At 37.5% G+C, this 72,089-nt stretch overlaps 1 long non-coding RNA gene across 1 annotated transcript; it reads left to right on the top strand.

Annotated features, from left to right (window-relative positions):
- The first annotated feature begins 34,230 nt into the window (after positions 1-34,230).
- Positions 34,231-35,781, top strand: LOC131033745 (uncharacterized). Its single transcript, XR_009103657.2, has 3 exons — positions 34,231-34,770; positions 34,938-34,963; positions 35,061-35,781. It is a non-coding gene; the product is annotated as an uncharacterized LOC131033745 (long non-coding RNA).
- The last annotated feature ends 36,308 nt before the right edge of the window (positions 35,782-72,089 follow it).

Raw genomic sequence — 72,089 nt, forward strand, 5'->3', positions numbered from 1 at the left:
GTTTAACAACTTTTGTGAGAAGCATGGAATCAGAAGACAATTTTCTGCACCTAGGACCCCACAACAGAATGGAATAGTGGAAAGGAAGAACAAAACTATCTTAGATGTTTCAAGGTCAATGATGATGGAAACCAAATTGCCTGATATCTATTGGAGAGAAGTTGTCAATACTACAGTATACACTTTCAACAGAGTACACATAAAAGGTGATACCGGTAAGACTCCTTATGAATTATGGTTTGGTCATATTCCTAATATCAGACATTTCATAATTTTTGTAAGTAAATGCTATATTATAAGAGATGATGCATTAGGGAAATTTGATCCTAGAAGTGATGAAGGAATATTTTTGGGTTATTCTACTAAGATTAAAGCATATAGATGTTATAACAAAAGATTGAATGGGATAATGGAAAGCATAAATGTCAAAGTGGATGAGCAAGGTAATAATCAGATCAAATCATGACTATGGACCGGAAGATGAAATTGTCATATTAGAACCAATTGTGCAAGAATTAGTTTAGAGCATTGATCCATTTGCTCCAGTAACATCAGAAAATTCCACAGTGACTGTTGATGAACAGAAAGAGTCAGAAAGTCAAGATATTAATCCAAAGCCTCCTAGGTATGTGAAGCTGAATCATTCTGAAGATCAGATCATTGGAGATAAGAGGAAAGGTGTAAGGACAAGAAGAAGGTTAGTCGCTGAAGAGGTATGTTTAATTTCTCAAATTGAACCATAATCTTTTCTTGAAGCAAGTAAAGATGAGAATTGGATGAGAGCTATGGAAGAATAATTGAATCAGATAGAAAAGAATAAAACATGGGAATTGATTCCTAGGCCTAAAGATAAAAATGTTATTGGAACTAAATGGGTTTTCAGGAATAAATTGAATGAGGAAGGTCAGGTTGTAAGAAACAAGGATAGATTGGTTTGCAAAGGTTATTCACGGTAATAAGGAGTTGATTATGATGAAACTTATGCTCTGATTGCAAGAATTGAAGTGGTAAGACTATTTCTTGCCTATGTTGCACACAAGAACTACAAGGTATATCAGATGGATGTTAAGTGTGCATTTCTGAATGGAGATCTTGAGGAGGAAGTCTATATTGAGCAACCTGATGGATTTTCTTTATCATGAGACAAGGAAATGGTATGCAGATTGAAGAAAGCTTTATATGGATTAAAACAAGCCCCTAGAGCATGGTATGCTAGATTAGATCAACATCTTCCAAAGCTTGGTTTTAGAAAAGGTAATGCCGATAGTAACATATTATAAGATTGAGCATGATGACATACTAATCATTGAAGTCTTTGTTGATGATATCATTTTTGGAGGAGAAGAAAATTTATGCATGAAATTTGCTGATGATATGAAGAATGAATTTGAAATGTCTATGATTGGAGAGATGAAATTTTTATTAGGTTTGCAGATCACTCAGACTGATAAAGGTATTTTTATTTGTCAAACTAAGTATGTGAAGGAATTGTTAAAGAAATTTGGTCTTGAAAATTCAAAACCTGTTGGTACTCCTATGATAACCAGTAGCAAATTGATTAAGGAAGATGAATCTTCGAGAGTGAATCCAAGTAGATATAACTCAATGATTCGTTGATTGTTGTACTTAACTCAGACCAGACCTGATGTAATGAATGTTGTTTGCATTGCTTCTAGATTTCAATCTAATCCGAGAGGAAGTCATGATATTATTGTTAAAAGAATATTCAGATATTTGGCACGAACAACAAAGTATGGGTTATGGTATCCAAAGGATGATGATTTAAGATTATGTGCCTTTACAGACTCTGATTGGGCAAGAGATGTGGATGACCGGAAGAGAACTATAAGTAGTGCATTCTTTCTTGGGAAGAAATTGGTCTCATGGCTTAGCAAGAAACAATCATGCACTTCATTATCTACTGCTGAAGTCGAATATGTAGTTGTTGCAACCAATTGTACTCATATTTTATGGATGAAGCAGATGTTGAAGGATATAAGGGTAAGTTATGATGAGCCAATCATTATTCACCATGATAATATTGTTTCTATTGATATGTCAAAGAATCTGGTAGTCCATTCCAAGTCAAAACACATTTCTATAAGGTATAATTTCTTGAAGGAAAAGGTTGAAGCAAAGGAAGTTGGATTGGTTTATGTGCCTACTAAGGAACAAATTGCAGATATTATAACAAAAATATTCCCTAAAGATACCATTGAATATCTATAAGAGATCAGTTGGGGGTCACCACCCCTTCGACAGAGACTTGGAGATGCAAGGATGCATTAATCCGGTGAGCTTATCAGACATATATTCTGATCTGGGTTGATGGGATGATGTTTCTTCTTAGGGGAAGTAGTCAGTTGTCTAGTTTAGTATTTTGGTTTGGAATCAGCCCTTTTTCATTGATGTCAAAGGGGGAGATAGTATTCATGTGAAAAACTGATAATCTTAGGGGGGGAGATATTTTGTTGGTTCTTGATTCTTTAAGGAGATTGTTAGCATTCCTTGGCACTTGGATGTTTTTCACATTCAGTGTTTCCATCAATGCCAAAGGGGGATATTATTGGCAATAGTGACTATGTGTTGTCTTTGATGTCAACACTGTATCCCGGTTGGTTACTGCTATCCCGGTTGGTTCCTAGTCCTGGTTGGACTTAGTTTTGGCTGATTCTGATCCGGTATGATCATATCCTTGGATTCAGTTTTAAAAAGGTTATTAAAGTTGGTTATATGCTTGTCACATCCAGTTGGTTCATGATTTGGTGCTTAAGAAGCTATCATTTATGTTCCCGGTTGATATTCTTGGTATCGGTTAGCTTTACCGGTTGGCGATATTTGATGATTTGATTAAGTGATTTTGGTCTGGCTTACTATATTGGTTCCTAACATGTTGAAGGTGCTTCTTGATCATGTCCTAATTGTTTGGTGGCTTTGCATTGGCTAGCGTGATGATTTGGTGGTCCTATTTGGATCCGGTTGATTATTCTATGTTATTTCATTGAGGGTTTCTACTGGTTGGTGAAACGTGTTGGAGATTGGTCTTAACGTGATTTTCGACGGATATAATTGTTTGGGAATTTGAATGAGGTCCATGCTATGTAATGTAAATTATTATATTGGTTCAGTGGTATCGTGTGATGTAATTTTTGTAATTAAAGGTTTATGGGTTTAGGGTTTAGCTGACCTAGTTATCAAGGTTGATGATTTGTATTTATAGGTGACTTATTTATGTAATTTGGTATGGTATGGTTATGTTTGCATTATCAGAGAGAGGTTTATGTGTAAACAAGGTTAGATCATTCAGTGAAGGTTGAGAAGGATTTGGTGTTGCAGGGCAGACATCAGTGCTTAACTGGAACTGTATCAAGCATTACGAGATGCTACTCTCACAGTTCATTTTCTCTGGATTGTAGTCCGATGTTTATGTAAGTCAGTGAGACTTCTTTATGTGATGAGTAGTGAGCTTTAGGTGGTTGGCCTGATTGCAAGTGCAATCCCCACTATAATTATTTCACATACTACTACAAAAGTATTATCCGACTGTGGGTAGGTTTCCCACCGCGGTTTTTCCCTTTACTGGGTTTTCCATGTCAAAAATATTGGTGTTGTCTGATATGTGTTTTCATGTTTTTATCTTTCATTGTGTTGTTCTTATCTTGCTCTGGTAAAAGGTTTATAATTTGCTTTAACTGTTAAACTTGTGGAAAACCGATTCACCCCCCCTCTTAGTTTTCCTCCAGTATCATAACATTATAACAATATCAAGGTTGTCATGAGGTGTATCTAGGGTTGATTCACTTGTGGAGGTGGAAGGAATGACAAGTGCTTTTAGAGCTTGGGGTGAAAATGACACAGTAGAACCCAAAGGAACTGTATCGGTAGCAGAGACTGAGGTAGTACCTATGATATCACATGATGTAGGGAGAATACCTTCATGTGTTTTTTGAGAATGGGAAGTACTTGGGATTTCAAGTGCTCCCTCTTCATCGAATTCTCCATCTTCTTGTTCTTGTTCACTCTCTAGTTCATCTTCACTTTCCTCTTATTGTTTATCTTCATTTTCTTCTTGTTCTTCTTCACCAATCTCTTCTTGAGATTGAATTTCTTGAGTCGAAGACTTACCTTGGTTTTTACCTTTTCCAACAATGAACTTGAATTTTGGACTTTTGGGAGTTATAGGTTCCTATCTGTTTTTGGTCCTTAACTTAGAAGTCTTTCCCTTAGGGCCTGCAACATCTTCTTCAAATGATTCGGTCTGGTAAGGCTTCAGTTGAACACCATGTAGGTTCAACCAAACAATAGTATTATCAAGAATATTTTGAAACTTGGTCCTTATAGAAGTATTCTCCTTTTGGGACCATTAAATGAGAGATAGAGGTAATCCAACAACTTTATTTCTTTCATATGCAGGATCAAGGATGTCACCATACTCTTCAAGATCTTCAGGAAAGTCAGCCAGATCAACGTTCTCAATTTGCTCTACTGTCAAATGACAGTAGTCCATTCTCTGCGCATCTTCTTTAGTCCTACAATCCACCCATACATCTTCAATCAGAAGGATATGAGTATAGTTCTACTTAATCTTATTCTTCATACCCCTATAATTGAAGAACTTTATGGGTTTGAAGAATCTCATAATCACTCTCCTCATCTCCTCCTCCATGGAACGAGCCTTATAGATGGAATTGATGGAGTATCTGCCTATGGCGATGGAGAACTTAAGACATGTCTTATGAGTTCTAGATTGACACTCGTGAATAGAAATAATTTGATGAGCCATCTCCATAAGAGTGATCTTATCTAATAGATACCTTGGGAGCACAAATGGTTCTCCATCAAAGCATCCAATCCTTATATATGTGAATGTGGGGAATTGAAGAAAAATGCAACCATATTCACTCACCATCTTCCATGCCTCATTTGATACTCTCTTTTTTTAAGGTCCTCATCAAATAAACACATGTAATAGGAAAAAAAGCATCATTTACCCTCCTAAAATGATGTAAACTCTTCGAGGGAGTTAACTGAGTGAAGTACTTATAAACAGGAATGTGACTCTTGTTACCTGTGGTAAATAGACCTAGAAAGTGCCTCATTAAGGTAGCTGCATAGACAAGATAAGAAATCATATAGAATTTTAAGGTGGTAGGAACCTTAGTCAATTGTTCACATAGAGAATCTACAATTTGCTTGTCCCAATAGATCTTTTTATTATGCCTGATGACATGAATGTACCGATACATCCATTTATAGTAAGTATTATTACTCTAATGAGAAGAGATTAGGTTATTGACCTCCTCAATGAAGACATTGTGGGGAAGAGTCTCTAGCCACCTTGAAATTGTAGACCTAGGCATTTTTAGCCAATTATCATTCATATTCCTCTTGCATTTATCCAAATTCTTATCAAAATAAGCCACCATTGATTGCATATCAATATCCACATATTGATCTATAGGGGAACACTTGAAAATTGTATCAAAGAAATCGTTATCAAGCTTGATGAATGTTTTTTTCCATCAACATCCTTTACTGATTTGGTAGCAGGATCATATCTGTTGGCAAGAGCCAACACAAATTCTGGATTTTGAGTCGACATGGGAAAGGCGCCACCGAATGAATTTCATTGTTTATGGTGGGCTCCATCTTGTAAGAAACAAGTGGATCTCTTGCCCTCTTTATAAATTCTTCAAGATCAACATGGTCGATCTCCGTGTCTCTGATATTGTCAATATTTGATGGCACAGAAAGAGGAAACACCAAATGTATTTCTTGCTTCTTGAACTTCATTGATTTTTTGCTTGGCGAGAGTTTTGACATTTGCAATGAATGCACTGCAACATGAAAAGATCATCATTTGAAATGATTAGCCTTCATAAAAATCTTAATTTGATAGGAAAAGTCCATCGATCAAGCACAAATTGATCAAAATCCGTCAATTTGTATGTGTGTGCATTGGGTGCAAATCAAACTTATAAGTTTGATTTGCACTTAACATAAGTGTAGAATCAAGACCTAGTGCATATCAAACTTAGAAGTCCGATTTACACTTCATATAAACCAATATCAAAAAGTAATGTATATTGAAGTTATAACTCTGATTTACATTATGGAAAAAACTTACAAAGTAGTGCAAATTGGAGAACTTATAATTCCAATATACACCAGTTATAAAGTTATTGAGCTAAGTGTATATCGGGCTTAAAAATCGATCTACACTTTATATGGGAAAAACCACAAATAAGTGTCGGGTGGGGTTGTAACCCTGACCGACACTTTCAAAGAAGAGATGAAAATGATGTCGAGCAGGGTTATAACCCCAACCGACACTATGCAAAAAAGTGCAAAGAATGTCTTTGTGGTGGTCGAGTTTGTAACCTCGACCACCATCACCGCAGAGAAAGTTGTGGGTGTCGGGGATACAAACCCGATCACCACCAACTTTCGCAACGAAAAGGAAGAAAAATGTTGGGATGAGGATACGACCCCGATCACCACCACAAACATAAATTGTGGTGAGGATCGGGGTAATACCCCCGCCCAAGCATGACTACTATGCAATTATAACAAGAGGTGAAAACGATGGTGGTGTGTGTGTCCACCGCACACCATGATGCATGCCATGGTATGTTACGAACATACAGTTTCGTCACCACCATGAAAACAAAACTTGGATAAAAAGAATGAAGTCAGATTTGTAATCCGATACATATCAAGATATGTGTCAGGTTTCAAATCCGATCCTACCAATGTAAAAACTAGGGTATGGCAAGATAAAAATCAAAAGCTAAAAGCTTTGAGAAATGGATACATACCACGATTTATAAATGAAGCTTGAGGAAAATCGAACTCTTCACTTCTCCATGAAAATGATAATGAAAAATCAGGGCACTAAACAGAGAATAAATGAGTAAAGAAACCCAATTTGAAACAAACACTTCAAAACATTAAATTCAAACTCGTGTTTAATAAAGGTGTAAATCTGATCTATGGGTCCGATTTGCACTTAATAGATCAAAAATATGTAAGTCGGACCTATAGGTCCGATTTTCACCTTAAATTGATTATCAAATGTATAATCAGGGTTATAACCCGATTTTACACTTAATAATCAGAAATGATGCAAAATCGGAGATAAAACCCGATTTTGCACCAAGACAAGGAAGTTCACTTTTTAAGTTGAAATTTTAACTCAATGAGGGATTTTCAACATTGAATAACACATATTCGAGATGAATGAGATGACCAAAATGTCTCATATTCTTGACTTTGAAAGAAAAGAGGACGAATTATGAAAAGTTTGTAGGGGTTGTCTTGTTTTAACGCAAAATGAAAACTACACAAACACATACACAGACACAAACACAGACACAAACACATACACATACACATACACATACACATACACATACACATGCACATGCACATGCACATACATATACATATACATACACATATACACATATACATATCCACACACACACACACACACACACACACATATATACATATACATATACACATATACATATACATATACATATACATATACATATGTATATATGTATATACATATACACATATATATGTATATACATATGTATGTATATATATGTATATACATATGTATATATACATATGTATGTGTATATACATATGTGTATGTATATACATACATATATATATGTATGTATATATACACATATGTATATACACATACATATGTATATACACATACATATGTATATATGTATATATATGTATGTATACATATGTATATATACATATGTATACATACATGTGTATATACATACATGTATATATATACATATGTATATACATACATATGTATATATATATGTATATATACATATATAAATATATATGTATATATACGTATATACATATATATGTATATATACGTATATACATATATATGTATATACATATACATATACATATATATATATACACATATATATGTATATACATATACATATACATATATATATATATATACATATACAGATATACATATACATATACATATCCATATACATATACACACACATATACACATACACATACACATACACATACACATACACATACACATACACATACACATACACATTGTTGGTTGAAAATTTTGTACACCTGGGAGGATGTACAAAATTATGGTGTCAACCACAATGTGTGAGTATAAACTCTCCTAATTTAGGGAAGGCTCCCCCTTTTCTAATACTTAATTAAAACTGACTTAATCTAATATGGGTAGGTCAACAACCTTTCCTCTTTTTTCAAGGAAGACTGTATTCTTTTCTCTTCACAAAAAAGAAACAACAACTTTTAGGAAAAAATTACAACAACTTAAATCAAAACCAAGAGAGGAAATGAAGTTTCCTAAAAGAACAAAGACTTCCATCATCTCCTCCGAGACTAGAAAACAACAACAAAGCACAAAGTCTTGAGTTTATAAAATCCTATCTATCCTTTTTAGAATGATAACTTAAGAACAATATACAGTATATGATATCGTAAAGTCCACAAGTATGATGCACCTTCAAATCACTTTAAATGGGAATTACTACAAGCACAAAGTCTTGCAACTCTTCTTGGATTCTAATCACAAACAAAACTAATTCAATCTTCAATATTTGCAGCACAAAGTCTGCAAATATTTAGAGTGAAATTATTCATAACAACTTTCCACAACTTCAAGCAAGTACAAAGAAATGTCCCAATATGACATAAGAACACAATGGACACAAAGTAAGGCTTCAACACAAAGTCTAAAATTCTAAAATCTTTGATATTACTTGAGAGAAAACAATTTACAACTATAAATCTCAAAGTCTCTATGAGTGCAAAATTTTGCAAAGTTTTCTTGCTTGTTAAAAAGATAAAAATTACAAAGGGCACCCTCGTGTATATATAGGAGAGGGGTTGAGAGCAAAATGTGGGAGAAGTCTAACTAACTAGGACTTTTTCCACAACTAACTAATATGACTTATTCAAATTACAGTTCTATTGCTAACCAACTTGTAATTCATTTACATGTAATTACAATTTACTTTACAAGTGAAAATTCACTTGTAATCGTGAATCCTAACATTACATGTAATTTGTTGAAAACAAAATGCATATACAAAAAGTGAGTGTCAAAAGACACTTTAATTCTTTTCCATTTTTGGCCATGAGGGACTGGAAACTGTCGATGGATTTCTGTAATTCATCGAGATCAGGTCCTATTGTATTCCTAGCAATGACAACTGTCTTGATGATGACATCAAAATATCTCATTGTTGCCTCCTTGTGCTCTTCAAGAACGGTTTTCATCTTATCGAAAAACACTTGATAACTTACAAACTTATGGATCAAATCCACAATAAATTGTTCTGACTCTAGACCCTGGCGAAGACTTGATACCAATTCAGTAAGTACAAAATCTGCTACAAGCAACTCTCCATCATGACTTAGAATCTTGCAAGAAATCTTGTCAAAATTAGAGAGTACGTCCTATTTAACTTCATCACTCATTTCAAGTGTAGCCTGTACATATTTGATGAGGTATTTGATAGTTAATGACTTGTTTGCCAAAAGTTCATCAAATTCTATATATATCTCTCTGTTAGGTATCACCATATTGTCGCACAAGATTTCCAATTTGATCTAATCCATCTCATGCCAGATTTTTAGATCTTTCTCAATTTAACCTAGACTTTGATTAAAAGCCTCCAAAGTCTGATTCAACTTCAACTTTGTTTCTTTTACATTGCTAATACTTGCAATGCCTTCTTCACCACTTGAGCACTTTGATCAATTAATTGGTTTATCCAAGAATCAACTACCTTAGCTTTTTGAGGAGCTTTCTCTAATTGCTTGATAGATTCTTAAAATGTGGAGGAGGTCAAAGGATCAACCTGTTCTGAAGATTTTGTGATCTTTTGGATCACCGTGATGAGCTTTGAATTCTTCTCCTTGGGCTCATTCTTCTTTGCTAGCAACTCATTCTTCCTTGAGTCTTTGAGAGGTTCATTCCCAAGATTCATTTCTTATTCCTAGTCTCTTTTTTAGTTAGGCGGATTTCTCCTCTTCAGGTATGTCCTTTTATTTTGTTATTTTGATGTTTTGATGCAAGGGTTTTGGCATTTTCATTTTCGCGTTTTGTGTGCCAATGTTCCCTTGATCCTTTCTCCTCTTCAGTCGGTTTTCTTTTTTTGTTGGAATGCATTTTAGAGAATTCATTTTATTTATTTGCAATCGGTCATCATAGACCCTAATGTAAGTGATAAAAAGAGTTTTCTTTGTGTCTTTAAAGATGCATTTTGGGTTTGTGGTGCTCGAAGTCAAGTTCGCATTTTTGTATGTAATATATACTTGCAATCAAGCATTTGAGTTCCGAAATGCACTGAGGAATAAAAAACAAACAAACAACAAACAATTGAAAAACGAAAAAAAAAAAAAAAAAAAGCCAAAACTTTGCACAAATGACTAAAATTTACATTGGAATGCGTACATTTAGAGAAGCAATAATTTGAATTTTGAGGAAAAATTTGTAAGGGTTGCCTCATTTGTTTTTACAAAAATGAGGACAAAACACATACACATACACATACACATACACATATACAGACACAGACACAGACACACATACACATACACATACACATACACATACACATACACATACACATACACATACACAACATACACATACACATACACATACCCTTATGCATACGCATACGCATATATATATGTGTGTGCGCGTGTGTGTGTGTACATATACATATACTTACATATACATGCATATATGTGTATATATGTGTATATATGTGTATATATGTGTATATATGTATACATATATTTACATATACATGCATTATTTTATGTATCCTCACGTATGCATGAATATTCATTCACGTTGAAAAGTCACATTGATAAATTCATATTCACATAACTATTATGGTACTTAGTTTACACGTGTATATAGACATATTCAACCTTAAAGTAGATATGACTTGACAAACAAAATAATCTAATATTAATGATCCCAATTCTACACATTCTAATTCGACACTAAACTAGTATAAGGATTCTATGATGAATTAAACCAAATCAAGGTTAAGACCCAAAACTAATGCCCAAAGTACTTACTCGACCCCATATCAGTTCAGTGTTCAAAAGGAATCAAGATGGCATCGACAAATTTCTCGCTTGTCTATATTCCTCTCCCAAATGATACTCTCCCTGAACTTTCAGAGATGCTGGCTCGACAACCCCTTCTCCTGGATAGCACTTGGTCAGTTCAAACACACAATTAGACCATATCCATCATTGGGGTTAGAGAAACAAGATTCATCATGTATAAATAGATATACATTCAATAATAAATTTTAAATTATGCCATTGCAACTTCAAGATCAAAATAGAATATAAATCGACATCTCATCTTGTCGTTAATAAACATATGTTCATATTCATAGAAATTCACCAACCATTTACTCTAATAGTTAAAATTAAAGTCTCCAGAATTGGAATGAAATACAAAGTAAAATTTGGGGATGTGACATACCCCCCCCCCAAGAATCATCATCCTCGACGATTTCAGTATAACAAGTTTATATAGTATAGTTTTTTTAAACATGATAACAATTTAAAATTCAATCTTTTCTTCAGCTAAAATCATCAAGAAAATAAATGGGAAACTTATGGTGGATCTCATTGAAATCCTCTCAAGTGGCACTATCTTTTGAGTATTGGTCTCACTAGATCTTGCATTGCACAAATTGCAAAACCTCTCGATTGCACAAATGGAGCTTACGTGTGTTGAGAACTATGAGAGGCTTGATTGTTACCACTCTTGGATCCTATACCTTCAATGCATTCCATTCCATGATGTGCTTAAACCCAATAATGTACTTTTTCAAATATGAAACATGAAAAATATTATGTAATTGGGCTAGAGCTTGTGGCAAGGCAATCATGTAGGCAACCAAGTTAACTATTTCAAGAATTTCAAAAGGGCCTACATATCGGGGTGCTAGTATTGAGAAATTTCCATACTCGATAGAGCTCTTATGGGGTTTAACTCTCAATAATACTTTGTCCCCTACTAAGAATTGTCTTAGGATACATTTGGCATCTACATAACTCTTCTGTCTGTTATTCGCCTCTGCTAATCTTTGCTTAATTAATTTTATTTGTTCTTCCATTTATGCTAGCATGTCTAGGCCAATGCTGATCCTATCTTTTGGCTTATCCTAGCTTATATGAGTTCAAAATTTCCTTCTGTATAAAGCTTCAAATGGAGCCATTTTGATTGCAGGATGATAAGAATTGTTATAGGAAAATTCCACAAGTGGAAGATAATCCTCCCACTTGTACTATTGATCCATGTAGTAAACCTTTAACAAATCCTCTAGGACTTGATTAACCCTCTTTGTTTGTCCATTGTTCTCTAGGTGATATGTTGAGCTTATGTTGAGTTGAGTTCCAAGTGAAGTAAACAAGGCTTGCCAAAACGTCAATGTTATGAGAGAATGTCTAACTGAGATGATCTTCTCAGGAATTCCACGTAATCTGAACACCTCTTGGACAAAATTATGAGATATAATTGATGCACTATCAGTCGAATTTCTAGGTATAAAATGTGCTACTTTGGTGAGCATGCCAACCACTACCAAAATAGCATTATGTTTATTTATGGACATAGAAAGTCCTTGCGTAAAATTCATGTTGATGACTTGCCACTTCCTTTCTAGAATATCATTGTTATATATGAGTAGGTGTTGGTGTTTTGCTTTCATCCTCTAGCATCGTAGACATCCTGCCACAAATCTTGCAACATCATGCTTCATACCCTTCCAGAAATATAGTGGTTTGGCATCTACTATAAGTCTTGTCACTCTAGGATGTCTCGAATATGGTGCAGTGTGAATCTCTCTCGACATAGTATTCCTTAACTCTCCTAAGTTTGGAACATACATTCTTCCATTATACTTGAGCAATCCACTTCATTTAATATTGAATTCATCATACCTTGGATCTAGAGGATTGTCTGATAGTGATTTCTTGACTTGCTCATAATACTCATCTCCTAAGGAGTTGTGCAAAACCTCATTCCTGAAGTTTGAATGAATAGACACCATGGATGAAATGTGCCATCGATGACTTAGGGAATCCACTACTCAGTTCTCCTTATCCATGATATAATTGATCTCAAAATAATAGTCAGAAATCAACTCCAACCATCTTCTTAGTCGATCATTAAGATGAGGTTGGGTAAATATATACTTAAGATTGTGATGGTCAGTCTTCAATTCAAAAAATTTCCCCAACATGTAATGTTGCCACATCTACAATGAATGTACCACTGCTGCTAGTTCTAAGTCATGAGGAGCATAATTTTTCTCACAAGTCTTGAGCTTGCAAGGCTCATAAGCTATAACTCCTCCTAAACCTTCTCCCGATGCATCAATTATTACTACAAAATGACCTTCCGGATCAAGAAATTTTGAAATCAGAGTTGCAGTCAACAATTTTTTCAATAGCTCAAATGCTTTTTGGCACTTCTTAGTCCATTTGAAGAGAGGTAATGGGATATGCAATTCTAGAAAAGTTTGCCACAAACTTTCTATAATAACTTGCTAATCCCATAAAGCTCCTAACCTCATGCACATTCCTTAGAGTGGGTCATTCCTTGATTGTTTTAATCTTTGTTGGATCCATTGAATTCTCTTAGCGGATATAATATGACCAAAATATTGAACCTCCCTCTGAAAGAAGGTGCATTTTGAGAGCTTTGCATATAGTTTGTGCTCTCTAAGCCATTAAAGAACGAACTGAAGATGTTGAGCATGTTCTTCCTTGTTCTTGGAATAAATAAGTATGTCATCTAAGAAAACCAACAAAAACATATCTAGATAGTCCCTAAACATACTGTAGACACTTAAAAATAATTATTTTAATTATTTTTTAATTCCTCACATAATTAATTAATTAATTATGTTAATTAAAATTCTTCTCAATATTAATTAAATATAATTAATATTGTCACTATAGCATATGATTGATTTATTTAATAAATCAATCCCTTTCTTTACTCTTCTAAAAAAATCAAATCCTCACAAATCTTTCTCTTAGCTAATTAATTTCAATTAATTAGTTAACATACATGATTCCTACAAATCATCTTCTTAATTCATCATTAACCTAATAAATTCTTCTAGAAACTCCCTAAACTCACTTAACATTATTCTTTTAGTCAAATTCTCCTACAAATATAAATTCCACCTAACATTTCCTCTAATTCCCCTCCTAATGAGTCGTTAATGGCTAATCATCATGATTAGCCACAAAGTCAACTCTTTGTCCTTTCATCCAACCACTAGCTTTAAATGCTCTTTTTCTAGATGAATGTAAGATTTTTGAAATCTTACATTCCTCTAGGCATTTCCCTCTCCCAAGGAATTTTTAATTCCTTTTTATTCTTCTAATCCCCATAATATCCATTTTTGGAAATTTTTTAATTCCTCCAATGCATCTTGTAGAGTGTGGAGATACGAAATGCCTTTAAGGCATATTTCTTGGTCTCCACACCCTCTCTTGGACCTTGTGTGACCTCACAAGTAAATCTTAGCCCTTCATCTCGAATTCATCCTAGCCATCCGTTTTCCTCTCCTCTTCCTATAAAATAGGGTTCCATCCCTTCATTCAAATCATCTTGAAATTCAGTAAGCTTGTGCTGCCCTTTTGAGCCCAAGAAATCATCTTGGCAACTTGATCATCTCATCCTTATCATTTGTGCACAATATTGGAGAGCCATCCACATCCAGCAATCAAAGGAGCACATCAAGTGGAGCATTAACAAGGGGCGCCTTCACTTCATCAAGCTCAATCCGAAGGAGAAGGTAAAATAGCAAGGTGAAATAGTCTTTTTATGATATTTTAGCATTCTGTATGTTTATTTCGTTATGTTTTGATCAGTTTACCTTTCAAATCTATTTTTTCCTCTTCATTTTGGCACGCCCGGTGGGACTCACGTCCGTGAGAACTAATGTTATTGTTTTTTTTTAAGGTTTTTGTGAGTTGTGAGACGCAGGTTCCAGAATAGCGCGACTGTAGAAAATAAAAATTAAAAAAAAAAATATATATATATATATATATATCTTTTTCGCAGGTTCCAGAATCGTGGCTCTGCATTTCTGCGCGATAGCTCCTCCTTATTCTGTTCTGTTTCTTTCTTTTTTTTTTCTCTGTTTCTATTGCAGCACGACAGCTCTGTTATCTGATTTGTTATTTGATTTGTTGTCTGTTCTGTTTTAGTATAATCTGTGCGAAAGTAGGAGAGTATGCTCTTGTCTATATAGACAATTAGAAATCCAGACTTTTCACTTTTCTATTCTGTTTAGCACGACTGTATGCTCTGACCGCAGGAAAGTGTGAAAATAGGAGAGTATGCTCTTGTCTATCTAGACAATCAGAAATCCGGACCTTTGACACTTTTCTATCTGTGTAGTGCTACTGTCTGCTTTGTTAACCTGTCTGAAAATTGTAGGCGCTAACTGTAGTCTGCATTTTATTTATTTATTTCCTGTTATCTACTCTGTTTAAATATAATCTGTCCACCCGCAGGAAAGTGTGAAAGTAGGAGAGTATGCTCTTGTCTATCTGGACAATCAGAAATATGGACCTTTGACATTTTTATTCTATTCTATTTAGTGCGACAATTTTCTCTATTAAATCTAGAGTTTCTGTCTGCTCTGTTAAATCTAGGGTTTCTGTTTTGTTAAATTTAGGGTTTCTGCTCTATTAAATCTAGGGTTTCTGTCTGCTCTATTAAATCTAGGGTTTCTGTTTTGTTAAATTTAAGGTTTCTGTTCTGTTAAATTTAGGGTTTCTATTCCGTTAAATCTAGGGTAAAATAAAAAAAATAAAAAAAAATAGAGTAAATTTTTTTCTGTTTTTTCGCCATATCTTCTTTATCTTGACTCCATTACCCTTCAAACTTCACCATATTCTCTACATTGCCATTTTCCACATTTTCTTCCTTGGAGGCCTTATCTCAAAAATCCACTTTTTGAAGCCCAAAATCTCATATTTCTCTATTTTTAGGGTTTGTCATAACTTCTTCCCTTTTCATCCAATCACCTCCAAATTTTTCCCATATTATCCATCTTCAACTTTTGCTTCTTTGTCCCTCTTGGACAAATTTTCCCATTCCTTCATCTCTCCTCCAAAATCCCCATTTTTTCGCTTGCATCTCCCTCAGAAAGTGGTAAAAACCTAGTCAAACCCCATTTACCCATCAAAGCTTTCTTCAAATCCACATTTGTCATTAGTAAAAAAGTTTTTATTCATGTTTTTCTATTTATTCCCAAAAAATAAAAATAAAATTAATATTTTTGTCATTTTGTTGATTTTTTGCAGGACGCTTGTTGAAGACTATTTTTCCAAACTACTAATCAAGTTGTTTTGCAGGACGCTTGTTGAAGACTATTTTTTTCAAACTACTAATCAAGTGGTTTTGCAGGTTGCCTAGCTGATTCAACCAAATATTGTGCATTTATTTAAATTAGGCACCTAGATATTAATTAAAATGGAATGAACCATTGTCTTATGTGTCTTTAAGAAAAAGCGTAAAGGTAGGAAAGTATGCTTTCATCTTATTAGACGATCAGAAATCCAGACCCTCCAACCTTTTCTTGTTTGATTGTGTGTTTATCTCTAGCGGGCCTGCCCTCCCAACTTACTCTTTGAGAAGGTAAGAGGGGAACGACCCAAGTGAGTACACCCGGACCTGGGGTTCCCAACTCACTATAATAAATAGGCCATTGATTACGAAAGGGTTAATGGTTGGGGCTATATGAGAGTTCACTCTCACATTGGGTGCTTAGTAGGATCCTAGAGATCTCAATCATGCTTGCGTGACTACTAAGTTCTTGGTGCTTCGTTGGGCTATAGGCCTCAATTGCGCTTGCGCAACTTCGAAGGGTAGCTCCTAACGGGAATACTTACTAAACACCTTGTTCATAGTGGCCAAAAACCCTCTAGTCATTGGTGCAGGAGGTCGGACCTCTGAAGCGGCCCATATTCTTACAGCCCTTAGTAGAGACACAAAGTTCGCCATGAGGAGTTTTCATGGGAATTGATGCTTGGCTGCCCCGAGAAGTGAGTGTCGTGGAGGGGAGCCAGTGGGGTCAAGCATCTAAGTGTCCGCTCTGGGTAAGCGTAGATGGGAAACCAATTGGGATTCAATGACTATTGTCCTTGCCAGCCTTAAGAATGTTGTATATGAGCATGAGTGTCTTTGAGATAATATGCATTTAATCATTGTGTTTGCTTTGTTTGATACATACTTGCCAAGAGTAGACTAAAAACACATCACTATCCCCAAAAAACTTTGCAAAAATATTTGTCAAGACACAAACAAATTGTCTAAGTTATTACCCACACCAAGTTCAAAATTGCGTCAAAACTCCGTCCGTCCCATTTTTCATAAGCCTAAGAGAGAAGCTAAGAGTTTATCCTCTACATCAACATTCAAGTTTGTCCCTTGAAACACCTACTATCGTCCAAATCAGGGTGGTCATATCCCTTCATACAACTTGCCATTTAAATAGATCCTTCATGTTCATGCCAAAGACAACCTAGTCATCAAGTTTTCTTCTAAACCATCACTACCATACCTTCTTCATCAATCATCCTCAAATTTCTTAAGTCCTTTCATCCACAAATTTCTTAAGTCCTTTCACCACAAATTTCTTAAGTCCTTTCATCACAAATTTCTTAAGTCCTTTCATCACAAATTTCTTAAGTCCTTTCATCACAAATTTCTTAATTCTTTTCATCCTCAAATTTCTTAAGTCCTTTCATCACAAATTTCTTAAGTCCTTTCATTCTCAAATTTCTTAAGTCCTTTCATCACAAGTTTCTAAAATCCTTCCATCACAAATTTTCTAAGTCATTTCATCACATTTTTCCTAAGTCTTTTCATCACAAATATCGTGTATGGTCGTAACTCGATCCCAAAAGAAAAAGATGGCTGATCAACAATATGGCATGCCAGACATTGGTGTCTTGTATGAAGATCCCACACAAGATCATACACAAAGTGGGCAACCAAGTGATCAAGATCAAAGCCAAAATCTTGACATGTTTAACCAAGATGAACTTTGTCCGGAAGTGCAAACTTTCCTAGCGGATTCTTATAACCAAGAGATGATAGAAAAGTTTATTAAACACAATCCTACTGCACTTCTGAAAACTCTTCTTGAACATGGAGCTCAACTTCCACCTGAATTTAATAGATCCGCTCTCGTCCAAAAACCACAAGGAGATCTCGCTCCCACACAAAGTGCTGCACCTACTATTCAAACTCAATCAATTGCAGCCCCATCAATCATCCAAGCCCAATCAATGCTACCCGCGACACCTCCCAACATGATCTCCATCCCGCCTTCTTCCTCCTTACCATCCATGCCACTATCAAATCCAATCTCATCCATTCTCCAACAAACTTCTATACCACCTCCTTCTATTTGACCACATATTTCTATTCCACAAACTTCCCTTTCTCCCAACAATGTCGCAAATTTTATCCAGACCGCATTCAATCCCGTCAAAACAGTTGGAGGATCACAACCAACTATCACACGAACCCCAGCAACATCGGTCATCACATCCCACGTTCCCACTTCCTCGTCATATCAATATATTGGTGGTGGTGCACCTTCTTTAGTTCATCCAATGCTTGGAGCAGATACAATTCATCAATATCAAAGTCCACAACAAGACCTCATCAAGGAAATTCAAGACATGAAGAATATCATCAAAAACATGAAAGAAAAGACTAATAAAAGGAAAGCTTACTCATTCAAAGAGTTTTGCCCTTGTCCTTATGACTCATCTATATCAGTTGCACCGTATCCCCCAGGATTTGAGATCCCTAAATTCACCAAGTATGAAGGCAAAGGAGACCCCCGCGACCATGTCCGCGAATTCCACATCTTATGCCAAGAAGTCTCCTATAGTGACCTTTATCTTCGCAGACTCTTTCCCAAGAGTCTCATGGGAGACGCCCTAGCATGGTTCTCATCTTTACCACGAGGTTCCATTGTCTCTTTTCCAGACTTGGCAGAAAAATTTGTGGCCCACTATGCATACAACATGGGTAATGATGTTTCTATGATGGACCTATGTAATACAAAACAAAGGCCTGGAGAAACCTTTGCCAATTTCCTACAAAGATGGCGACATCTTATCAAAAAATTCCAGTGGGACATGCTAGAACAACATCAAATTGAACTATTTCAAAAGAACTTGGTGCCTGAACTTTCAAGACTTTTAATATCTCAATGTATCAAATCCTTCCAAAAATTGACCGTTAAGGGCCTTGCCCTCGAACGTGTTTTGTTGGAGGAAGGAACCTTGAAACATTACCAGAAGTCATCACAAAGTTCTTCCTCTTATCATAACGACAAGCCAAAATTTTGGGCTAAAAATAAAAACATGGTCAATGATGGTGTAACTGATGTGAAGCGGGTCCAAACCGTGGCCACTCCCCCAAAGTCCACCACCAATATTCATCAATTCAACAATCAAAATAATTCAAATCAATCTCAAAAACCTCACAACAATGTCTCAATCCAAGGACGACCACCCCGATCGAATAACAGGACTCCAAGAGATTTCACTCCTCTTGCTGAGCCTATTGAAGTGGTGTTTCAAAAACTTGTCCAAGCAGGTATAGTGGTTTTTCCAATCACTCGCCCGTTTGATCCCAATCAACCTAAGCCAAGATGGTATAATGAAAATGAGTATTGTGAATACCATCGTATCAAGGGACATGATACATGAAAGTGTATGAAATTGAAGATCTACATACAAGATCTCATTGATAGAGGTGAGATTGAGGTAGCAAATGCAAAACCTGGTAATAACAATGACAAACTCAAAATGTACCAAGAACCCTTCCCAAAGCATGATAAAGGAAAAGGCTCATCATCTAACGTAATGGATTATGACTATGCTAATCACGTAACCGGTTTTGATTTTTTAGTAAGTCGCATTGAACCTGTAGACACTCATGTCAATGTCATAACCATCCAAGGAGTTAATCCTCCTTCTTCCCAAAGCAGACCAAACCCGGCTAGAATAGTCATTCAAGGTGCCACGCCTTCCACCTCCCATTTCCAGAATGACTGTAATGCAACTACACGCCGAGGAAGAGTCACCATCCAAGGAGTTCCTCCCCCACCAAACCCTCCACCCATGTCTTCCACCCGCCGATATGACCTCCTTGATCAGCTTGGGAAGACACCCGCGCAGATCTCCATTTTGGAACTTCTCAAGACTTCTCCAGTCCATAAAGAAATTTTGGAACAAGCCCTTCTCCAATCACGCGTTCCTGATAACATCAATGCCACCCAATTTCAAACCCTCATTGGAAACCTTGTTGCCCAGCAACACATTGTATTTAACTCCAAAGATGCTCTCGCAAATGAGGACCATAACAAACCTTTGCACATCAAAGCTCTCATCCACAAGCACAAGGTCAAACGAATCCTGATAGACGGTGGATCCGGGCTTAATCTGTGTACATACAAATTGATAAAACAATTGGGACTTTTTGAGGATCTGATAGACACATCAGGAAGGATCACAATAAAGGCATATGATGATGCAGAAAGAATTTCAAAGGGCGTGATCACCTTACCTCTTCAAGTGGGCCCCATTACAATTGAAACCCCTTGCCAAGTACTAGATCTTGATCTCCCCTACAACATTCTCCTCGGGAGGCCATGGATTCATTCCTTGCAAGCCGTACACTCCACCTATCACCAATGCATCAAATTCTCCTATAATGGAAGAGTGATCACTATCAAAGGTGATCCCCAACCTTTTCAATAATGCAAACTATTAGAGGGGAAACATCCATATCATTGCCCACTAAATAGACCTTCGCCAACGCTTCCATCTGACACATCAAATGTTGCCTCCACATCATCCCAACCAAATAATCAAATCAAGATCTTGGATAATGGCTGTGGAGAATACAAATTGGAGGACGTCTTATTAATAGGAAACCTCCCTCTCTCTCCTAAGTCATTTGGCAAACCAAAAGAGCTAAAAAAGGACCCGAAACTAGTCATGCAATGCCAAAGCACCACCTTCCAGCAATGGGGCCCACTTGATAACGAGAACCTCGAAGCAGATATTTCTTCATGGCTGTACCAGGAAGAGGACGATGATCCAACAAGAATATCCAAAGAAATGTATCCAAAAGCATTTGCCATAGTTGAAAAAATGGGTTACAAAGGACACGGTCTGGGACCAAAGGAGAAAGGAAGAAAAGAACCCATAAATCCTATCTCCTACAGATACAACAGAGGCTTGGGGTACACCCCGGTGCCTAAGATTACTATCGCTGGTGCCCCTTCTAGTCCTTCTTTGGATATCGAAAGCGCTACGAAGAGGAATTCCATGAAATGCCTTATGAATACGAGAAAGATACCTTCTTCGATGCTTACATCAATACCATCACCCCCGTAACCCCTCCCACTTCACATGAGCTACATCTTGTCCATCTTGAACTCATTGACTGGGGCCAACGAGACAAACCCAATTTAGATATTTGCGTCGACGATAATGCTCTCATTGCTCTCCTAACAACGCAAAATATGGAAGATGGTAATAGAATTGAGGGTATTCAACTACACGAAAAGGGATACTTTGGTAGTCAAGTCAATACCCTTATCCACAAAAAAGATAATAAAAGAAAAAGATATGATTTCCTAGGTGAAAACCTCCCTGAGGTGCCTTTGGATGAACAAGAAATAAAAACAAAGGGCATATCTGAAAGTAAAAACCTGGAAAAGGCACTTGATGATGAGGCATTTGACCTCCCTACCATTGGTTATCTTCCACAGGACAAATCAAATTTGTTGATAGAAGAAACAGACATCATCAACATGGGCACTGAAGTCATTCCAAAAAATGTGCTCATTGCCAAATCCCTCACCGAAATCGAGAAACAAGACTTCATCAACTTCCTTACAGAGGTTAAAATCAATTTTGCATGGTCCTATTCCGATATGCCAGGGTTGGATCCTGCCTTGGTGGTTCACAATCTCGCTGTCCGCCCAGATGCAAAACCTGTAAAACAAAACTCCGCAAAATGTACCCGCATATTGCTCTCTTGGTCAAGGCAGAACTTCAAAAGTTGTTAGACGCAGAATTTATCAAACCCATAGACTACGCTGAATGGGTCTCCAACATTGTGCCTGTCGGCAAACCTGCTGGGGGCATCCGCATTTGCACAAATTTTTGAGATCTAAATATAGCTTGTCCTAAAGACGATTTCCCGCTTCCAAACATAGATATGATTGTGGATCTTACAGCAGGACATGAAATGCTATCACTAATGGATGGGTTTTCTGGATACAACCAAATCAGGATAGCAGATGAGGATCAACATAAAACCGCATTCACAACACCATGGGGTACTTTTTGTTACTGGGTCATGCCTTTTGGCCTTAAAAATGCTGGAGCTACATATCAACGGGCAATGACAACAATTTTTCATGACCTCTTGCACAAAATTATGGAGGACTATGTGGATGATCTGCTAGGCAAATCCAAGACAAGACAAGAGCACATCCCTATTCTAAAACAGATCTTCGAAAGATTGGAAAAATACAAGCTGCGCCTAAATCCTAAAAAGTGTGTGTTTGGCGTCACATCGGGAAAACTACTAGGATTCATTGTTTCCCGCAGAGGCATTGAGGTTGATCCCGCAAAAGTAAAAGCTATTATGGAAATGCCTCCGCCAAAAACTCTCAGACAACTACGCAGTCTCCAGGGAAAACTCCAGTCTGTCAGGCGTTTCATTTCACAGCTAGCCGACAAGTGCCATCCATTTGCACATTTGTTACGAAAAGACACAAAATTCAAATGGGATTGCCTCTGTCAAAAGGCCTTTGAAAAATTAAAAGAATATCTAGCATCACCTCTAGTTCTTATGCCACCTACCCCTGAAAAACCCCTCATTTTGTACATATGTGCTACTACAGTGGCATTGGGGGCATTGCTGGCGCAAACAGATGACCAAGGGAAGGAACACGCCATTTACTACATCAGTCGGATGTTAGTAGGATATGAACTCAACTACACCCCCATTGAAAGAGCATGTTTGGCATTAGTATTCAGCACACAGAAACTACGACACTATATGCTAAACAACAAGACAAAATTAATTGCTAAAATTGATCCACTTAAATATCTCCTGTCAAAAACTGCTCTCATTGGCAGAACGGCTAAATGGGTCATGCTCTTAAGCGAGTTTGACATTGAATATGTGGACAGAAAAGCAATCAAGGGGCAAGTCATTGCAGATCAACTGGCTGAAGCTCCACTTCCAGGCGACCATCCTCTTCTCACAGAATTACCAGATGAGTTCATTATGACTGTTACCACATCCTCCACATGGAAATTGTATTTTGATGGCTCCTACACTCAAAATGGATCGGGGGCAGGAATATTATTGGTCACACCTCAAGGAGATGGCATCCCCAAATCATACAAGATAGCCTTTGCATGTACTAATAACATAGCAGAATACGAGGCCCTCATCACAGGTTTACGCTTGGCTATCCATTGGAAAATAAAGGAATTACAAGTCTATGGCGATTCCCAGCTCGTCATAAAACAAGTCAATGATGAATACCAGACAAAAGATGATAAACTCCTTCCCTACCGTACCATGGTTGAAGATCTTAAGCAACATTTCACGGCAATCAAGTTTGATCAAATCCCACGAACAAACAATAGGGCTGCAGATGCAATGGCCACCATTGGCTCCCTCCTTCAAATGCCAGCACATAGTCAGAAGTGCGAGTTCTTGGTCGAGCAATTGTTTATACCTGCATACGACCTACCAGAATCTGAAATGGTGTGTGTTCTCGTTGGTCCAGAGTCCCCTTGGTACCAAGAAACCTTCGCTTTCCTCAAAGACAACACCATTCCCCCACATCTCACCAAAACCCAACAACAAACTTTCATCCGTCGATGTGCCCGTTACACCATCCTTGCAGACACCTTGTTCAGAAGGCATTTTGATGGTTCCCTCCTAAGGTGTTTAGATAAACAAGAAGCCGAATGGGCATTACGCGAAGTACATGAGGGCATCTGTGGGGCACACTCAAGTGGACTCACATTGGCTAAAAAACTTTTGAGAACATGATACTATTGGCCTAAAATGGAAGAAGATGCATACAATTATGTGAAGAAATGCATCCCTTGCCAGCAACATGGTGACAAGATTCATGCACCGTCACAAGAATTGCAGCCATTGATTACACCATGGCCCTTCTCGCAGTGGGGGCTCGATCTCATTGGGAAAATCCACCCTTCATCTTCCAACGGACATAAATTCATTATCACCGCCACCGAATACTTCACCAAGTGGGTAGAGGCTATCCCTCTTACTTTCACCACCGGCAAGCAAATATCCAAATTCATCTTGAATTACCTAATCTGCCGATATGACATCCCAAAAGTTATCATCACAGATAATGGTAAACAATTTAAAAACCAGGATGTCAAAGAACTCTGCCAAAAATTCAACATCCAACACCGCTTCTCCACTCCATATTATCCCCAAGGCAATGGCCAAGCTGAGGCTTCTAATAAAACCCTAATAAAAATCCTCAAAAAGATAGTCAATGAAGCGGGCCGTGATTGGCACCTCCAAATCCATCCTGCATTGTGGGCCTACCGCACCTCCATCCGCACCCCCATAGGCACCACTCCTTATTCCCTAGTATTTGGTTCTGAAGCTATCCTTCCCCTTGAGATCGAGATCCCCTCTCTAAGGGTATCGCTGCAAAACATCCTACCAGAGGAAGAATACAGAATTGCCCGCTTACAAGAGCTAGAATTGTTAGATGAAAGGCACCTCAAGGCCTTGAATCATCTCCGAGTATATCAAAACCGTCTGCGCATGAGGTATCATAAAAAAGTCAGAACCCGAGAATTCCAAGTTGGTGATCTTGTCCTCATGGAGAATCAGAAAAATCTACAAGAACGAGAAAAGAAAGGCAAGTTCGAGCCTAACTGGCTTGGACCATATGTAATCACAGCGAAATATGGATCAGGAGCTTATCAGTTGGCTACTCCTGAAGGCGATCCTTTGGATGATCCAATGAATATCATGCACCTCAAAAGGTTTTATGCTTAGTCCTCAGAAAGTCTTAAATTGTCAAAAAAAAAAAAAAAAAATTAAAAATTAACAAAAAAAAAGAAGAAGAAGAGAAAATCAGAAAAAAGAAAGAAAAACAATTCGTGGCGCTATGGGCAAGTATCTTGGTGAAAACCTCTGTGCGGGTGCCAAGGTAAATAACCGGATCCACTATCTATCAGGTCGATACTACAAATCATTTGCCATCTAGCCCACCCATGCACAACATTCCTTCTTTTCCGCCTCCCAATAAAACATGTGTATGATGATGAGTCTTCGCCTAAGTCATGAACAAGACATGTCCCAGTGAAACTGAGCTTTCATGCCTCTGTATAAGCTTCAAGAAGTCTTGAGAAACAATCCCAAGTCCATCCTAGTTCTACTCTTGGCAAGAGGTATCATTTGGTCACAAGGAAGAGACTTGTTAGATTTTGTTAGATTTTTTTCATATAGGCTTGCATCTTTTGCCCTACAAATGCCACTATTTATGACTGCCTGGGTTCTTCCATATCCAGGTATGTTGTGATAGGTGCATACTGGGGCATATTTCATAGTATGGCATGTTTCGGATCCTTCTTGTATAAACCGACGACCTGGTACTAGTGTTTATCAACACTTACCTTCTCGTATACAAGAGGTATCGGTGTGTTTGAGGGTTTCCTTGCACAAACCCACAACTTTGTATTGGTGTTTCTTAACACTTGCATCGTTGTGTGCAAGAAATTCCCGTTTGTCTACAGAGTCAGTCCACGCCCTGGGTTTCTCATGGCATCCTGATTTCTATAAGCAGTGGTGCAAGTCACTCAGGGCAACATCAAACTAGGTTGGCTCTCCACATTTGTTGTGCACAAAATCTCACCATCATTCCATCAAATCCTAAACTCAATAATCTCATGGAGTTCTCAATTGCCCCCGTTTTCCTCCGCGGTCTCGCATCTCTTATTCTTCTTTCCAAATACCTCACGGCTACTTCATATATCTTCCTCATTTATCCCTTCCACCCTAACTTTTCTTCCTTTATTTATTTATTTATTTATTTATTTTTTATTTTTTCCTCACATAATCAATTCTGATTCTAATCATGTCTTATACAGGATGAATCCTTCCTGAAACCAGACGTTGTGATCTGATCATGTCTTATATAGGATGAATCCTTCCTGAAACCAGATGTTGTGATCTGATCATGTCTTATACAGGATGAATCCTTCCTGAAACCAGACGAGCTGATCATGTCGTATACAGGATGAATCCTTCCTGAAACCAGACGAGCTGATCATGTCTTATACAGGATGAATCCTTCCTGAAACCAGACGCTCTGATCATGTCTTATACAGGATGAATCCTTCCTGAAACCAGACATTCGTTGTGATCGATTATGTCTTATACAGGATGAATCCTTCTTGAAACCAGACGTTGTGATCGATCATGTCTTATACAGGATGAATCCTTCCTGAAACCAGACGCTCTGATCATGTCTTATACAGGATGAATCCTTCCTGAAACCAGACATTCGTTGTGATCGATTATGTCTTATACAGGATGAATCGTTCCTGAAACCAGATGTTGTGATCGATCATGTCTTATACAGGATGAATCCTTCCTGAAACTAGACGCTCTTATCATGTCTTATACATGATGAATCCTTTCTGAAACCAGACGTTGTGATCAATCATGTCTTATACAGGATGAATCCTTCCTGAAACTAGACACTTTGATCATCTTTGTCTTATACAGGATGAATTCTTCTTGAAACCAGACTGAATCTAGATCTTATCAATCGAATCAAATCAAATCTATCGGGATATCAATTTCGCAAAACTCCAAAGATCAAATACCTCAATTGATCTCCCGAGGGGGCATCACCATACCGTAATTTATAAATCAAGAGCCGGGGCATCCTATCAAACCAATATCAACATCAAAACAAGATTATTCTTTGAATCAATGCGTCATCACACCTCGCTTCAAAGAGGGGCAAAATGTAGACACTTAAAAATAATTATTTTAATTATTTTTTAATTCCTCACATAATTAATTAATTAATTATGTTAATTAAAATTCTTCTCAATATTAATTAAATATAATTAATATTGTCACTATAGCATATGATTGAATCAATCCCTTTCTTTATTCTTCTAAAAAATCAAATCCTCACAAATCTTCCTCTTAGCTAATTAATTTCAATTAATTAGTTAACCTACATGATTCCTACAAATCATCTTCTTAATTCATCATTAACCTAATAAATTCTTCTAGAAACTCCCTAAACTCACTTAACATTATTCTTTTAGTCAAATTCTCCTACAAATATAAATCCCACCTAACATTTCCTCTAATTCCCCTCCTAATGAGTCGTTAATGGCTAATCATCATGATTAGCCACAAAGTCAACTCTTTGTCCTTTCATCCAACCACTAGCTTTAAATGCTCTTTTTCTAGATGAATGTAAGATTTTCGAAATCTTACATTCCTCTAGGCATTTCCCTCTCCCAAGGAATTTTTAATTCCTTTTTATTCTTCTAATCCCCATAATATCCATTTTTGGAAAATTTTTAATTCCTCCAATGCATCTTGTAGAGTGTGGAGATATGAAATGCCTTAAAGACATATTTCTTGGTCTCCACACCCTCTCTTGGACCTTGTGTGACCTCACAAGTAAATCTTAGCCCTTCATCTCGAATTCATCCTAGCCATCCGTTTTCCTCTCCTCTTCCTATAAAATAGGGTTCCATCCCTTCATTCAAATCATCTTGAAATTCAGTAAGCTTATGCTGCCCTTTTGAGCCCAAGAAATCATCTTGGCAACTTGATCATCTCATCCTTATCATTTGTGCACGATATTGGAGAGCCATCCACATCTAGCAATCAAAGGAGCACATCAAGTGGAGCATTAACAAGGGGCGCCTTCACTTCATCAAGCTCAATCCAAAGGAGAAGGTAAAATAGCAAGGTGAAATAGTCTTTTTATGATATTTTAGCATTCTATATGTTTATTTCGTTATGTTTTGATCAGTTTACCTTTCAAATCTATTTTTCCCTCTTCACATACTATTCATCAAATTCATAAATGCAGTTGGGGCATTAGTCAATCCAAAAGGTGAGACTCTAAACTCATAATGCATGTATCTGGTTCTAAAAGTTGTTTTATGAATATCTTCTTCCTTGATCCTCAAGTGGTGATATTCAGATCTAAGATCAATCTTTGAAAACACTATCTCCCCATGCATTTCATCAAAAAGATCATCTATACATGGAAAAGGGTACTTGTTCTTTATCGTTGCCTTATTACACATATGATAATCGATGCATAATCTTAGAGTTCCATCCTTCATCTTGAAAAAGATAACTAGAGCTCCCTATGGCGACACACTGGGTCTAATTAGACCCTTACTCAATAATTCCTGCAATTGTGCCTTCAATTACATCAGCTCTGTTGTAGTCATTATATAAGGAGCCTTTGAGACTGGTACTGACCTGAGCGCTAGATCTATGGAGAAATCGAAAAATCCCTTTGGAGGCATTTGTAGAAGTTTTTATGGAAATACATCTCGATAATCTTGCACGAATGGATACTCTTCTAGGCATGGTTTCTTTGGTTCTTCAAGTTGTCCTTCCTCCATTTCCTCGATTAGAGAAGAATCACTAAAAACTAGATCATCTAGGACATGATTTTCATACATCTCCTCAATCTTCTCTAATTTAACCGCAAAGAGTTGGCATCCTCTTTGCTCTGCTCTTTTTAGTTGCATAGCTGAGATTTGTCTAAACTTAACTTCTCTTTGAATTCCCTTGAGAAACACCTTATTCCCCAAATAATCTAAGCATTCTATTTCCTTGGTGAAACAATCTACCCTAGCCCTATGTCTCCATAACCATTTCATTCCAAGAACCACATCATATGACCCTAAGGGGGATATGTAAAGGTTGACTTCAGTTGAGAAGTTTGGAAGGTTAACTGGGGCTTCAAACAAGAATTACTCTACCTTGGCTTTAGATTGATTAGCATATTTTGTGGTATAGGATTTTGCCATATATCCAACTCCACTCAGGAATTTATTTATAACTCTAGGTGCTATGAAATTCTTTGTTGCACCAATATCAAAGAGAATACAAATAGGGACTCTAAAAAGTGTACCTGAAGTCTCAATGGGACTGATTTGATATTCCACTTGACGAGTGTCGAGAGTAGCATGAATCCTTTGTTGGAAGGCTTCTTGTTGAATTGACAGTGATTTATCTCAGGGAGGATCCCCCCGGTTCCTGTTCGGACACTAATTTGCATAATGATCACTACCACAAGAGAAACATCCTCTCGGAGCTCCTCATTTCTCAATATCCTTACCCCCATTGCCACCATTCCTTTTTCCATTATTGTGCCCTCTCTTGCCATTTTTACCTTCATTTGGTTGCTTCTAAGTTTTTTATCTTCTCCTCTTGAAATCAATCTTGTTCTCCTTTTTCTTAAATGATTGACTAGAGTGGGACCAATTATATTTTTTGAAACCCTTCTCTCGTTGTGCAGCCATAGACTTTAGGAACTGCTCTTGCTTTATGGCTCGTTCATATACTTGGTTCATTGTTGTTGGACCCAAAACATCCATGTGACCTCCAATCTGGGTATTCAAGCCCATGATAAACTTCCTTATTTTAAGTATCTCATCTAATTTAAATTGAGGCACATACTTAATCAATTGTGTGAACTTCTCCCAATATTCAATCGCCGACATATTCCCCTGAGTCAAAATTTGGAATTTGGTCAACTTCTGATTGAAGAATAATTGAGGTAACCACCTCTTATGGAAAATGGCCATGAAATAATCCCAAATAAGGGTTGTGGTTTTGATCCCCATATATTCCTTTGTATTCATCCACCATATGAATGCTTCTCCAGACAATTGAAATGCTTCCCATGTTGCCTTGGAAACTTATGAATAGTTTCTAAAATCAAAATATTTCTCCAATTCAAAGATCCATGCTTTCGCTGCATCTCCTCTAACCGACCCATCATACTTGGGTGGTGTGACTTTCTTAATGTCCCTAACTAACTCTTGTGCCAACTGATCTTTCATATGGCCCTCTTCATTGTGAAAATTATCCTAATGATCCCTCTGATGTGAGTGCTTAGAGTGACGACTTTAATTGTGCCTAGACTCTTCTTCCTGATCTTGGTGTGCTCCCTTATTAGATTGACCCTAACATTCTAAACTATGCTCCAAGGTCATGATCCTATCAGTTGCTCGGCTCAATCTTTGAAGTATCAGGTCAATCTTGCCATTTAAATTCTTCGAATGGTGGGAAGCCTCCTGACTTTTCCCAGGATTTGTTAGAGTTTGCACCAAATTAGACTTAGATATTCTCTTGAATAGTTATTAATACCATTTATTAGGATTTCATTCACATACGATTTAAAACAAAAGTTTTTATTTTAAGATTTTCTTCATACACAAAAGGCATAACAAAAAGAATAACTCAAAAGAAAGATCTTTTCTTTATTATATTTCAATTTTGAAAGTTTTACATCCCTATTTCATAGTTTGGACAACATTGTGACTACTCATCATGACTAAGAGGGATATATCCCTTAGAGTCATCAAAACCGATTACTACCACTTCAGGGGGTGGCTGCATTCGCCGATGTTCCCCCGGACCTACTTGTCTAACTATTGATTTAGTGCAACTTCCCTTACTTGGGACATATATATTGAGGGATGACTTTGTCGATTCTATAGGGGGTGTGCTAACTATGGCTCTAGTAGTTGTCTTTGCCTCTTTTAGCTCCTTAGTTTGCTCTCTTATTCAAGAAAGAGCTTGACTGAAGGTCTCATCGTCATCCAACCATTCCTCCCCTAGAACGTTGGTTCCTTCAATGGTTTTAATAAGAGTTGATCACTCTTTTTCTAACTTTTAGAAATATATGGTTCCCAATAATTGATTTGCTTGTAGTTTGCTAAAACCTTACAATTTTGGTACAAGAAGCCATGCAAACGTCAGTTTTGTAGTCAGCTCATAGGTCCATGAGTCGAACCTTGTTCTCTGATACCACATGTAATGACCCCAAAAACCTACTCTTAGGAAAATAATAATTTTTACTTTTACTCAAGATAAAATATCATAACAACTATAAATGCATACTTTTTTTTTTCTTCATAAAAATGTATTTAGATAAAAATTACTCATCGCTTGTCAAAATAACATGACGAAGGAAATTTTTTCTTTATTTCACATTGCATAGAAAATCCTAAAATAAATCATGACATATATAGGATTTACTAGTTATACTGCTAGGAGATTTTTGTATATAGGATTTACTAGTGGGGATTCCATTTGTAATTAACCGTAACCTAAAGGACATGTGGATGTTGATTAAGAATAAGAATGGAAAGAAACTAGACAGATGGAATAAACAACTCTTATCTCTTGGTGGTAAGATTCAAATATGCTAGCAAACCCTATCTTCTTATACTCCTTACTATACCTCAATGTGGATTTTTAATAGCTATCAAATTAATGAGATCCAAAGAAAAATTAGATGTTTTCTATGGTCTGATGGAAAAGGCAGAAGAAAAATGCACTCAGTTAAATGGTATTGGTGTTGTAAAGAAAAAAGACAAGGAGGAATTGGTTTAAAGGACCTAAAGAAACATGAGGTTACATTTGTTGTGAAATGGATCATTAAATCTCTTAAGGGCGATGAGCCCTAGAAGATCCTAGTTAGAAATAACATAAAGAATGTTGTGCCCAAGCAAGCCAAAACATGGAAGAACCTTCCCTTCAGTGATCTTCTTATTAGTAGGTATGCTATCAATCCTAGTAGATTTGTAGTCTTTAAGAGCCTCTGGAAGGCACAAGACATGGTTAAAAACAAAGATAAGGACTGTCACCTTATTGCGAACAAGTCCAAATATATTTATGCTTATAGATTTATTTGGTAGAACCTTGAGCATAAGGGCAAACCACTTGATCTGTTGCAAGGTTGCTCGACTAAAAGATGAAACCAAAGGGGCATCAAATTATTTCATCACATTCTTCATAATGGGCAAATTTAAGGATTGGTCTTCGTTAAGTTATGAATTCTCCATGGCTACTTCAAACTGAAGAACTTACTCCATTTTAAGAAATTTTTGCAAGGGTTTTCCATTCCTAGTCTTTTGCAACAATGATACTGGTAAATACAAATGTTTTAGGTGGAAGGTTAACTCTCCTCTAGTTAATACCATGGCTAAAATAATATATAAGTCCTCAAATGATATTTTTGTTATTTCTGAATATCTTAACCAATGTTGGAATGTTAAATATAATCAAAAGCATTCGCATGATGTTTTCAAGCAGATTTGATCTAATATTTTGGAACCAAAAAAGGCATGCTTCAGGTGGCTCCTCACCTTGAAAAGACTCCATTATAAAATGAAGAAATTTGAAATTGAAATTTGTGCACTTTGCAAAAAACTTGAATCAATTCAAAACATTTTTTTGAATGTTTATATGCAAAAGAGGCGTGGAACATATTTTGTGCAGGACTTAAGAACTGGAATTATTGTAACAACAATTGTATGCATGATATTGTTTCTGGTTTTATTTCTAATTCAAGTGATTGACATAATCTATTTTGGTTATGCTTAACTACTAAAATTTTATGGTACATATGCAAAGCTAGAAATGATGAGATATTCAACAAAAATTTGAGAGCACTTACTAAGTCTTCTAGAAGACTCACATATTTTAATATCTTCATGCAAGTGACTGTAACTATGGAGATTTCATGTGCAAAGTTCTTAAAGTTGTTGGGGAACAAAATAGTGACTATTAATACATAAGAGGTATGATATGGTCATACTTGGTCATATAGCATGCTCACCAAGACACCAACCTCTCAAGAATGGATGGAATTCATTTGGAAGTAGAATGAAAAAGAATAAGCAAACAAAGGAAAGAAAGTTGGACCGAGGTATTTCATCACTCCCAGAGATGACTTTATTATTGAGGCCACAAGATCAAATGAACAACTCTCAACTGCTCCTCCACCACTTGGAGCAATGGATTGGGACACATGCACTGAGAGTAGAAATTAGTGATTTCTAAAGTGAACTTCAACTTTGTTGTTCTTTATGGTTCATTATGATATGTATATGAACTCATGCTATGTAGTTAGAGTTTATTTCTGTCTCTATTGGAACAATCTTTAGTAGTTTACACGAGTACTAGCTGCTATTAGCATTGGAATAGTTTGCAGTAGTATATTGGGTTATTAGCCATTGTTAATTGTTATTTTGGATTGCTTAGAGCAACAACTAGATATGACTGCTAATAAAACTATGAATAGTCATAATTTGATTTTGTAATTTGCTTGTATACTCTATTTTTAATACAAAAAAACACTTCTAACCATAAGGTTTTAATACATAATTATAGGACCACAACATATGAGGTCTCAAATGCCCCCCAAAATAATAAAGTTAACAATAGATAGGTAGGTAACTACAAAAAACATGACAATAGCTCAACTTCAACTATGCTAGTCACATTTGTATCAACTTCAACTATGCTAGTCACATTTGTATCTTGTACATTTCAAACTTGGAGTCAAAGTCACCTTACAACTATAATCTTCATTAACTCAATAAAATTTGATACATTCATCATGCAAGAGTCTATATCAAACCTAACTTTGAATTACAAGGCTTCACAAAACAATATGTTCCTTGATCAAGATTCGTAATAAAAGAGACAACATTAAAATAAGTTTGAAAATATTTTGAATATTGTATCTCTTAATTTTATAAATCATTTAATTTAATGAACTTCATTAAAATTCCTCCATTCATTAAGTTATTATATCTTAATTCATCTATCAACTAGACAATAAATACTATTATTATTATACTACAAAATAAATACTCCCTACTATACTACATAAATCACAATCCAGCTCATCTAGAACTCACCTAGAATTATTCTATAACCACAAATGAGAGTTGAGAGGTCCACTTCTATGAAAAGAATTTGAGGCATGCAAGCAGAGTGACCCAATTCCATCACCTTTGTCTCCGCGACAAAAGGTTTCATATTTAATCTGAAAGAGTTGAGAATTTGCCCCTATACCTGCACTAGGAGGACAGGACCTTGTTATGCTTAACGAGGTCAATGAAGGAAACTATTGCACGGTCAACACAAATCGAAAGATTTAGTAGATTTGTCATCTGAATTGCTCGCCGCCACGCTATTTGTGGAATCCTGTGTCGGAGTTGTAGCGATAATAGGATTGGAATCTTGCCTATCATCGCGATCAATACAGAAATTACTCTTCCTTGCTCTAGAAGAGAGTACAAATCACAGGGCTTGACAGTATCTTTTAATTCTCTCACATGGATGATGGCAATATAGACAATGAATGAGACACTAATGAGTTACATGTGATGCGGCCTTTATTTGTTGGCGGGATTCCTAATCAAGGGTCACGAATGTCGAATGTAAGGTTTGTCCAGTCAACGTTTGTTGCTCACGCCAGAAGTTGGGATTGCTTAAAGGTTTGTATACATTTGTGTTCCTAAAAGTAGGTTTTGCCCAACGCCAATACTACTTTATATGTTGTTTAGTCGTTTCGTCCTAATTAGGAAACGTATCTTCTAATTCGACCGGACTCTTATAATTCTGATTGGACTGGACTCTCATAGTCTGAGTGGTGTCATTGCAGGCGAGAAGGATTTTGAACAAAAATAGGTTAGTTACAAAGCTGCTTCCATCCAAATTTCACTAATGAGGGTGCCATGCAATTTTGCACAAAATGTATACTAACTGTTCAATACCAAATTTGCAGGGAAATTGACTTTACTACAGTGGGTGCGATTCACGGTATTGGGAGGATTGGGTTCTTTTAGTGGGTTCATGCGCAATTTTGGTAAGGAATGCTCTAACTTGGTGGGATCTAGATATTGAATATTGCTCTCGTAAGGATCAAAAGATAAAATTTTCACTAGTTGCAAACTGAGGCTGTAAAGGAAGTTGTAATTAGTAATGGTTTTCAATAGCCCTTTAGTAGTGGGGGTGGCAAGATGGTCCGCAAGGGCATGCCAGTGGGTGTCATGCAATCCAGAACATCTAAGCAGCGAGCATGTGTTGACTCTTCTATGCTGTCTTCCATGCCAACAAATTACAAGACTTGTTGTCTCTGTATGTTCATTTTTCTGTACGTGGCATCCTGAGTTTTATCTGGATTCTGATGATGAATATTCCTATTCGGATTCTGATTCGGGCTCTCTGTCTTACCACAATGATTCACATTCTGACTAAGCTAAGATTTTCAAAATTGGGTTTGTATAATTGGGGATTTAAAATTTTTTCGTAGATGGTGCTGGAGGAATGTTCTTTATCATATCTTTTACAGGAAAACAACACTGAAGAGATGCGTGTCATTGTTGTTATTATTTTTAAGGAAACAGTGTCATTTCAATAATGGAAAGCTTTGTATATGTGCTTGTGCTTTGGGCAATTGTAACCTACTCTTGAAGGAAAAATTAAGGTGCATCTTAGTTAAGTTTGATGTCTTCTTATTGTGGGTTCAACCAATAATTTTTTTACTTATCTGTCTAAATCATTTATACCATTTTAAAAGATAACGCTCTGAATGCATCCTACATTCATGTTTCTTGTTGTTTGCTGCTCTTCATTGTTTCAGACTATTCATTTAGTGATTGGACAAGAAGGAACTAGACATGCTGATGCCGGATTATGGCTTGGTTTTGTTGAAAAGCATGGACCAGCTAGGTCTCAAATTAGAACTTCCGATTAGCAGGCTGGGGCACTCCACCACTGTGCTACATGTCTGCACCTCACATCCTTAGTTTGGATTAACCTTCTAATGATTTTCAGTGACATGCAATTCCAGCTCGGGCATTTGAGTTATTTGCATTGTTCTTAGTTAGTCTTAAAGAAAATGCTACCATCATAGTGCAGTTTGAGGAGATCTAGCGAACACGATCTTAATCACAAACGGAGATAGTGAGAGCATTTGTAGGGTCAGTTAAAAGAGAACAGCTGTACGTTAGGTGAGGGGTGCCTTTGCTTCCATAACGTTTTCTTTATGATTATTAAATATGCATCTACCCATTTATTTATTACCCCTCTTTCTTGGCAAGGTTTTCTTTTATGGGATACCTAGGTGGGTAGAGATAACTACAAAGAGATGTAGCAAGACAATAATGGTGTCTACTTTAAGTTCCTTTGATAGACAAGATGGAAGGAAATTTATATTGATAAGTTTTCAATGCGTAGCCAAGGAGGGGTTAGTCAAAATTATTGAATTTGTAAAGATATAAATTTTTTGCCTTGTGGGAATAGAATGAGCTTATCTTAGTAAACCTGTAGCTTATTTGATTTAATTCTTATCTTCTTTGTTATGCTATAAGTTGCTTCTCGTACAACAAACGATGCATATCACCTCCTATAGTAGTATTATTTATTGTGTTACACGGGGATGCGTTCCCACCTTTAGACCCCTGTCCCCATTCCTTGAGGCATTTCGGGGATGGGGGATGCTAGGGGACGTCCCCTAGTCGTCCCCCTAAACTGAAAAATTGAAGATGATCTTGGAATGCATCCCCAAAATTGGCGACGGCAGGGAACACATAGTGGATGCCTGGCCATCCCCAAGGCAGCTGGGGATGTTTGAGATGTCTCTCAACCATCCTGGGGATGGCCAGCGTCCCCTGCAAAAAAACAATTTCTATATTGTCTAAAAAAATCATTCATAACATTGAAAAAAGATAGTTTAATATATCTTGAGAGCATTAAAACAGCAGCATATCATGATAACATTATAACAACAACAATAAACATATTATGAAAGGAGTATAACAGCAATTAAATTAATCATGACAGCAGTTACAGCAGCAACTGTAGTGTAACAACAACAACAAATATATCATGATTCAGATTCATAGTTAGCGACATAAGCTATATAACAGTTAACACTAACAGTAATATTTTGGATTCTGACTTCATTGTTCAAAAATGTCTCGAACTTCAGGATTCTTCATGTAGTCTTAGAGTCAGTTATTATTGTCAGTTGCAAAAGAGATTTTCCATGGTCTGGTACAGTGTGGTATTGCGTGAGAAGTACAAACAAGCAATTTCTTTTAGGAATGTGGTTGGCATGCAGGCTTCTGCAGACATCATCCAACACCATATTAATGTTGTCATGTTATGTTGCTGCTGTTATTTTTCTATTCATTAATTTGTAGAAATATCTCTCTATATATGGTGCCATCCCCATCCCCCCAAAATGGCCCTCTGACTGCCCTCCTAGAAACACGTCCTGTACCGTCCCTGTCCCGGAAGCACCATGGAACATAGATTGTTTACTATTGTACATATTATTTGTTGCTGCAAATATACTTGTATTGTCATTCTCAAGGTAAGTCACTGCTTTAATTAAATATAGCAATTTTTTAATTTATTTTTAATATATAGATCTTTTTTACATGATAAACCTATCTTTCTCAAACAATTTTCAGATGCAATTATCATCAGACAAGGTATATATAAATTGTTTTCCTATTTGTGCAAGACACTAAGATACATACACCTGATCGAATTCACCACAAATCTTAAGTAAGGCTAGTTTGTAGTCTTGACCTCGAAGCATCCACTTCAATATAATCTAATTTTGGAGCACATGTTACATAGGTGAACCAGTTAAAGAATAGGCTGGCAAATTTAAAATCCTTAGTTTTGTTTGTTGATCAATGTTGATAACACGCCTCCCTATGTAAGCATCCTCCTTAATTCTTAGAGAAGGTAAACATCGTTGGATCATTTTACCATATACAGACCAGACACCTCTTATTCTCTCTTTGTTTTCCAATGCTTTAGCCATATCTACATTCGTCCTTACATTCATTAATTGTTAGAGTAGTGTTGACGTGTATTTTGTACACTGCCTAACACAGAATAAAATACCCAAGGGTACCTTATCCTCTCTTGAATAAAGCCTCTGATTGCTGAAGATGTCGCGAAGAAGGATCAATCAGGATGACTCCAAGGTTCTGTAATGTAGGGTCTCTATGTGTGGATAAGCACCAGTGGTCGTTGTGAATGCTGTTTCATCAAGGGGCCTTACGTTTCCGTTCAGGAATAGGTTTTCCTAAAACTAACAAGTTCTCAAAAAAGATCAAAAGGTAGGGTTTGCAAGAGATGAATCCTAATCTAATCCTAAGAATGACTCAATGTAGGCTAGACTTGGCAAGATTCGACCAATTTCAGTATTGCCAAGGAATTACAACTCTACTGAGATTGATGCGATCTTCTAGGGTGATTATTGATTTTCAAATCATCAAGAATCATAGACACTACCATGAAGGTACATGTCAATAGTTCAATAATGACTGAAGGTTTAAGCAATCCAAATATCTCCAGTTGACCACACAAGGCGTCCTTACCATCAGTAAGAAGCTAGTGGTTTGGAACGTGAATCTCACCAAAGATCAAGCTCAACACTTAGTCCTTCAAATTAAACACTACTTCGACTGAGAATGATTCAAGAAAGTAAACAACCATGAAGATAACCACGAGAATTGCAATAAAACACCATAACTTCAATATTTTATTGATCTCAAAGTCAACATAGACAACAATTGCTTGAAATTCTTTCTTCAATGCTCAATCTTGCTACAAAATAACTTTCTTCTCTCCAAAAGCTCTAATTCTAATTCTAATATCTCCTTTCTAATCTCTTATTTTCTAATTCTGAAATGAAAATGAATGAGGGTATATATAGCATCCTCAATTACAATGAATGGCCCAGATCAAAAGAAGATCAACGGTTGAGATTTTGACACCTAAACCCTAATTAGGGTTTATTACAAAAAGTTCCCCTTTTATTGAACAATATTAAATGCATAGCCAAATATTTAATTGGCACAAAAATCTAGGAAACATAGACCAATGATAATTAAGGTGCCACATCATCTATAACAACCTCTCTTCTAGAACCTTGTTCCCTTTCCAATGCTCCTTCTTAGCGTATGCAGTGAATCTGGACACAATTCCTTCAATCTTAGCAATAGGAATCTCTGGAAGATTCCTCATTCGTTCCTCCAAGTGGATGACCTGATCAAAAGCCTTGAGAAGAGCTATGTCCCATCCCGGCTCGAGTTCTTTGATTTTCTCAATCAGGAGCATAGTGGCGAACATCTGATCTCTTTGCTCATCTGTGATAACATTCTCATCTTTGCAAAAGATGTCCTTGACCTTCTCCTCCAACTCTTGAAGATTCACATCTGTCTCATCTTCAATCCTCCTGCCAAGAATAGAACATAACACCTCAAACACCTTGTCCTGAATCGGATGGATGACCTCCTCAACTTGATTGCATTTCGTACTAATGTCTTCGAAAAGAACTTCCTTCATCTGAAGTAGAGTTGACCACTGGAGTAAATTATGAGCTCCTCCATCCATTATCTTTTCTTGTGCTAAGATCTTCCTTGGTGTCTGCCTGATTACTTGCAGAACAGGAATGATAACATCTCTAGTGTGGGCAAAGGCAGCTACTGTTATCATTAGGTTATGAATGATCTCAAGGACCTGGATAGCTCGATGGGTAGTCTGCATCATTCTTGTTGCGAACTCAATGGCAACGGTATGGGATTTGTCAATCCAAGAGCTCATAAGCTGGACCAAGCTCTTAACTCTTTCTGCCTCGCCAACTGATTCAAGGGGAAGTGCCTGCACCGGAGATACTGCTGGATCCTGACGTCCCAAAGGCTGATTGAGATGGCTAAAGTAGCCTCTCCAAGCATCGACCTCTCGCTCAAGCTTTCTATTCTTTTCCATTTCTTCTTTAAGCTTGTCTTTAAGTGCCTCAAATGAATCAGTGGCCTCATCCAGTGTCTGCTGGGCTGTGAGTGGACCAAGTTCAAAGGTCTCTACATCATACTCCTCTACCAGGATCTCACCTTCATATTTGTCCACTGCTGGTGTAGCTATCTGCAATTTTCTGGACCCTGTCTCATCTCTGATCATCTTGGACATTTTGGTAGCCTTCCTTCTCTCTGTCACTTCCTGAGAATTTCCAACAAGGCTTTCTAAATCAATTACATTATCTTCATCTTCGATCACAATCACCCTTGTTAGCCTCTCCTTTAACCAATCTGGAATGGCGGACCTTGTTTCTCTAACTTGTATTTCTTTTGGCACTGATCCCTCTTCTCGGAGAGGAGATGTCACTTCGTCATCATTCATGTCTTCATGTAGCTCATTGACTTGGGGAGATTGACTTGATGAACGTTGAGGTGCTTGCCTTTCTTCATGTTTATCATTCTGGACCATTGATTCCATAGATTCCTCAACTTCAAGTACCCTCTTCTCCTGTCCTTGACTTGCCCTTTTTTCATGTCGAGAAGATGTGCCAGATGAGTGATCTCGATGGGCCTCTTGCTTTTTCTTGGAGGGCTCCCTTTTCTCAGGTCTTTCTTTCCTCTTCGCACTTCTAGGATGAGGATTGCCTTCACTTACGCATCTAGGGTGAGGATTGTTTTCACTTGTGCTCTTAGGATGAGGATTGCCTTCGCTTGTGCTTGCTCCTCCTTCCCCTGGTCTTTCCTCCAAAGCAAAAGTCATCGATATGTTCTGTTCTCTCAACTTTTGATGTTGTATATCCACCCATCTGCGAGTACAAGACAAAACTGGGGCCATCAAAGTTCTCAAGTCTGTAATCTCAGGCTCATTCCAATCTATCTTCACTGTTTTGTCCTCTCGGTCATAAGATGATTGGAGATGTCTGCCACTGTCCTGGGCTTGATCGGCCACTCTGTAAACTTTGCATTTCCTGATGAGATCTAAAGGTAATCTGGAATGCATCTTTCTTTTCACCTCTAAATCACTTGAGAGATTCATCAGAAAGTCCTCTATCTGAAATTCGTGCTTGTACTTTCTACCAACTGTTTCTTCTATATATCCATAAGGATCAAAATTCTCTCTCAAGGCAAAGAATGAAAATGAATATAAGGCCAACTCTTTCTCTGCATCATCCAAGGCTAAAGCATTAGGACATACCTCAACTAAATTCCCTAGTATGATAGGCACAGGAATTCCATTTCCATGCTTGTGTCTGAATGCCTTTGCATAAGCCGCCAACTGCCTAGTTACCTCAAGTAACACTATTCTGTCTGTCGGATATCTTGGCAACATATATGGAGGTGAAGGACACCCATGAACTCTAATATATGTAAACTTCTGGAATTGGATAAACCAAGCACCATACCTCTTTACAAGCTCCTGTGCATCTTGAGATATCCGATTGTGAATCCCACCTTGCAATGTCCTGGTGATGTTCATCGTGAAGGTATCATTAACTAACTTGTAGTTACTTCCAGGTGGATGATGCAAATGAACATAAGATTCACAAACTCTGACTTCCCCCGGTCCTCTTCCGATCGCCCCTCTGTGAGGCAGTCTTGCATATTCAAAACTTCTGATCAAGGCATATATGATGTACGAGCTCATGTGGAATGACTTGGTAGCCTTAAGTCTTCTCAACTGCACGTCCAAGCAATGGCTAATAATTCTAGCCCAATGAATTGTTCCTTTCCCTTGAACTATCACTTGGATGAAGTAGAACATCCACTTCTCAAAATAGAAGGCTTGAGGAGCCCCTGTAACTCGATTGAGTAAAGTTATCAAATCTCTGTACTCCTCCTGGAAGTCGATCCTATGTGGTGTCTTTGGAATCTTGCTTAGGCGAGGACGACTTTTGAGTAACCAATTCTTATTGATGATGCTTAAGCAGGTGTCTGGATCATCTTCGTACATGGATCTAGCTCCTTCCAAGCTTTTGTAAATCATATCTTTATGTTCTGGCAGATGGAGAGCTTCACTGATAGCCTCCTCTGAAAGGTAAGCCAAAGTGTTTCCTTCCTTAGACACGATTGATCTTGATTGCGGGTCATAATGGCGGGAACACTCGATCATCAGCTCATGGCACTGGACTGCTGGAGGGAAGCCGGCCGCCTTGATAATGCCACTTTCAATTATTCTCCTTGCGACAGGTGATGGCTTTCCAATGTAAGGGACCTCTCGAAACTTCTTCACACTGAAGTTTCCCAAGTTGGTATCTCCAATGTTGCTCCATTTTGACACGATCTTGGTCTCCAATTCTTCATTCCTTTGATCTTCCTTCATGAGGGCTGGACGACTAGTGGATGCTCCTGTCTTCGGGGTCGCCATCTTGATACCTACACAACATTTCATAATGAGCAATATACTTTGCAACGTAGACTGGATTTAAGTTTTAAATTTAGGAAACTTCATGATAAATCTTTGAATTATCATTTCCTAAATATGACTACGCAATTTTGAAATTCAAAATTTCAACATTTGAACAAGGGAGATCTCACCATACCTCTTCTTGAGGACTAACTCTAAAAAACGATGCAAAATTAGTAAATTCGCTAGGCAAAATGTGGATCGAGGCTCCCCCTTCGACAAAATGGTCTTCCTCTAGACTTCGCAAGCATTAACTTTACCACCTCTAGCCTTCAACGCCTTGGGAAAATTCGCTCCACTTCTAGCCTCCAACAAAGTTCGCACTCCTTCTTGGACCAGATTTGGCACTCCTCCTTGCTTCTCCAAATCGCATTTGAATGGATGATTAAATGATGGATTAAAATGCTTCAAAATACCTCTCTTATATAGGCGCTCACTATTGCAATTGCCCCATAGGCCGACTTGGAAAATAGGCCAAAATAAACAAAAATTAAATAAGAGAAGAGGCCGACTTTGCAAAAAAAACATTAAAATAATGTCCCCAAGCGCTCCATTTTTAAATTTAATTTAATAATAATTAATTTTAAATGCCTTTGTAATTAAAATTCCGATTTTTAAAAGGCTTAAATTAATTATTAAATACCCATGCGCTCTTATTAAATGCCAACTTAATTAAAATATTCCAAGTTTTAGCGAATTTGGCATTTAATGCAATTTGAAGGATATTGGCGCCTAAGCATGGGAAGAATAAGGGATATCAAACAACATCGCTCTGGTCCCTTGGAGAGGGACAGGAGCGCCCATGCATTTTGGCCTTGTTTTTCTTGCTTTTCACGTTCAAAGTCTTATCTTGGACGTCCAAAATAGCATTCTTGCTTGGAATTTTAATGTGACCTTTGGGAGGAGGTTGTTTTAAAACATTTTCGCCCTGGTCCCTTGGTGAGGGACAGGAGCGATCTTACCTTTTGTCCATGGACTTTGTCTTCCAAATCGCCAATTCACGATGTGAGGTAGGCAATGATCATTATCGCTCGTTCTATGCATGTTTTGCTTGCTTTCTCAAGGCAAAATTGACCCTCTTAGGATTTTCGCCTTGGTCCTCCAGTGAAGGACAGGAGCGATTTTTGTATTTGTGCTTAAGATAGTTGATTTTTAGGGTTGATTCCTTGCTCATCGTCCTTCGAAAGACATTTTTGACTTTGCATAACCTTGCCTTGACGTGGTTTTGGAAGGGAATGGTTGTTTTTATGAAATCGCCTTGGTCCTTGAGTGAAGGACAAGAGCGCCTTTTAGTTCTTGGTACAAACCCTTGATCGTGTCATCTTTAAATCACTTTCTAAACGTAGAATATTACTCCGCCTTCCATCTTGAGTCTTTAAAACGAAAGTAGTGCTCCAAAATGTTAGGCTATTAAGCAAATTTGAAGATTTCGCTCTGGTCCCTTGGTGAGGGACAGGAGCGCCCTAGCCATTTTTCATCTAGTTTTGTGGTCTTTGCAACTTTGTTCTTCCTTGAAGCACCTTAAATATCATCGCCATCTTGTGCCTTGGCCTGGATTTGGAGGAAAAGACTTGATGATGTGTTTTTCGCCCTGGTCCCTGGGAGAGGGACAGGAGCGCCTTGGCCATTATAAGCTCACTTGTGTTTTGCTAACTTTCAAAATTATCTTCAACGGATTGATTACGCCCCTTTACTCATCTCAAACGTAAAACTTGCTTTTCCTTCGCCAAAAACTTGTCTCTTGAGAAAATCGCTCTGGTCCCTTGGAGAGGGACAGGAGCGCCTATTGCAACTTGGGTTGATTTTCTTCATCGTGACCTATTCAAGTTATATTCAACGGGCAAAACATACTTCCCTTGTCCTCCTCAAATCGTGAAATTACTTAAATCTTGCAAGGATAATGCAAATTTGGATTTCAAGCTCCGGTCCTTCAGTGAGGGACAGGAGCGCCTTTTGTCCTCAAGGCCAAATCTTTACAATTTTCATCTCAAATTTCCTTTGCTGGGGAAGATATCATCTTTGTGCCATCCGTGAACGAGAGCCCAAGTCCAAAAAATGTCCAAGAAGGTATGTTTGAAGAAAATCGCTCTGGTCCCTTGGAGAGGGACAGGAGCGAACTTGTCTTGCTAGGTAAAAGGCCCAACCTTCCATCGCTTTTGACTAAGTCTGGATACTCCATTATGCTCATTTCATCCTTCATTGCGTCCTTGATGCTTCAGTTCGATCAACCAAGACCAAAAATGATCAAAATAAGCCATTTCGCCTTGGTCCTTCAGTGAAGGACAGGAGCGAATTCACCTTAAACCCTAAAAACTTGTCATTTTTGAGTCTTCAAAATCTTCAAAATCTTCAATTCACGTCCGATCATATTCCCTGGCGACCCTGCACAAAACAATTAAAACAAGTCAATAACCAAGATGTACCAAATATCATTTTCGCCTTGGTCCCTAGGAGAGGGACAGGAGCGATTTTACCTCTATAAGCCAAAATATCCAAAATTTAGGTCTTCAGTCACTTCACAAGGCATAATTAGGTCATTTCCAAGGCCAGGAATCGGTTATCAAGCTATCAAAAATTTGGTCAAAAATTTCCCAGACAAAAAAAATGCACAATTCCATCATTAAAATGCTAACACTTAGACAAAATTTGAACGTGCCCTCAAAAACCCTGACTGGACCTATCCTGAGACATACCTGACCTTCCTGACAGGCTCATCCTATTTCAAAATTTGCAACCCTCGGGAGGATGCTCAATAACCTTCAAAACTTGACTAGACTCGGCCTGAAAATATCCAATAGAAACCCCTAAGGCTTAACCCTAGTCTAGACAACTCACTCACTTAATCAAAACCCTAAGAGCAGAGAGAAGAACAGGCAAAACAAAAGCAAAAAAAAAAAGGGGGTCCCCATTTTAATGGGGCGATGTGTGAAATGGTCACAACAAGTAGGTATTTTAAATTTTTTCTTCAAAGGTCATTTTTCCATTCCTATACATTTTATATCTCACAATCCTGATTTCTTATTCTCAACTTACAATTACCACCTAGATTGTCCACTCTAAGTGTTATACCTCTCTACTCCAGACACCAGTATAGGCTACATTCACAATCCATACATTACATAGTAGTTTCAGACTCTAGGACAGATTCCATATCATTCAAGTCCAATTATGATTAACTATCTCACATTTCAATAACAGTTAAAGGCTCTGCAGGTTTCACACCTTTACATCAGTTAAGGTACCGTAGTCTCATCCAGACTTCTACATTGAATTTATCACCGTGTGAAGGTAGGGTCTATGATAGTGTCAACTCATTTAGATAAGGACGAATTTCCAATTTATCTCAAACTCAACCATTAATAATAGCAAGCAACTTGTTATAAATTTCTCCTTTAAGTATATTTATGCCAACTTCGATAGATGATGAAACATTCTGCGTCTTTTCTGTTATAACTTATTTTAGGGTAGATTCTAAAACTTTAGTTATTTTGGGTACAGAGTGTCCACCATAAATCTTTATTTTCTTGCATCAAAATTGGCTTTGCTTAAGAGAATTCCATGATCTGGTTATTTAATGATTTCAGAGTGCAAAGGAACCTACTGTATTGGTACTGTGAAATTAATGTGCATGGACATTGGATCCAACCTCCTATTTTCCAAGTAAGGACTGCATCACATATAATGTCCCCTTTTTGAAATGGAATTTAATAATAAATAATAATAACCTAAAATATAAAAAATAAGAAAATTAATTAAGTTTAATGAATGGTCAAAGGGTATGAAATGAAGAGTTGTAACTCCCTCAAACATGAGATATAAAAGGGAGATCATTTCATTTGAGAAGGATATCCAAGGATCATTCATCCAATAATAGTCAAGGAAGAAAGAATGGAGCATATGAATCAAGGAAGGATTAATAGAAAGAAATGGGTAGAAAATAAGGAAGTGACTGTTTCAAAAGACAAATTATGAAAGGTTGTACTCTTTCAAAGGGTGGTAATTGTGAAAGGTTGCGACTCTTGCAAAGGGCAGACATGATGAAGAGGTGTGACTTCTCCCTCGCAATGGAAGAAGGTTTTGTTTGAGAAGGACATGCAAGGGAGATCAATTTGGAAAATAAGTTATTATTCTGCTGTAGTTTCTGGAATTAGATTGCGTTAATTTGTTTTGCATCAACGTTTCAGATCACACTCCGTGATCCATCATCAGGATAGTAGAGAGAGCTAGGAGTAAAAAAAATGGAGGGTGGTGACTCAATTCTTATGAAAGGTGGTTTTCTTTATACTTTATTGTCTAAAGGTGGCAATGGAGGGTGGTGACTCAAATCTTATGAAAGGTGGTGACCCTTTTCACCAATAAAGTATAAAGAATAAATCATTCCAAGCATTCAAGGATCACTACTCAATCATCACTTATGAATCCATCAAAACAAATCCTTCGTTCATCCATCAATCATCAATCCCTCAAGAAATCAATCAAACAATCAATAAGAAAGATCAAGCAAACAATCATCAAATCCACATCAACCGTCACGTCATCTTGGGATCAAGAAAACAAACAATTCAACAATCAACCATAACTCTATCAAATCAACATTCATTCAATCATCATCCACCAAAAAATATCAAACTAGCATTCATTACATCTTCACTCATCAATTATCTAATCAACAATCACTTAATCATCAGTCACCAATACCTCAAATCATCAAATCAAAGGAATTCATTCATTCATTCAATCAATCAATCAATCATCAAAGACATAAATAGAGAGCAGCAACATTCATACGCATGCACACACGCACACACATATCAAGAGGTATTTTGTTAGCAAAGATGTAGAAAATTTCTTTATCAATATATTTTGAATTTATATTAATGTCTTTCAAATAGGAAGGATAGCCATCCTTTTGAGTTCACAAGACCCAAGCACACCACCCCGAGATGAATGTTTTGCTAGTGGGCCAAGGGGCGTTAAGTGCCCCTGGGTTTAAGGTCCCATCAAGTACACCACTCCGAGATGGTTGGAGCCATACTTGTGGATGGGGGACGTTGAATGCCTCTAGGCTTGAACAAGGAGGAAAATCTCCAAGGTGGACAGAGGGATGGAGGGGATCTTACTCTTGCTATGCTTGTGGGCTAGGGGGCGTTGAGTGCTTTTGAGCTTGACAGTCTTATCAAGTATGCCACCTTGGGATGGATGGATGGAAGATCCGGCCATGGTCTCGCAATACAAAGACAATTGTTCCTGATGTTGCGGTTTGCAAGATATTCCTAATAAATTCCTTATATGAATGACTATCGGAATATACTTGCTCAAAATGATATTGACGTGGAATTAGGTATTAATGATGGATTTATGGAATTAAATGCTATTATAAATTATTAATATTTATTGTACTATTATAAGTTTCTAGTGATTAATGATGTGTGCAGGTCCTAAACCAGAAATAATTCCTTTAAGGAACTTTAGAGTTGGCAATTTTATTACAAGTTTATGTTACTGAGGATAATGCATTTTTAAATCTTGAGTTGGATTTGTTATTTCAGGGTAAAATCCCAAAAGGGGACATTACAATTGGTATCAGAGCATTGATCCTGCCAGCCTGCAGAGAAAAAGATAAATTCAGTTCATTAATTATAATGTTATGTTTTAAATTGATACTCATACCACATTTATAATAGCTACTGACATGCTTTCTAAAAATCCACTGTTGATCCACAGTTGGCCACTGTATGTTGTTGATAAGCAGTGTTCTTTTATCGGTCTCTTATATTGCAAAGCGACAAAAGGTAAATGAAAAACAAGAGAACCAAATGATTCATGACATAGCGCTAATGTTCACTGTAGAAGAGGACAGTGATCTCCAGGTCTAATAGAGAGTGTATGAAGTAATGAAAAGATAATAAAGTGTTGTTTACAGACCTGTTAGGACAGTGACAGTGGATATGCAGATAAGTATAGGATGTGTTCCCTTATGAATAACCATGGAAAATATGAGATATGAATACACCTCACAGACCCTATATCTGGTGTGATCAAGGGCATGGTGACTTGCAATTGTTGTGGGTTTAATATGATAGGAGGTATCATTTGATTGAAATACCACCTTGCTTTGATTGCTGGCCGAGATGTTATGAAGTCAAATGACAGAAGATGTGGGAAGAGAAATGAATGCCTTACATTAAAGTTCTGATGACAATAAATTTGAAATGAAGACAACACGGGAAGTGATTGCATCAGTGATAAATTCCACAGCCACCTTTGAATCATTGTTTGGAGATTCTTCTTTTGGTTCATGGATTCAACATTCCTCCACTTTAGAGGATTCTAGCTGTATAAGCCATTGATTTCACAATCTCCAAAACCACAAAATGCCCTACATATTGTGAAGCTAATGTTATTGACTTCCTAAAGGTAATCTAGTTTTTTTGTGGCTTAACCTTTAAGAATCTTTGTTGGATTAGCATTATCTGAACTTGTATTTTCTTATCCAACTCTGTAAGGATTCTATCTTTTGTCCTATCCCAACTAATAGGTGTCCTCCACTTCCTTACATATAGGGCCTCAAAAGAAGACATTTCCAATGTAGAATTATAAGACTTTTAGAAGAAAAATCAACCAACGGAAGGTATTCTCCCACCTCGTATTCCTGATCCTCGTATTCCTGATCCATGTTGTACATTCAAAGTAAATCCTCTAAAGCTTGATTTGTCCTCTTTGTTTGCTGATCTTTCTTTTAGTAATAAGAGGTGCTGAAATTCAGCTATGCTCCCAAGGTGGACTAAAGGGTAGTCCAAAACTGTGAAGTCATCCTTGACGGTCTTCACATATATTGTGCAATTTTAAAAATTCCTTGAACATATTGTTTAGCTAAGGCTGGCAAATCATTTGTAAGATTCTTTTGAATAAAATGAGCCACCATACTTAATTTGTCAGCAACCACCAAAATGGTATCATATCGGAACATTGATAATGACAATCTCTGAACAAAATCCATCCTGATCACTTGCAACTTGTTCTTTGGCACCTCGTGAGGATACAACAATCTTGCTGGATGCAAGTGTTGGGATTTTATAGTACATCATAATATATTATACAGGTTAGTTGCGAAATAGGCTTCGTTATTATATTGTTTGTACTAGTTTATAATTAATAAAGTGCGGGAATAGTTTCCCATATTGGATTTGCTTTAGTAGTTGTAAGGTGGTTAATGGAAGATGGCTATGTAAGCCAGTGCAATTCATTTTATTCATCATTCCTGTCCAAGTCAATATCATATAGCATTTTGTTTATAGTATCTGCAATAATGGTTTAAACCAATTTCTGTGTGTTTGCTCTGTCAATTTCAACATGGTAATAGAATGGAAGACTTACTGCAAAATGAATAAGAAATTATAAATTTGTTTGTTGCCCGGCTCTAAAACATTCTAGCATGAAGATTGTTGGCTGAAAAGTAGATGCAATTGAAGTTGGTGTGAAGATTGCTTACTGCCTCTTCTTTGATATTCACCAATGTGGACTTTTGTCTATCGATTGTTTGCTTCCTCTTCCTTGATATTCACCAATGTGAACTTTTGTCTATCGTGCAGTCAAAACAAATTTATGGTGCATATCTATCATTTGTTCTGCCAACCATATGGTTAAATTTGCTAATGGTTTGTTTGTAGTTCTAAAAGATTGGATTGTTTTGTACTAAACAGTTGAAATAAGGGCTTGGTGATTGGAATTTAAATCAGAGACTTGTCACCTTCATGTTCTATGTCATGCGATACATTTCTCCTTTGTTCTGTGTAATGTCCCATAATATCCTAGTTATGGTGTTTCAGATCTTAGTGTAGGGGTTAAGAGAAAGTACCTCAACCTCTGCTGTAGTCAAATCTGCAAAATAGAGTCAGAAAATACTACAAATTACACTAGGGAATGATTATATAAGCAGCTATAACATAAAGAGAGATTCATGTAGCAATATCATAAATTATGATAGTGGAGAATATAATCGTGTAGGGTGTCTTGTTCAACAGTTCTCCCTACCCAATATCATCATTTAGGGTGCCTTATAGCAGTTCCCCCTACCCAATATCATCACGTAGGGTGCCTTATAGCAGTTCCCCCTCTAGAGATAGTGTTCAGCAGTATCATAGATCAGATTCATAAACATGAATATATTGCCAATGAAATATGCAGAATGTTATCAGCATCAGTCATAAATATGCAAGGTATTAATACGGTGAATATACAGATATTATCATGCAAAAATTACCATGTAATGTATCTACGATTTGCTATATATAGTTCCTGGAATTCATACCAGTTCGGATATATGGCTGAGTATATTTGTAGTAGGTATTAAGCTTTTGTCTTATTACTTCTCCCTTTTATTTCCCTCGATTACCTCTTCTATTATGATGGTAAGACCACCATCAATGGTCACGTCCTTTAGAGGCAGCGATCCCTTTGAAAGGTCGCTGCCTTTCCTTTATCGCTTTTCTCAACCATGAAAACCCTTCATAAATTGTGAATATTAATAAATGTTTTAATGTGAATACTTAATAATAAAAGTCAGTTAATAATAGCAATCACTAAAGAATCAGAATAAATAATAGGAAACAATTAATATCTAAGTTGCCCGTTCGGGTTCAAAGAACCGGTATGCCGGTGCGGCAAAATTTTGAAAAGGGGTTTGGGTTCGTTAGTACAAGAACATGTAAATTTCATATATATATATATATTTATGCAGCCTATAAGCATGAATTAAGATTAGCATGTCACATAGCATCATATAAACAACAAAACCAACATAAACTTGTAATCATAGCATCATGATCATACCATAATACTTAATAGCATCATATACATCAAGTTTAATATCAAAATGACAAAATACTCAAGTATCATTGTTTCAACTTTCAACAATTTAAAGTTTAATCATCAAATGGATTCTCTTATTCATCATCCTCATTCTCCTCCTCCTCCTCATCCTCCTTATCATTGACATTGACATTAGATGAACCAATGTCAATGCCACTCGCACTATAAGTTTGCTCACTATTTGAGTCATCAAATGCAACACGTTGAGAAGTGAAAGCATCCAAATCAGTATGCTCTGGCTCTATATCCCACATCTTCGTTTCCCCTTGCTTGTAGTCATGTTTCTTGTGTGAAATGAGCCAAGTTAATGTTTTAAAACTCACTTTTAGGGTTATATTTTAATTTCTTATATGGTGGATTTCAAAAAAAAATTAAATTTTGCAAAAAAAAACACCATTTTTGGGCCATCAAACCCCTGGGTTCGACCTGGTCCAAACTAGGCCTGTGAATCATGGACCCTGTCCGGACCATAGGTGGACCGGACCAGGACCCCGAACCAGGACCGGACCGGACCGGACCAGTACCATGGGTCTAGTGGGGCAAACCCTGCAACTTAGATTAATATCATTAATAATTGTTAGACAACATTATTGTTTATGCCTGTAACTTAACAATAGTTCTTTTTTGATCTCATCGATAGTGTTCTCAGTGGATGCTTTGATTCCTTTTCTTTATATCTCTCAATGTGAGGGAGAGGTCACACCTCTTCATCATGTATGCCCTTTGGCAAGAGACACACCCTTTTCACCATTAGCACTCCTCGAAAGAGTGCAACTCTTCATTATTTCTGCCCTTTGAAAGGGACACAACCTTTCACAATCAAATCTGCACCTTTTATTTAAGTCAGTTCTGCAGTTCTGATTTCCAAAATTATTCCCCCCCTTCAAATGAGTTCTCATCTCCCTTTTATACCTCATATTTGGGAGAGTCACAACTTATCATGTCATGCCTTTTGACCATTTGTTAACTTAATTAATTTTTAAATATATTTAGTTATATTCTTTTATATTTTAATTTTTTTAATTTTTATTCTTTTGTTTTCTTTAATTTTATTATTATCATTTAATATTAAATTCTATTCCAGAGTGGGGACATTACATTCTGTGTTCTACTTTTTTCCAATTCCACCCCTGATTTGGATCTGCAAGACCAGTGCTACACAAGAAAATATGAGCCTATTTTAGTACGTGGTAAACAAACATCTAAAGAAGAGCTGGACTATTTATCATAGTTGCAGAAGTGACTTTTTATTTTGAAGTTTGGTTGTGAATCAGAGAGCCCACACAGAAGTTTGTGTTGTGCAAGGCTGTTAGCCATTGCCAAATGCCACATCGGCCCACCATTAGTGATTGCCATGGGTGATATTTATAAGTTGCCTGATCGAAGGTGCATATTTTATTATTTTATTCTTTTGATCTGAACATAACAAATGGTAATGTGAGATTTGTTTCTATCTACATTTCATGCATTTAGTCCTATTTTTAGCAATTTGAAGAAGATGTAGGTAAAAGGATTTGATTGTGTTCTTATTCCATTTGCTTTAAAATATCATATAAAAACAAGTTGAAAAGAAAACTACATAGCATGGCTAGGAGAGTTTGTATGTATTTGAAGTGGAAAATAGTTGGTTAAAGTTTTATATCTCAAAAGAAGTATTTGTGGGATAAGTCTTGGATAACAATTTATCACATAGTTATGAAAATGAGTGGCTATGAAGGAAATATAGAATCATTATATTATGAAGAGGTTGAAATTGAAAACCCTAGATCTTTAGTTTTGGGGATTTTTTGAAAAATTTAATTGGATGTGTTTTTAGTTGAATCCGACAGCCTATTATTTCATGGGTTTTACAAACATGCCTAAAAATCTTATTTGTGCTGACCAATCTGGTGAGTATGGACTATAAGTCAAAGAGAAGGCTGGAGGACAAAAGAGGTTGGAGGAATCTTACCCATATTGTGCTGGCTTCTCACTTAAAGATGGCACATGCATGAGAAGCATTGGTTCTTCATTTGTGTCTCTTCTTGGAGCATGGTAAGATCCACACATGTAATATTGGCAATTGGATATATAGAAGAGAGATTACACATAACAATGGGGTGCCTGATATTCAATATATATAGACAGAATAAATCCTTAATTATGGTAGGGCAACATTGTACAATATTCCTAAAGGAAAAAACCACTCCATGCCATATCTTCAATAGATCACAAACAGAATACCATACTCCTCACATATCTTTACAATGACATTAACCTTTTTTACATATATCTCCTCGTAGTAACATACTGCGGAGGGGTAAACTGCTAAACCTACATAGGCCTACTCATTACTTTATATATATATATATATATATATATAATGTCATGTCCGCAATTTTTAAGGTGACAATTAATTCAATTGATTTTTATTAAGTTGTCAAAAAAATTAAATTCAAATGATGACTTGATATTAATTAATTTAATTAAATATTAAAATATTATTATAATGTCACTTTATTTAATAAAGTTCTCCAATTATGATAAAAATTAAAGTTGGCCTAAGCTTCTAGACTTTTCTTGGAGTTCTTTATAAGGAGGTTTGGCTGGGTGGAGTAAGGCATGCTTTTGGATTTGATAAACAGTTTATGATTTCTAGAGACGAAAACCTTCAAGAGTTGACATAAGGGTTGGACAAAAAGCTAACTCTTTCTGGGAATGGATTCGTGACGGAGTTCTCAGCTGGGCCAAATTTTAAAGTTTTTGTCTGAAGACAAATTTGCAGTAATAAAGATATTTTTTGAGGTTAGGTATTTTATATCTGTATATGATCTGGGAAAATAAAGTCATTTTATTCTGAAACTTATTATTGCCGCTGGTTGAAGTTTGCCGTTACATAGTATTGGTGATAAGTATTGAAATCATGGTTTGTGGAAGTATTGCAAACATCATTATAAGGGCTGATTTAAAGAAAGATTGATTTAATTCTGAATAGTGTATCGGAGTATTATTTCTTGTGGGTCACGATCCTTTTATTTGGTATCCTTTGTGAGCAACAACAAGAGTAAAGAGTCCATTTTTAATTTTCGACAAAGTCTATTGTTTGAGATAATCATTTCATTTGAACATTTGGTATGGGAAATAATTGGGATGTTACCAGAGCGTAATATTTTGGGTTTTTTGAAAGGGCCGACTTTAAGGTTTTGTTTATTGCTATATCTGATAAATTGAATATAGGAAGTAACTATAAAGATGCCAATGCATACCAGATCCTGGAGTGAAATACATCTCTATTTGCACATGAAATTGAGAAGAAGACCAAAGATGGTTGGCCAAGGATTCCAGTTCATCCAACTATACCATACTACCTTCCATGATGTACACAATATATTTAAAGGACTCGACGATTGCCAAGAGGAACACAACCGTCAACCAACTGACACATATAACTACCTGAGAGTGACAACAAACTTAATTTGGACGATTAAAACATTGCTGGATAAACAATATTATCAAACATAACAATAGGCATTATATGTTGACTACGTTATTCCCCCCAACAGAAAAAGTCTTCTTCTAGATGACAAGTATAGAAAGAGTAATATTCGGGAAGACTAATGACAAGAGTGTAGACAATGACTTGTACTGGAAAACCCAAATTTGTAGTGTATTGGACAAATAAAATGGGGGTTTGGGGGCAATGCCCCCAACGGGGTCAAGGGGCAGCGCCCCTTGTGGGGTCTTGGGGCCAAGCCCAAATTAAGACCTTCAGAACCACACAAAACTCCATGGTGCACATCATTTTTCTGATTTTTTGAGATGTTGAAAGCAGTGCTGATGAAGCCAAAAAATAGATATTCCATGTCAAAATTTTGATCAAGTTGTACTCTCCACTTCAGAATTGATGGCCGTATTTTGTTGTAGGATGCCAACTGTACACTATGCTCATTGCATAGGAGCCGTACAATAGTAGGGTACTTGAATTGTTGAGGCCATACACAGGGGTCTAGAGGCTGTATACTAAGATGATGCCGCCATACAAATTGAATTGAAATTGAGTGCCTTGTAAGGAACAAGGTCTGTACGACTCGTGCTATGCAGGAAATAATATTTCTGAAGACATTTGTATCGATACCTATATTCATTTGAATATTTAATCGGTGGGGGGCTTGCAAATAATATTTCTGTGAATAAGGTTAAGAATTGCATAATCTTCCTTCCGGCATGACTGTTAAGGGGCGGACTTGGGCGTGAAGAATTTTTTTTTTCTCGGCTATCACTTTCAGAAATGTATTGCATCCAAGTCTGTAATTGAGCGGGTGACATTTACTTTGAGCAAGACTTCTTTGTCAGGCTGAGCTCTGTTGGAGTGGTCAGGTTTATTCGGCCTGAGCATTACTGGCATCAACAGGCTCATTAAACTCTATTCTTTAGCATCCGAGAACTGTATCTATTTCATTGGCAGGAAGCTAACATTGAAGAGTCGAGAAATTTTGTTGATCTCATGCATGATATTTGCTGGGTGTATCTCTTGAGGTGAATCGGTCTCCCTTTGGCATTCTTGTTTGTAATTAAGATATCTAGTAATATCAACACTTTGGCAATACTGAATATTAATATCTATGCATATCGAATGTATTAGGGTATTTTTTGAGTTTGAATAAAATTGCTCTACAACTTGAGGTTGCTGTAAGGATGCCAAAACTTCTAATAATTTTGTGACGTTTTATTGCAATTCATGTATAATTCCTGTTCATTGTCATTGCTATATTTTGGGAGCTTTATTATAACTTGGACGGAAAGCAACAATCTTCAATTTGCATTCTGAATTATATCAAAGGTCAATTTGAAATCCATGCATATTTGGTAATAAACATATCTATCTAAGAGAGGACATTTCAGTGGTAGCAAAGCTGTGCATCCTGCCAGCCTAAGGATGATAGTCAAAGATGGATAAGAAGTTTACTCCTGGTTTGGAAGATTGTGTTAAGACGATGCAAAATTTTTTGCAAACCAATCTGGAATATCAACAAAACTTGATCAAAGTGTTGCAACATCCAGACATGAGACACTATATGGAAGAGTATTTGCCTCCATGTAATTTGCAGCCTACAAATGATCACGAGGAAGGCAAAATTCAGTCATCATGTGGGAATCCTAAAGAGGATGAAACCATGTTCACAAGTTCACTTCCGCCATATGAGAATGTGGAATGAGAGGAGTCACATATTTTGCCCTTGAGTTTTCATGATGATCACAAAGTTGAAGAATATGAAATCGTTAATCAGCCACTTGGAGATTTGAAGGAGGAGAATACCTATATTTTGGCACAATCTTCACATAAAGAGTTGGCTTGCAGCTATGGGATTGGTGAGGTCACTTTTGGGTCAGGTAACAATGAAGGACATGAGGAGTATATTGATTCCAGCTACATGCAAGATATGACAGCACGCACTGAAATTGATTTCCCTTGTTTTGTAGATCTGATTACTCTGGAGAAATACTTGTTAAGATCATGTTAGGCATATTGTCTTAGAGAGCTGATTGTTGAGACTAAGAGATTGCCTAACAAGAAGATCCTACAATTTGATAATGCTTGGTTTGTCATGGATACTTCACCATGGAGTTGGTTGGAGGCAAAAAACATAACACCTAATAAAGTGCAGGAATGGATCAGTTTTATGACAAGGAGAACATGCTACTTTCAGCTGGACACATCTCATAGGCCAGCACTTATGACGAAGCAAGCTACCTTGGAAGAAGACATGGAGATGGAGCATACAAGGGATGAGCCTCTTGAGATGACGAAGCAAGAAGAACATATAGATGTGTGTGAACTAGGAAAGAGGTACGATTCAGAAAATTCTGTTGGGTTATCTAGTTTGTATCATGAGGTTCATGAGTTTCATCTTTTAGAGACCCCATTGAAGGTTTGAATCATAGATGAAGTTGGGATAGTTGAGCTTAAACTTAGTGTACCAGCCACTAATGACATGTCTCTATGTGTAAATGAAGACATCCATAATGCAGATTTGATTGTGACACCTACTTCTTTTGGGTATGCAGCTGTCCTAATGTTAGGGCTTGAGTCAAATAACATGGTTACTTTAATGGTGGGTGGCTGTCCTACTTGGCTGGTTATAGCATCTTCAGAATTGTCATGGCTTACATCAGCTAGTTGGTTATGTTGGAGTGTGTGGGATCATGATTACATTGTTGATAATTGTAATGCCCCACTCTCTCTAGGATACTGAAAGCTTGAACAGTAGACAGAAGTTGTTTAATTATATTAATAATACTGTGTGTCTTTTGAATGTGGTATTTCAGAACTAGACAGAAGTTGCAGAAGATGTAGTTTTTTTTAGTTTGAAGTTTTTGAAGAAAGGAAACAAATGCCTTCAAGTAGTAATTGGAACAGAATTGAAATTGCATTTAAGTTGAACACTATTACTAATATTCCATTTAAACTAAATACATAAATCTCTAGATAATCGTTCAGCTACAAACAATGAAGTCCTTTAACCCACTACTAACATACCCGGTGGTTGGAAGAGGAGAAAATTGAACTTTTGATGGAACATACAGCAAGCAGCTCACTTAGAAATGAGGTGCTTACTCAGAAAATCAGTTCACAGAGATCAGAAATCTGATCTTTTCCACTCCAGATCGCTGTCATAAGGTAGTTCATTGGGGACAATGGGTTTGCAATACATAGACGGAGGTTATCCCTTGAGTGGGAATAGTTAATGATCTCCAAATCCTCAGTCAGTATGGTCTGATATGAATCTGATTTAATGGTTTTCAGACCTTTCTAACTGCTGCAACCTTCACCCAAACTGGTTTGTCGTGTAGGAGATTGATTGCCTAATAATAAAGGACTGATTAGAAAGAAGTATGTGTCTGAGATGACTTCCAAGGTGCTGTAGATGGAACTCAACTAGCACACAACCACCTCACTCAGCCACCAAAACCATTCCTTTAGCTGCTCCAAAGTCCTTCTAATCGCTACCTTGTCTTCTCACAGTTTGCCTTAATATGCTGATATAACCCTTGTGTGAAGATGGCTTTCAAAACATGTTGCTAATCCCTCCCAGGATGGTACGGCTACTCTCACAAGCAAGGAGGTCACAAAACTTCAAACTGATTCACCATAAGTCCAAAGAAAACCCCTGAAGTAGAGATTCTATCTTCACACCCATGGCTGGTCTGTCACAGCTGTAAGTGTGCAGCAGCAATGGAGGGCTACGTCTCCAAGGGCCTCAAACCACAAGCTCCTCAAAGGAGTCAAGAAGGAGAAAATAACATCAACATAATAACTTTGCCCTTAAGTTTGCCTTCTAATACTTTCCAAAGTTGCCCTAATTAGGGTTGAATCCTAGCACCTCAATCGAATTTAATGATTTAATATTGATTACTTTTTTTCACATTATAATATCCCACTTAGGAGTGCTCACTTTGGGATATATGCCTTTTCACTTAAACCAACTTTTTATCTCTCTCTTCCCCATTCACTCTCTCTCTAGAAATAAGAACTTAGGAAGGGTGAAACTTAATATTATAAACATATTTTGGGTGACCCAAGAGGAGATTATGAATTTCGAAGTAGCTCAATTGGAGTGATTAGTTTAATGCTCGGGCAAAACAAGAAAGACCCTCTTGACACATTTTCATGGAGACCAACCTGCTTGGGTCCTCTATCCAACTTGTTAGCCTACGAGGACCGTTAACATACTAACCTTGTAAGCAGAATTGGCTAAGGAGGGGACATTACAGTCCGCCCTCCCCAAGATTGCTTGTCCTCAAGTAACCACAATTCAGGATGTTGGAGTAACTGTTCGTTCTCCCATGTGGCATCTTCCAAAGGTAAGTTTTTCCATTTTACCAAATATTCTTTGATGACCCTCTTCCATAAAGTGCACTCTTTGGTATCAATGATGGCCTTTGGTACTAAAATCAATTTCCCTTCCTCATTGAGAGGGGGAAGCTCCATAGAAGGTACAACATGATGCCCAAGTGCCTTTTTAAGGTGAGATGCATCGAAAACATTATGCACTCTACTCCCTGCCGGTAACTCCAACTCATAAGCCACTTTTCCAACTTTCTGAATGATCTTGAAAGGTCCATAGTAACATGGCTTAAGTTTCTCCGCATTGCTCTTCCTGAGCGTGGATTGTTTGTATGCCTATAGCATCAAGTACACCATATCTTCAACCTCAAAAGAATGTTCAACTCTATGCTGATCGGCATACTGCTTTTGCTGATTCTGGGCCTTCTAAATATTTTCCTTTAAGGTCTTTAGTATATCCTGACTCTCTTGAAGCACATCCTTGGCTTTTGGCACTTTTCTATCTCTAAGTAATAGATCTAAAGAGTTGGGTGCCTCGTAACCATAAAGAGCCATGAATGGTGTCATCTAAATAAACATGTGGTAAGTGGTGTTATAACAATACTCCCCCAAGTGTAACCACTTAACCCAAGACTTCTGTTGCCCAACTATGTAGTTTCAAAGGTAGCCTTCCACCCATTTGTTAACAATTTCTGTCTGTGGGTGATAGCTGGTATTGGGAGTGAGCTCAGTTCCACTCAATTTGAACAGTTCCTACCAAAAATTACTTAGGAACTTACTGTCTGTATCACTCACTATGTTCTGTGGTATCCCATGCAATCAGAATACCTCTTAAAATATAAATCAGCAACCTATGCTTTTGTATATGTTAATCTGTCAACCACAACATAAATACAATCCCTACCTTGGGCTTTGGGCAAACCCGTGATAAAGTCCATTGAGATGCTTTCCCATTTTTGATTGGGAATGGGTAGGGGCTGTAATAATCCAACCGGGAAGGAATGCTCATGTTTATTTTGCTGGCAAGTGGGGCATTCCCTTACATATTTTAAGACTTCAGCTTTGAGCCCTTTCCAACTAAACTGTTCTCGAATCTATTTATAACTCTTGAAGTATCCCGGGTAGCCTACTAAGGGAATGTCATGAAAGGCCCTCAAAACTTTCTTCTTCATTGCTGATCTTGGTATCAATGGTATCCTCTCTTTGTAATGATGAGATCATTTACAACTATATACCTGTCATCTTGAATGGTACCATCTATAATGTCTAAAGCCCATTTGTCTTTTGCATATTCAGCTGAAATCCACTCTTTCCAATCAGCTGCTATCTCACCTAAGGAACACAAGTGAGGTCTCCTTGATAGTGCATTAGCTACAATATATATTTTTCCCTTGACATAAACTATGTCAAAATCGTAAGATTGTAATTTGCTTACCCATTTTTGCTGTCTATCATTGAGGTCACACTGATTTAGGAAATGTTTAAGGCCGTTATGATCGGGTTTGACCACAAATTTGCTTCCTACCAAATATTCACAATACTTAGCTAAAGCATGCATTATGGCTAACATTTCCTTGTCATAAATACTATAACCTCCCTCGGCACCTTGTAATTTTCGGCTCTCAAAAGCAATAGGGTGTTTATCCTGCATTAAGACTGCTCCTATGCCCTCTCATGAGGCATTGCATTCAAGCTCAAAAGGTCTAGAAAAATTTGGAATAGCTAACATAGGACATGAGCTCATTAACTGCTTAAACTTATTAAAGCATTGTTGTACCCCAGTAGACCAAATAAAAATCCCTTTCTTCGTCAAATCTTTGAGTGGAGTAGCCTGTTGTGAGAATCCCTCGATGAAGCGATGATAAAATCCACAAAGGCTCAAGAATCCTTTGAGTTGTGTGAGGTTCTTGGGTGGGGGCCAGTCAATAATAGCTCGGATTTTATCTAGATCAACTCTGACACCCTTGACACTGATGATATGCCCCAAATAAAGTAGCTCTATTAAAGCAAAGGCACATTTGGACTCCTTAGCATGCAAGGATTCCCTCTCTGATATGTCCTGCATTGTGTCCAAGTGCATAAGATGCTCATCCCATGTTCTACTGAAAATTAAAATATCATCAAAAAATACAAGGACAAATTTCCTCAATTGATGCTGTAAGACCCTGTTCATTGTAGACTGGAAAGTAGTCGGAGCATTGGTTAAACCAAATGGCATCACCAAAAAATCAAAGTGTCCATAATGACAACGGAAAGCAGTCTTCTCCACATCCTCACTTCTAACTCTTATCTGATGATATCCGGATCTCAAATCAACCTTAGAGAAGAAGCATGCTCCATGGAGTTCATCAATGCGTGGGATGGGATATCTGTTTTTGATTGTCTTCTTGTTCAATGCCTTGTAGTCTACACACATCCGCAGAGTCCCATCTTTCTTTTTGACCAAAACAACTGAAGATGCAAATGGACTTCTACTGGGTTTGATATGTCCTAACTCAAGTAATTCTTTGATTGTCTTTTCAATCTCATCTTTCAGCCTCTTTGGATGTCCGTAAGGGGTAATGATTATTGGTTTAGCCCCTTCTTCTAACTCAATGATGTGTTCTATGTCTCTATCAGGTGGTATCCTTGCTGGAATATCACTGAACACTTTATTGTGACTATTGATTACAGCTTGAACATCGGATGGGTAGTTGTCGTTTTGTTGATCCGATGTATTGGGCATGATTAAGCATTTTGCCGCCCATTCTGCCTGTGCATGTCGAGATATCCGTTCCATTCTTCCATAGGAGATGATGCGTAATCCACCATCAGACATTCCACTAAGTACATGTTTTCTTCCTTCTACCTCAAACTTCATCTCCATCGCTCGAAGGTTGAGAGTAAACTCTCCAATGTCATGGAGCCACTTCATTCCCAAAACCACATCCATCTCACCTATGCCAACTACATAGTAATCTGCTTGAAAGCTATAGTCATTCAATTGCATAGTAAGATTGGGAATCCATCTAGTGCATGTAAGGATGAAACCATCAACATTCTTACTCTAAAGCCTTCAAATTCTTTTGTTTTAAGTCCTCTCCTTGCCACAAGCCCTCCATCTATAAAGTTATGAGTTGCTCCTGTATCCAATAGGGTAACAACCCATTGCCTTGTGTGGAATCACATAATCTTGTTTTTTTTTTCCTCGGTAATAATTTTGATTTTATTAATATCCAAAAAGAGTTCACACATAATATCCAAACAGCACCTCAAGTATCTGAAACTACGATAAAGGCAATTCTGCCACCCCGACAAAAGACGACAAAAAAACTACCAAACTTGCCAATTAAAGACGACCACAAAAAAACTACCCAATTACATCAAAAGCTCCTGACAAAGCCAAGTCTAAAAAGACGTATATCAAAAAAGGCATGACACCACCATAAAACAAAAACTTCACCAACTCACTGGACTTTCCTCCTACGCTTGCTCCTCGCCACCCCTGCATCTCTATTCTTTGTCACCTTCGGCTGTCTAGGACGCAACACACGTCTCGAAACTCCCTCGGCCTCTGCCTTGGCCTGTGCAATCACCTTGTCTAGTTCTTTAATTTCCACTATCAGCTTCAGTGCATCCCAACCCCTTCTTTCCTCCTGTCTGCGATGAAATTTGCACATACCCTTCGCCCATTGAAGAAAAGGATACAAACCTGTATTTCCACCGTGTGCACTTGTCTCTAGTCCCTCTCGTGCATCGAAACCAACCCCCGGATCTGTCCATTCTAAGGAGTCCATCCCCACCAGAAAATCATCATGTATAATCGTCTACATTACCCTTCTCACTGTTGCAGTGGACTCTCCCAACTCCAAACCCCAAGCCATGATGAGGAAAAAAACATCCATCTTCGTTTTGTACCCGAATTTAAGCAAATTGAAAGCACCCCCACCACAGTTGCAACACTCTGAGCCAACAATTCATCCGAAAATTTAAACATCCTTTGCAGTTGTCTAATGGTTATTTCCCCGTAGAAGGAATAAATCTGTTTCCTACTTCGCAACGTGAAATTTGCTTCCATATTCGCCACTCTCCCCGCTTCACCACCTCCCAATACTGTGACAATTTGCTTTCAAGAAACCCCGCAATGATTTCGGCTTACTTCTCAATGAAGCCTCGAGAAAATGAGGACAGTTTTAAATGCAATCGGAATACTTGAAAGCCTTCATTAATAGCCTTCCTCGCCTAACACAAACGCCGCCCTTTGCTATTATACCTTTGTCATCCGTACTGAAATAGCTGCTGTGACATTAATGCCCACTACCCCCTTCCTCCTCAAAACACACACTCTGAAAATCTTCCATTCTAAAATCGCCAATTGCATCAAATGTAAGAGCCCATTCAGAAAGAGTATCTGCCTCTACATTACCAGTACACCTCACATGGCTTAGTTGAAAATCATCAAAATAATTCAGCTCTTCAATGATATTGTAAATCCAACCTTGCAGGTGCCATGCCTCAATCCCCTCCTTCATTAATGCTTGAATAATAATTAAAGAATCTCCCTCTAAATGCAATTTTCTAGTGCCTAATTGTTTACACATCCTAACAGCTAACAACTCCGCTGATGCTTCAGCCAAATTATTTGTGCCTTCTACCAATCTCTGAGCTCCAAGAGCTAAGACCTCACCCTTCCAATCCCTCACAATGATCCCTGCCCCCAATGATCCTAGGTCGCCTTTAGAGGCCCCATCAAAGTTCGCTTTCTACCATCCCTCCATAGGTCTCTCCCACTCAACATTCAAACATCCTTTGTTGGTTTGAACCCAACTAAGCCCATTAACGGGCAAATCACATAATCTTGTTAGCGCTAAAGTTATGGTTGAATAAAGTTAAGTATTGTTAGCGCTAAAATATGCCTTGTGTGGAATCACATAATTTTCCTTCTGGCGTGATTGTTAAGGGGCAGACTTGGGTGTGCAGATTAATATTATTCACGACTGTCACTTTCAGAAATGTATTGCATCCAAGTTTGTAATTGAGCGGGTGACATTTGCTTTGCGCAAGACTTCTTTGTTAGGTCGAGCTCCGTTGGAGCGGTTAGGTTTATTCAGCGTGAGCATTACTAGCATCAACAGTTTCATTGAACTCTATTCTTTAGCATCCAGAAAATGCATCAATTTTATTGGTAGGAAACTAACATTGAAGAGCCGAGGATTTTTGTTGATCTCAATGCATGGTATTTGCTGGGCATATCTCTTGAGGTGAATCGGTTCTCCCTTTGGCATTCTTTTTTGTAATTAAGATATCTATTAATATTATCACTTTGGCAATGCTAAATATTAATATATATACATATCGAATGTATTAGGGTATTTTTTGAGTTTGAATAAAATTGCTCCGTGACTTGAGGCTGCTGTAAGGATGCTAGAACTTTTTCTAATAATTATGTGACATTTTATTGCAATTCATGTATAATTCCTGTTCATTGTTATTGCTATATTTTGGGAGCTTTATTATAACCTGGACAAAAAGCCACAATCTTCAATTTGCATTTTGAAATATATCAAAGGCCAATCTGAAATCCATGCATATCTGGTTAATAAACATATCTGTTTGAGAGAGGACATTTCATATAATTAATTTAATGAGTTGTCTACATGACCCAATATAACTAACTTAAGGGATGTGTGGCACATGTTAGCATCTCCGTCAACTTATCTAGATTATAATATCATCCTTAGGTACATAACATGCCATTCTTCCTTGACATGTTTGGTCCCTGAAACATGAGAAAAAGTGAAATGGTAAGACCTTTGCAAGTTATTACAAATATGATGCCCTGTTCTATTGTTCAATCATCCCTAGGTGATCTTTGTGGTGGTTTTTGCTTGATGGTACCTATATCTGATCTTTGATTCACATTTCGTTGCACCCATTTAATTCCATTCTTCATCATAGTAAGTTCTTTTTTGCCATATATATAGCCATTACTTCTATGTTGCCTTTGATTTTTGTGATTATTCCTTTGATTCCATGTAGATCCATAGTGATTGGCCTGTTGATTCCATGTAGTATCATGTCTCCGTGATTCTTTTCTGTCACAATGATGTGGACACCTATATATTGCACCCTTTACTATCTCTTTAACCTTCTTTGATTCCTCACCATCCATTTCCACTTGTTTTGTTGGCTTATGAAGTGAAATAGTCTCTTCCTCTTTTTTCTCTACATCTTTCTTCTCTTGTTTGTCCTTTGATTCATTTAGTGCAATTCTCTATAGATTCTTAAACTTGCTCTACCTTAACTTTTCTTTGGCCTTCCTTATCTGTAATATTTGCAATGTAACTATTTTTTTTCTATACAAAAGCTTCATGAACTTCTTTTGCACATCAATGTTTATTGTCCCCAAAGATTCTAACAAGGATATTCAAGAACAATGTCCAACCCATCCATATTCAAATCATAAAATTTTGAAAGCAAAACATATATATGCATTGAGAGCCTCAAACCTTCAAAAATTTGAATGTGCTTACATTCTATTTGTCAGTCCTGGATTTGCTGTGTTTGTACTTCTAGTTGCTTGGCTAAGTCCATGCTAAGGAAGTTATGCTTGCTGCTAGGATTTATAGAAATAATAACTTTTGTCTTTTGAATCCATCAATGAATTTGAAGGGTTGAATCTTCTTTCCTAGGAGATAAAATGCATGTACTTGCATTACTTATATTCTTTTCTTGTTCATTCTTTTTTTTCTTTCTTATATGATATGTATTAACTGTATGAGTTAATATTATTGACATAAGCCTTGATAATAGCTATGTAAGTATTTTGTTGAAATCTTCTTGCTTAGCCAACACCATGCGAACAAGGGTTTCTAAAAATTTCTTGCAATAGATCACTATTCTTCAACATATCAATGACCGAACTGTGAACAAATGATCTCAGAATTGTTGTCAACTACAAAGTTAAAATTTCAAAGAGCAGTGCCCCAATGAGTTTTTGTGACCTTTCCAAAAATTGTGGCTTGTAGAGTGAATTTATTAAAAATAATACAATTGCAACAAGTACTTATTGATCTCCAAAAGATGGATGCTTCCTGTTGTCACAAAAGTTAGCACCCTTCCTGAGCTATCAACCTAGCAACCTTGTGAAACATGGAAACAACCCCAAAGTGTGGGATTTTGCGCAAGGGGTTGAATCTCCAGAGAAGGGCAACTTCCTTCCTAATCTAGGTGCAGGTGTTGAACCAACCCAACACTCCAAATTCTACTTCTAAACCTACTCTAACAACTTGTTGGAGAAAAGAGGTGAGAAAATGCAGAAAACAAAGAAGCGATACACCAAGATAAGAGATGTCTCTCTCCATGCCCCGAAATGACACAAAGAATCAATCAAAATACCATGGAGATGCACAAACTTCAATTGCATAGATGACACCAAACACATGTATAGAGGTTAGGGTTTGCTGAATGTCTAAAGGAAAGAAGATTTTCCACAAATCACACTCGGAGACAAGTTAGCACAGCATATATGTGGGAGAAAGCCACAAAATACATGCTTGTCATGACCCACATACGCAACATGCACAAGTCGAAGAGAGGCAAGAATGATGATTTCAATTCATTCACAAGCCAACGACCAAACTTACAGTTGTAGAAATGTAAGAAAAAATATACAAGTCTTCAAGAGAAGTGAAAGAGCAGAAGATAGCTCAAGCTACCAAGGAGAGAACCCTTTACAATGAGGCTTAACAAGAAGATTTCTAGGGTTCCCAACTTCTCATTATTAGTGACGGTTTCCTGAAGGCCTAATGCTTGATCTTTGACCAACAACATTTCCAAATGGCATGATCAACACTCAAAGCTCTTAATGCTTCACCAACTCCTGCAACTTGTCAATTTTCATTCATGGAGCTATAGCAACACATTTATTTCATTTTTCAGCTTGTGATCAGGTGGAGTCCAAGGCCATGCCTATTTATGGTTGCTTGATGGTCTTCATGTCAGGTCTGCATGCTCTGACCTTGGATTGTCGAGCAATCCACCTCCGAGATAGCTCTGACCCTTGCACGTAAAGGAGAATGCTAGTCTAAAAAGATAGGGAAGTGGCTAGATCCGACATGATTGTGTGTGCAAGAAACTTGACCATACCCTAACAAGGAAATACCACGAAAGAAAGCACATCTGGGAGGTGGATTGCTCGACAATCCAAGGTCAGAGCATGCAGACCTGACATGAAGACCATCAAGCAACCATAAATAGGCATGGCCTTGGACTCCACTTGATCGTAAGCTGAAAAATGAAATAAATGTGTTGCTATAGCTCCATGAATGAAAATTGACAAGTTGCAGGAGTTGGTGAAGCATTAAGAGCTTTGAGTGTTGATCATGCCATTTGGAAGTGTTGTTGGTCATCGAAGATCAGGCATTGGGCCTTTAGGAAACCGTCAATAATAATGAGGAGTTGGGAACCCTAGAGTTCGATAGACTAAAGGGATGAGAGGGAGGCGGGAGAAGGATATCGGGTTTTGGGATTCGAGGAGATAGGCTAACACTTACCCTTTTTGTAAGGGTTAGATTGGTTCCTCGAATTCCAAAATTTGTCAAAGGAAGGGATTTCGAGTTTCAGGGAAAGAGGCTAATGCTTACCCTCTTGGTAAGTGTTAGATTGATTCCCTAAATTTCGAAATCCAACAAGGAAGGGATTTTGGGTTTCGAGGTTCTTAGGAAATAGGCTAATGCTTACCCTTTTGGTAAGGGTTAGACCGGTTCCTTGAATTTCGAAATCCAACAAGGAAGGGATTCTGGTTTTCAAGGTTCTTGGGAAATAGGCTAAAGCTTACCCTTTTGGTAAGTGTTAGACCGGTTCCTCGAATTTCGAAATCCAACAAGGAAGGGATTTTGAGTTTCAGGTAAACGTGCTAACGCTTACCCTTTTGGTAAGGGTAAGACTGGTTCCTTGAATTCCAAAATTCGACAAGGAAGGGATTTCGAGTTTCAAGGTTTGAGGAAAAGGCTAGAGCTTACCCTTTTGGTAAGGGTAAGACTAGTTCGTCGAATTTTGAAATTCGACAAGGAAGGGATTTTGAGTTTTGGGGTTTAAGGAAACAAGCTATCGCTTACCCTTTTGGTAGGCATTAGACTGGTTGTTAGAATTCTGAAATTCTAAATCCTTTAGGAAAAGGGAAGGAGAGTGGGCCAATGGACCTCGGGGACTGAAGGCAAGATGCAAGGATGAAGGGAGAAGGCCTAAAGTCCACCTCATGACAAAAGAATAGTTAAGCATTTTCTTGATTCCCTGACTTGGCGCTTGATCAACTGGGGCAAAACTAGTTTGTGGAATGTATCTTTGATCCCTTCTCATTGATGGACCAAGGGTGTCATAAAATGACAACATTTTGGTGACCTTTGTGGGATACTTGCTTGCTAAGCATGAGATCCAATAGCCTTGAGCTTCCATTGGGCACCGAGTCACTGGGAGGACCCAAAACATGTGTGTGCCTACACTTGGAGGAAAGCTAGGAACTAGAGCATGCATCCTCTTAAGGAGAATGTAGCCGGTGCAAACACTTATGAAAAAAAAAACTTTTAATCTGATATTTACATTGTCATTAGAAACCCTCTTTAGAAGCATGGTTTGAGATGAATCCCATTCATTGGGATTGGAAGAACTTCACCATCAAGCTTGGAGAGATTAAACGCATTGGCCCCTTTGTAATTGGTGATGACATATGGGCCACTCTAGATAGCATCAAACTTGGAGTGTCGTTCGGCTTTGGCTCTGTCTGCATCCCACTTGAGAACTAGATCTCCCTCTTTGAAGACCGTATTAGTGGCCCTTTTTGTCAAAATTTCTTTTGACCTGCTCTTGATGAACCTTGAGTGTATACATAGCCTGGTTTCTAATTTCTTCTAGCTCTATTAGCTCATCTAGCCTCATTGTCATGGCATCATTCTTTATCATTTCTATCTGATGTGCTAGTTCAAGAGAAGGTAACTCCAGGGAAGATGGGAATCTTGCCTCCTTCCCATACATCAACATTAAAGGGGAGTTACCAATTGCCCTCTTGGGTGTGATTCTTTTAGCCCATAAGGCTGTCCTCAACTTAGCATGCCAAGACCTTTGATTGTCTTCAATTATTCTTTTGATTATCTTGATGAGGTTCTTGTTGGAAGACTTAGCTAAGCCATTACCCTGGGGTAATAATTTGATGATGTCTTTAAGTATATACCATGCGTAATTGCCCAAGGATTGATTTGGGCTGCAACAAATGCCTTAGCATTGTGTAATATGATGGTGGAAGGGACACTGAAACTGGTTACAATTCCATCAAGGAATTCCAACACTGAGGCTTTTGTGGAGTGCTTCAATGCCATTGCATCCATGCAACTGTTGAAGTAGTTTGTAGCTGCCAAGATCCACTTTTGACCAACACTAGAAGGTGAATTTATCATGCCAGTGAAGTCTAAACCTCATTGTGTGAATGGCTGGTTTGCTTGAATAGGATGGAGAGGAAGGGCATCTAGCCTTTGCTTTCCTGAGAAGAAGGTGCATTTCTTGCAATTCTTCACCCATCTGTGTGAGTCATTGAATAAGGTTGGCCACTCATAACCAACCCTCATTATAGCTGTAGTCCTTGCAGAGAAATGGTCCCCCTGAAGAGCCATTATGAAATTCTTCTAATGATCTGCTGACCTGATTTTTCTCAATACATCTTAGTAAGACTCCATTAGGGTCTCTTCAGAAAATGGTGCCATCCACTAAGATGTAGGGAATGGACTGCAACTTCAAATGTCTTCTTTTGGTCGTATCTAGACCTTGGGGATACTTACCTTCCATTAAGAAGGTGGTCATGTTGCTTACCCAACTCATTTGAGTGTCATTGTTAGTAGGTTGATCTTTTTGTAACACAAGGGTGGCCTTTGAAGGAGTCTCAAAAGATGAGACAAGTTGTTCACACATAGGCCCTTGCCTCTTACAAGCTTGGTGATCTTGATCTTGATTATCCACCCAACCCTCTTCTCACTGATGTCCTTATTTAGAAGGAAATCTTTGACACTTGCATGGGGAACTGAGAGTTGGATCCTGTTGTTAGACAACATATGCCTGAATTTCTTCAATACTCTAATGACAATGAGGACTTGCTTCTCTACATAGTTGTACCCAAGCATAATCCTTTAATCCGTAATTGAAGAAAGCAATGGGCTGCTTCAAATTATCATTGTTCAGCTGTGTTAGAACAATTGAGATGCTTGATTCTCCTCCGAAGGTATAGAGGATAGAATTCTTTTCGGAGTTAGGATTGACAAGAGTGGGGGCTTGAGGAATTGCTTGCTTGATCTCTTCAAAATGGGCCTTTCCTTTCGTGGTCCAGCTGAAGGCTAAAGTTTTCCTCAACATGGAGGTGAAAGGTTTTACCATTGTGGCAAGGTTTGGAATGAACCTCCTCACAAAGTTGATCCTACCAAGGAAACATTGTAATCCTTTTTTGCGACTAGGAGTGGAAGAGAAAGAATGGCCTCCACTCGTTCTGGATCAATGGCTAAGCCCTCCTTATATACAATGTGCCCCAACAATCTTCCTTGATCAGTAGTGAATACACATTTGCTTGGATTCAAGGACACACTATATTACCTGTATTTCGTGAACTCCTTCTCAAGATGATCAAAATGATTAGTTGTATGCTTCAAATAAATGGTTATATCATTAAGGTATATAAGCATGAACTCTGCTAATACACCCTTGAAATCCATGTCCATTGCTCTTTGAAAGGTGACACCTGCATTGGTTAGCCCAAAAGGCATTTTACGATAAGCATAGGTACCCCACTTAGTAGTAAATGTAGTCTTATACTGGTCTAACTCTTGGACCAAAATCTGATTGTAGCTTGAATACCCATCCAAGAATGAAAATCTATCTGAACCATTGACCCTTTGTAGAATTTGTTCCATGGAGGGAAGGGGATAATGGTCCTAAAGGGAGGCTCTATTGAGGTCCCTAAAGTCTACACATAATCCGATTTTCCCATTCTTCTTTCTTATAGGGACAAGGTTAGCCACCCAAGAGGAGTGTTTGATAAGAAAGATGGTATTGGCCTCTATGAGTTTGGTCAACTCCTTCCTCATCAGTGGCTCAATTTTGGGGTTTATTGGCCTTTATTTTGTCTTTGGTTTTGCATTCGGGTCTAGTTCTATGGTATGCTGGGTTAAGCTAGGGTCAAAACCCCTTAAATCTTCATAAGTCCAAGCAACTTTCATCAAATTTTTGACTAAGCTTAACAAAGGCTTCTTGTTCGGTTGAGGAATATACCTTTCCCAAATTTAGTGACTTACCCTTAGTAACAACAACTGGCTTATAATCACCTTTCTTTGCAGCCAGGTTCATCTTCTTCTTTAGTTGGTCATCCGAGTTGAATATGCCTTCCAAGGTAACTGGACCTTTAGGCAACTTATTGGAGTTGAGCTGCATGATCTGATCTACATATCGGTTTTGCAGCATAGATTAATTTATAGCTAAAATTCTGCTTCATTTTGTAAGAAATTGATAGTCTGCTGATCACTTTCGAATACCTGCCAATTTGCTTGATTGTTTGGGACAATATGCCTCACAACAAGCCTTATGTGTTGTTCCTTCTTGTTTGCAACATGCGTTGGTATGTCAAATTGAGCACCAACTGCTGCAAGCCTATCAACATTTTTATTCTGACTCCTAGGACTGCCTTGGATGTTGAAGGCGGCAAATCCTTCGATCAAGTCCCAAACCTCCGTGTTTGTATGATTTGAGTAAGTTGTTCTTTGTTATGTTTTGAGCTTTGATATGATTAACAACCAACTCACTATCCCCAAAGACTTATAAAGATTTGATCTTTCTTTTTTGTGCAAGTTAGAGACTGTGGATCAGGGCTGCATACTCAAC

Source organism: Cryptomeria japonica, chromosome 4 (assembly GCF_030272615.1).
Source record: "Cryptomeria japonica chromosome 4, Sugi_1.0, whole genome shotgun sequence".
NCBI classification, from domain to species: Eukaryota; Viridiplantae; Streptophyta; class Pinopsida; order Cupressales; family Cupressaceae; genus Cryptomeria; species Cryptomeria japonica.